Source organism: Nylanderia fulva, unplaced genomic scaffold, assembly GCF_048542155.1.
Source record: "Nylanderia fulva isolate GAGA-0341 unplaced genomic scaffold, ASM4854215v1 Scaffold202, whole genome shotgun sequence".
NCBI lineage: Eukaryota > Metazoa > Arthropoda > Insecta > Hymenoptera > Formicidae > Nylanderia > Nylanderia fulva.
This window is the reverse complement of record NW_028190267.1, coordinates 123,621-195,709: the sequence shown is the minus strand read 5'-3', so window position 1 is coordinate 195,709 and position 72,089 is coordinate 123,621. Positions and strand designations below refer to the sequence as shown.

At 30.3% G+C, this 72,089-nt stretch overlaps 1 protein-coding gene and 1 pseudogene across 2 annotated transcripts; both read right to left on the bottom strand.

Annotated features, from left to right (window-relative positions):
- Window positions 1–38,476: 38,476 nt before the first annotated feature.
- LOC146723365 (uncharacterized) lies at window positions 38,477–40,324 on the bottom strand. Its single transcript, XM_085482438.1, has 4 exons — window positions 39,997–40,324; window positions 39,089–39,316; window positions 38,828–38,911; window positions 38,477–38,712 (listed from the first exon to the last, which is right to left on the bottom strand). The coding sequence occupies exons 1-4, from the start codon at window positions 40,199–40,201 to the stop codon at window positions 38,477–38,479; spliced, it is 753 nt and encodes a 250-aa protein (XP_085338564.1). The 5' UTR covers window positions 40,202–40,324.
- A 1,809-nt stretch (window positions 40,325–42,133) lies between these two features.
- LOC146723364 (acyl-CoA Delta-9 desaturase-like) lies at window positions 42,134–45,139 on the bottom strand (annotated as a pseudogene). The gene is made up of 5 exons (XR_014924624.1): window positions 45,027–45,139; window positions 44,780–44,909; window positions 44,447–44,651; window positions 44,165–44,350; window positions 42,134–42,414 (listed from the first exon to the last, which is right to left on the bottom strand). The product of XR_014924624.1 is annotated as an acyl-CoA Delta-9 desaturase-like (transcript).
- Window positions 45,140–72,089: the final 26,950 nt, after the last annotated feature.

The following is a 72,089-nucleotide window of genomic DNA, read 5'->3' as shown; positions in this document are numbered from 1 at the left end:
CTTTTTTAGACTTTTCTTATTCTGCTTATTTTTCTAATTCCAAATCCTAATCTATTTCTAAATTTCTTATTTTGAATCTCATTTTTCATTTGAAGAAACGAATGTTATTTACTATCACAAGTAAATGAAATTTCAATATAATAATAAAATATAATAATATATAATATTATATATATAATATAATATAATGTATTATAATCTCATTATAATTTTATAATAATTTTAAATAACATTATATATATTATATTTTGTTATAATTACAACATTATATGTAATATCCCAGCAAATACAAAATAACAATTGTATAATATTAAATTATAATTTTCCATTCAAGAATATAAGTATTATATAACACTTATATAGAAGAAGAATATAAGAATACAAGAATATAAGTGTTATATAACATGCTTATATAATATTGTTATATTATTATAAAATTATAACTTAATATTATATAATTATTACTTTGTGTTTGCTGGGATATTACATATATTGTTATGATAAAATATATAATAATGTATATAATGTAATAATATACATATATAATATAATATAATAATATATAACAATATAATATAATAATAATAATATATATAATGTAAAAATATATTATTTTCTTACAGACTCAAGAAAAAAAAATTTCGATGTAATCAAATATTTACATCTCCATGATTATTATTTATTCATACATTACATATTCTTTAAGTTCGTAATTAGTTCTAAAAATTTTAGTTCTAAAAATTTTAAATATAATTCTTGAAATGTATAATTTAATATTTTTACGATTAAAGATTGATTATTAATTATTGATTATTAATTTTATTTATATTTATATTTTTATTAATTTTATTTGTTCATTTTATTTTATTTTAATAAAATTTAAACGTTTAAATTTTATTGTACAATTATATAATTAAATAATAAATAACCATTATATAATGCAATAAATTATTAAGAAATAATTATTATAATTGGATTATATAATAAAATTTGGATGTCTAAATTTGATCAAATATTTCGTTCACTAAAAAACATATCTTTTGCCAAGAAATTATTGGAAATACCTTATGGAATATTCTCGTTATTTTGAGATCGTGTTCAAATCTCAATTCCCTCATATTTTTGAAACATATAAAGAACAGAAAAAAATGTTATTGTAAAACATCAAATGGATATTGTTTTCCTAGCTTTCTTCAACAACTCAAGTAGAGACTTATTACTCTTTATATAATCCAATTCCTGTTATAAAAATATAACATTCATAGAATAAAACTCTCATAGATGTAGAAGTGAGAGCAAAAAATAGAATGTATTCATTATATTAATATCTTATCATGTATCACAGTCTGGAATTACAATAAAAGGACGTGAATAATTTTTAAATGTTGCATCTCTTGCTTCTTCAATAATTTGAAGATTTGATCAAGTAGAAATACATTAGTATCTACAACAATATATATAGTAGACTCTTCTTATGTAACTCTGCTCTATTATGATGTATTAATTCTAAAATATTTCCCGATATACAATTTGTCTCAATATGATTCAGGTTTCTCCCTAATTGTGTTCTAACAACTTCAACCTATATTAAATATATTAAATGAAAAATTATATTGTTTTCACTATTATTGTATAGATAAGATATATACATAAAACACACAATAGATTCCTAATTAATATAAATTTTAAAAAATGAGTAAAAAATATAAAATATTTGAGATTACTAAAACACACAGTTAAAATAAGATAATTCTCTATGATACATAAATACACAAATTAATTAATGTTTTAATTATATTGATAATACCTCTTGTGCAATGGCTTCATCATTCATTGGTTCCCAATCCATGTGTTGCGTGCGTGCGCGTCTCGTGTCGAGCGCGTGTGTCAACGCACCTTCTTTATAATTTAATTAATTTATAAATTAGTACAGTTATAATTTTTAATAAATTTATAAATTAATTTATACATTAATAAATTTATAAATTAATAATTTAATATGAGATATATAAATATGTATATCACGAAAATATAAAATCTATGGCACACAGCATATTTTTCTTGCTAGCTATAATGCGTTATAAAAAATGTAAATATATATGTATGTCTAGGAATTGCAAAATATATATGTATGTCTAACAATTAGAATTAATTAATTCTAGCATGAAAAATGCATAGGATGCCTAAAAAATAACTTTACAAAATTATACACAATACATTATAAGGTTTTTTTAATGAAAAAATACATTTTGATTTATGAAATTAAGTGAACAGCAAAGATACAATAATATAAAGTTTTTGTTCTAAATTTATATAAATTATAAAGTACTCTAAAAATATGTATATAAAAAAATAGTACAACTTAGTGTTAAAGTTTGTTCGGATTGGCTTATAATACTAAAAGTAATTTCATATAAAATATTCATATAGATACATATGTTATATATATCCATATTATCTTACATTAACAATAGTAGGCAATATTGGGCATCTTAAATATATCCTTATATACATGATCATGTTCCTAGATATATCATTTATTTAAAAGACATGGATGTTAAAAATGCTCTTCACTTTGACTCACAATCAAATAAATCATAGATGATTTATTTGTATTATATTTATTTATATTATATTTATATTATATTATATTTATATATTTATAACTTTATGCATTAAAAAAATTTTTACATTAAACTTATATGCATATAATACCTGAATATAATATAAATAAATATTTCCATCATTTCTTTCTTAGTACAGACATGTATAAGACTGATTCCATTCTTTTATATATTAATGTTCTATAAATATTCTTCCCAAAAAATTATTTTTCATAAAAAATACGAAAAATGCGAGAATGTTATTTACATGATAACAAATTATCATATTTATATCAATGCTATAAAATACTTCTTCAAAATTATCCTAACAATCGTTTCAATCAGGAAGAGTGATAGTTCGCAAAGAGTCTTCGGGAAAAGTTGCTATTTCCGCGACAGTGCTGAAATTAAAGGGAACTGCTATTCCACCATCAAGAACTAAACCTCCATCAAAACACTCTGATCTTATGGTGATCCTTTTACAAAAACCACGAGGATATATGCGCTTTGGAACGGACACTGCATCAGTCATTATCATATCTCTTATCGAATAACATAGTATGGAATCCTCTGTAAATATTTTTATACAATGAATCCTTTAGAATTTTGTTATATAATCTCGTAAGTCGAACATTTTTATAAAATAATAATAATAATAATAATAATAATAATAATTACCGCACAATTATCTTTTGTAACATCCTTTCTTCCTTCTTTCACTTTATTTTAAACTCTTTGTCTTCTTTATTTCCTCCTTTCTTTCTTTAAAACATTAACTAAAAATAAAATATATAACACAAAGTATCAATTTTTTATAATATATAAAGTATTAATTAAATATCAAAAACACAAGTTCTATTAGAAACGTTATCTGAACTTATCTGATGAAGTAATCTTGAACACGTCCAAGGAGAAAAGAGAAACCTTTACCTTGATTTTTAACATAATCTTTCACTTAACCCGGCTGTTACTAATAACCTTCGATTTACATAACTGTCAAAACGCGCGATCTTCGCTGCGACGACAGTTGCTCACGAAGTAAGCCCAACGAAAGAACCAATCAGCATCGCGGAAAAGCGACAACAATACTTTCGAGATATGCGAGAATCGATGTCATGCACTTTTTCAGATAGGACTAGATCGTCGCGCGCGCTTCGCGCGCGCCAATGCGATTATCTTATTTCGATATTTTACAGCATATAATTTGTATATTATTGCAAAACTAAAACTTATCTATTTTAATATATAATTCCTACCTCTTCCAATACTTCTCTTCTTTTTCTTTCTCATTTACTTTCTTCTCCTCTTTTACTCTTTCTCCATTTTTTTATACATTCTATTGTATATTTTCTTTTTCGATTTTCTTGCTTTCTCCTCATACTTGATCTCCATTTTCAATGCTCTCATTTTTATTTCTTTCATTTTCGTCTCTTCCATTATTATGTAATTTGGCGTTCTTCTGTCCAATCTTCTGTCTAATCTCCATTTCACATATTTCCTCTTTATTTTGTCTAGTTTTTCTTCCATCTTCCATATCCAGATCTCTGCTCCACATAATATGCTATGCTTGCTATTAAGGTTTCAAACATCTTCATTCATCTTCTCCTGTTTAAAATCCTGTTTAAATAACCTTTCTCCTACGCTCTATGTCATCTTTATTGCTATCGTTGCCTTTCTCATCTTCTCTATTATGTGTTTCTATGATCCTCCATTTTTTTACATATTTTATTTTTTTTTTACAGCATATAATTTGTATATTATTGCAAAACTGAAATTTTATATTTTGATCTATGTATTATTATATATATACATGAGCAAATAAATATTTTTATTAATATTATGTTTTACATCTGTTGATACTCACTGTATCTGCTTTACTTTAAAACGTTAATTAAATTTTATTCCTCTATTTGTTAAATTATCATCTTAAATATAATTTTTATATATTACAATTGTAAATCTAAAAACTTATGTATATTTTAATGTATATTATTTATATCATGAATATAAACAAATATTCTTATCAATATTATAATTTATACCTTACTATTATATATATGTTAAATTCTTTATTTAAAATTTAATATTTTTTATAAAAAATTAATTTTTTTAACATTCTGATTTTAATTGTATATAACATGCACATATAAAGTTTGTATCATTATATTCTTTTTTTTCTATTAATTTTACAAATACTACAATATCATGTGTTATAAATATTTAATTAAATAATATTTAATATAATTTTAAATTAATTTATGTTTAATTTTAAAATACTTTTGTTATTTTCTTTTAGATATTTTTATATTAAATATTGAATTCTAACTTATTGTTTCAATAATTTTTCTTGTCATATATGTACAAAATAAATTATTTTCTATTATTTTATTTGACAATTACTTTTGTAAAAGTAATTCGACAATTACTATTGTAAAAATGCATCCTCAGAGTTATGCTTGAAGAAATATGGAATAATCCATTTTCAAAAAGCATTTTTCATCACAGAATGCACTTTCGAAGAAATAAAAATATATAAAACATATTATATTATAATATATTAAAATTTATATCTGTTTGTAATGATAAATATATCATTACAATGTTTGTAATTGTAAATATATAACATATAATATAAAATTAAAAAATTGTAAATATGTATATATAATATAAAATTTACTATTATAATTTATTTAAAGTAATTATAATTTACACTGTAAAATACCAGCATTCTTATTGAAATATTTCTGTATATACATAATTTTTAACCAATCTACTTTGTTTTTCTTGTCCTAAATAAATTTCTAATGATTCCCAAGATCTAACTCGTGAAAATGCAACATAAAGTTGTCCATGACTAAAAACATCTTTTCTTAAATCGATTGCAATTTTATCAAATGTTTGTCCTTGTGATTTATTTATGGTCATAGCAAAAGCTAATTTAATTGGAAATTGTCTTCTTTTAAATACAAATGGGTAAACATCTTCACAGTATAAAGTTATACGATTTAAAAAGATAATTTCTCCTCTTTTATCACCAGTCAGAATTTCACATTTTAACAAATTATTTCCTAATTCTAAAATTAATAATCTTGTTCCATTACACAAACCTTCGCTGATATTCAGATTTCTAATCAACATGATAATTGTATATTTTCTTAATCGGAGTTCATAAGGTGGAAGATTTGTTGGATTTAAAGTATTTAAATATTCTGTTAAAATAGCTTCATTAATATCATTATTATCATTAGTAGTTTCAGTAGTATCTATACTTGTGTATACTCTTTCTGTTGATTCATCAAGTAAATTTACAACTTGTTTGTTTAATTCATCCACATCAACATTTCTTGCAGAAAGTATAACACGTTTTGCTGCAAGTCTATACTGATTGTGTTTGATTATTTCTTCGTATGTATCTTTCGTTATATTTGCATTTAAATTTGCTACACATCTTAATGGAATTTCAATATTATTAGACTGATCATTTAGAGAACCATTACCCAAATCTAATAAAAATTGAGCAAATTCCTGTTCATGTGGTAAAATACGCATATTTTCTGTTAATGAAAAAATTTTGAAATATTGCCATAATGAACTGAATTTAATTGATAAATTTACAGTTTCAGAACGTGTGGCATTTTGTTTTACTGGCAATAATTGTCTGAAATCTCCACCAAAAATAACAATTTTTCCTCCAAATGGTATATCATTATGCATTAAATCTTGTAAGAGACAATTCATTACTTCAAGAGCATATCGCGGTGCCATTGGTGCTTCATCCCAAATAAAAACATCTGTTTTTTTTAAATAATCAGCTTCTTTGGATTGAACTTTTATATTCGATGTTGAATCATTAAAAAGAGGTACGGGCAAACCTAAAGTTTTATGTGCTGTTCTTCCATTTGGTAGTAATGTTGCAGCGATACCAGTGAAAGCCATTGTATTAACAACTTTGCCTTGAGATTTGAGTAAATAGTATAATGTTGTGTAAACAAAAGTTTTACCTGAACCTCCTGGACCGTCAATGTATAAGCATTTTTTTTGTTGACTGTTAGTTTTTGTTAAAAGAGTTAAAACATAATCAACAACATTTTTTTGACCATAATTTAACTGGCTATACTGTTGCTGACCACATAAAGCTTCTCTTTGCAATTGTTCTGCATCTTCTTCTTCATATTTTATCTTTATTTGTTCCATTTCTGGAAATTGCTTAAGTTTCCAACTTTCTTTGCGAAGTAATTGATTGATTTGAGCATAAGCTTTTTTTATTCCAATGACTCGTCCAAATCGTCGTATGTAATCTTCGGACATTGCAACTTGAAATTCATTCCATAATTCTTTTGGATGCAATGGTTGGCAATGCATTAGTATTCGAACAAAAAGATACCTAAGTTGTCTTGGCATCATCCATATAGAAGCTTTGCTAATTGCACGTTTCCATTCATCATCATCTTCAATTAAACCCAAAGCCAAACATGCAGAAGTAAATGTTTGATGTAATACACCATTAACTGTTTTTAAAGCATTATAACTTGTTGCTCCTTTAATATTCAATAAAAGAATACGTAAATGGAATAATTCAATTTCAGTTGGACTAACTGAGTACATTCGTCCAATACAATTAAATTTACTCTGACGTTTTTCCCAACGACTAATTTGTTTTCCATCAAGAATTACTTTCTTGAACACGTAATATAAAGGTATATCTGTATATACATATTGGTGTGCATCAACATCTCGTTTATTTAATTCAAAATAATCCATTAACATTGTTATACGTTCTAAAGCAGATTGTAAATCTTGTTCATTTAAATGATCAGAGATAATTACATTTTGTTCACTTGGCAAATGTACAGGTAAACGAATGATGGCATGACTTTTTTCTTGCAATATTTTATTTACAATACGCCAATAAGCTTCAACTGGTCCTACATAACGTGCTTCAATAAAATCTTTGATTTCGTCATGAACAATTTCCATATTATTCACATCTTCTTCTATAACTACAGATGCTGCATCGTGACCTTTGTAAATATATTTATATAAATACTTTACTGACTTGATACTTGAAACAACTTCAACATTAATATGACAATTAAAAATTGTTGATAATATTGGACAGTAAGGAACAACAAATCGATTATCTACTACAAATCCTCCAGGTTTCTCATACAAAATGCTAGTGTCTCTTCGACGGTATTGTGGATAACCATTTTCATCCATAGTTGTTTCCTCGTGAAAAGATTTTGGAAAATGCTTTGAACATTTTCCATTTACCATACACCAATTACCACATGGTCCATGAATCATATTTTTCATGACAATTTCATGCAAATTTTGATCAATAGCAGGATCCGGAATTTCAGCAGAAATATACTTATCAACGGTTTCCGAATTAATAATTTTGCATTGTTGTTTTAAAGTTACTAATATATGCACATGCGGCAAACCACGTTTCTGAAATTCGATTACATAAACGAATGCTTTTACTTCACCAAAAAATTTTTGTCGAACAATCAAATCTATCAAATAATTTTTTTTTTATATCAAATACTCTAGCACAAATATCAGGTCTATCAGCAGGTTGTTGATTTGAAAGTAAATTTTCTTTAATTTCGAGCCAATTTGGATTACAAGTCATTGTAATAAAAACATCTGGTTTACCATATTTACGAACAATAGCCATCGCATCTTGATAATTTTGCATCATATTTCGAGGTGAACCAATAAATGTTGATGGAAGTATCATTATTCGTCCAACACGAGCATTAGCATCAGTCGCTTTTTTTTCTAAATAATCGATTAGTCCCTGATGCTTTTCCACTCTCAACTGTTTTTGATTTTCTTTACACCAGTTAATTCTGTCTTTTTCTATTTTTACATAATTGTCAACAAGCCATTGTTGAAATAATCGTTTACCCATTAAAAAAATATTAGTATTGTCACGAATAGCTATTCGATATTGAATGTACATAGATCTAGTTACACGTTTTCCATTAATTTGTTTAATATTATCGTGCCAACCTGGCGTACCATGTGGATAATACATTGGATAAATCCAAGGTTCAACGTTTGGATCCATTGTACTAACGTATTTTAAAGTTTTATCACGTTTGTTTCTAATTGTAACATAACAATCAGGAATATCTCCATCTGCAGTAGTTGAAAAAATTGCAGCAACTTCGTTAGTTCTTTGAATATTATATCTTCCGCGATCAATACCTGTTTTCTTATTTAAGAATGCCATTTTTAAATTAGGCACATTTAAACCTGAATTTTCTTGATTACAAACTTCTTCATGCATCATTTGATATGACTGAGCAAACATATTATTGCTGCGAATAATACCATCTAATGTATGTAATAACTCTTCATCAAGATTTGTATTTACATTTAAACGACATTCTGTAGCTTCGTTAGCGTCAAGAATGAAAAGCTGTCAATAACTTGATTGTTCTTGTGCAGCAGGATATAATGCAGTATTAATTTGATAATAAATTTGACCTTGAATTTTGAAGCAATAAGGACTTCGTCTTTGTGCATTAAAATTAACCAAGTTAGCATTAAAAGAGACAAAAGAAAATGCACTATTATAACTTCGCAGATTTTTAAAGAACTCTTTAGATTTTTTATGATTTCCAAAAAATAACTGTTGTAGTTCATCAGGAAATGGTGATAGAGATTCCAATATAACTTTTCCATGACTACAACAATCATTGAATGAATTACATTTATTATAAACTTTTTCAGCGTGAAAATGTTTTGCTTTACAATATTTGCACTCTACTTCCATTTTTCCTATGTAATGTTGATTTATATTATGATAATTTATGTTTTGAAATCCTTTATAATTGGCTCGACAATTTTGCATTTTTCTTTTATCTGTGATATTTTGTAATTGTATATTATCAATTTCGGAAAAATTATCATTTATATTTACTGAAATTAATTGACTTGAATCTGTAGTATTTTCAACACTTGTAAGTGTACTTTGTTCATGGTTGACAGTTTTTTTAATTATATTAACATTATCGTTATCAAGTTTTGAATTTGAAGTTATCAAAGAACTATTGCTCGATAACTTTGATATGCAGTTGTTAATTGTAGTAACAGAATTGCTCAAAGTCGACGTTGTAATAACACATTTTATTACTGATGAAGCAAGATAAATATTGTTTGTGACCAAAGGATTTTGCGATTTAGACACTGCAACTGATGAACTATTATTTAATAAATTTCTTGATTCACAAACTTTAGATGACTCAGCTATATTGTTTGTTGCATTTTCTTTTTTTCTCTCGCGGTATTTTTGTTGATTTAAAGCCTTTCGTTCTCTCTTTAATCGCTGAAATTCTTCTTCTTCCTCTCGAGTACGAATAGCTTTACGTTTACCCATTTTTAAATTATTTTAATTAAATCTTTTTTGTTAAATGTTTACACAGATCAATAAAATTTAAATATTATAAAATGTAACGAATATAAATGTATATACAAACAAAATATTTGTTTATATAAATTGCGACCGCCTCTCCGTCCTCTCTCGTCAAACTAAGAGAGAGAGGGCGAGAGAGACTGCTGCGCAACCTCGTCGTGCCGCTCTCCGTTCTCTCGATACTTGCTCGGTATCACTGATTGCTCGGTATCGTATCTTTTTGGGCGCCAGGTGCGGTCAGGCCGCACCACTCAACAATAGCTCAACTAATAATCAGCGGACACGACGGCTCGGCCTCGGTAGCTCGGTATCAACAAGGGGTAGAGTGTCGTGGTTCTTTCCGTAAGGAGATTTGGAATCGCAGTCCCGGAGAGAGAGAGGAAATCTCGATATTGATTGTACTCAGAAATAGGATAAAATAAGAATATATTTTCAGTTAATAGTATATAAATGGTGTGAATCAAAGTAGTTATAATTTTATTATCGAGCCGTTGGGAGATCGCTGGGTGTTATCGAAATCTTTAGTTATCGTTACTCTCCTCCCTTTGTAACCGGCTCGGAATCGAATGGATCATATACCAATCCAGCGTAACTTATTCTCAAATTTCGTTAATTAATGACTCGATACAATGCTACAAATATAATATACTACGATATGACTGTCGACTCGTTTCGGTGCCCCTCGGAGAGGCGAAGAAGGCAAAGATTTACGCAATAACTTAATGACGCGGAAATCGATGTGAGTCCCGTGAGTCTCTCCACTAATTCTCGGTACTAAACGATTTACAGCATAATTGCTCGGTATCGTTAATTTTCTCTAATGACTCACGGATCTCTGCCGAATCCGCGCTTACCGGACGATCGAGGAGGTGGCCTTACAATATTTCGCCGTCGCAGTGGGCTGTAGTGGGTCGTTGTCCCTGGGTGTGCTCGCAGGACACCGGCTTGCCGAACAGTGATTTCCTTTCGGGCCGGCGGGACCTCGGCAGGTACGCTGGTGGGGAGGGGGAAGACAATGCGCGCCACCCCGGCCCGGTTGCCAGGTTTCGCGGCAGCGTTGCGCCCCGCGCCGGACCCGGAATCGATCCTCGTATCGATTCCGGTGTCTCGCGGCTGGTCGCGGACTTCCGCCGCCAAATTCAAATTCCAGCCCTCGGGAGCGATGATGTAGCAGGTCCATTTTCGGCGGTCCCGTCCACACCTCGTATGGCCGTATGCTGATGTTCCAAACGACCTTTCTTGGCTGAGGGAAGTCGTTCCGGGGTGATCAATCCCGTTAGATCTCCGTGTTTCTCTCGAGGCGTGGTGGCGGGCCCCTCAGGGCATCATCCTTGTCGAGGGATGTAGGCGCCTTTTACTCCCTGATCTGGACTGCTCCTGTTCGTCCCATTGAAGCTGTAACGAGTTTCTCTGCAGTATCGCTTCCTTCTTTTCTCGGTACCGTGTATAGGTTATCGTTCGTAATACTCACCGGGCCGGTCGCTCAGTCTCTGCTCCTCCCCTTTCGAGGTCGTTCCTCCGTCGCCTGTCCGGGTCCTCTTCTCCCTAAAACAATGGCCGTTCTCCTGGCCTACCACCTCGATCCCGATACAGAGTGCGGGCGAGCTAGCGAAAAGGTCGCTGCTCACCCGCACGAGACACAAAATAATATAGCGCTCTCAGACGCTTCCCGGCCGGGCGCGTCCGCCCTTGTGACGGGCTCAAAAGACCACGTCACAAAATTTTAAATTAATTTTTAGTTAATAAATTTGTAGTTAATAAATTAAATAACAGATTATTATATAATTTTATTAAATTTTATTTAAATGAAAATAGCACACTGATGATTTAAAATTAAATAAAATATTACATAAAATAACAGTTTTTATATTACACAGTTGTTAAATTATAAATTTCAATATTGCACTTACATTAAATATCAATTTAATAATAAATAACTATAACACGATAATATTAATTTAACATTTAAATAAAAATTTAATTTAATTTTATATAGCAAATATAGTTGTTATGTAACAAGTATATGTATAGTGTTCTTGATAATAAAATATTTAAATGTAAATCAAACATTCATTAATTTCTTACAAATTTCAAATATCAACAATTAAAATATCAAATAATACTTGTAGTGTTACAACTATAATGTTAAATATTTATGTCAAATTTTTATCTAAATTTTCACAATTATGTCCAATTGTCAAATTACAAAAGCTGGATTGGAGCTTTGTTTTAGCCAAAAAATATAAGTGGCTACCAAACCTAAAACAAAATATTTTTATTAGCTTATTCATTATTTATATATATTAGCTTATTTATTATTTATATATATTAGCTTATTTATTATTTATATATATTTGTCTTATTATGTGAAATATTTATTATTAATAAAAATAAAAAATAAAATAATACCTGAATATGCTATATTTTGCTCATATATATTCAGTTGGATCATATATATTCAACGATAAAAATCAAATATCAATCCACTGTAAAAAAATTAAAATTATATTAACACATAAAACTATTTAAAATTATTATTTTATCTTTAAAACAAATAAATTTTATATTATCTATATGTATATGACAATGTATTTAATAGGTATATATTATATATTATCAATTAATGTTATTTTGTATTTTTAGCAAATATTTTGGCAGTGATATCATTTCTTTTCAAGAATATAGTAACAAATATATTATATAAAAAATATATGAAATGTTAATACACATTTGATCTTAAGTATAGTTATAAAGAAAATCTCAAAGTCAACTTAAAAATTTTTAATAAAACCCACATTTTTATTTGATATTTTTCTATACCTTATCTCGAGAGCTTTTCAAAATATTACAAGAAAATATTTTTTTAAATTAAATACTTTTTTTAGTTAAAATATTTTAAACAGAAAGTTTCAGAAGTGTTTCAGAAAAAAACATTTTCGGGTAGAACACTCTCATATCATTCAAATCATCCTATATGCCACAAAAAAAGTGTAATATATAATTTAGTAGACCGGTCAATATTATTATCACATCCCCGTTTTTATAGTAAAAATTTAACATTAATCATAGAGATTTTATTGAGCAATAGTTATCCTCTTGATCTCATTTTCTCAGAAATCAATAATAGACTGAAGTTCCTTATTGTTAATAGATTAAACAAAGAAATGACTCAAGATATAAATAACGAAATCATAAATAATGACAATAATAAAAAATTCATAGCGATACCTTATATTGAAAGAATCTCGGAACTAGTAGCATCAGAATTAAAGAAATCAAATATAACAGTAGGATACAGATGTCTAAAGAAATTAAATAGAGTCATAAAAACGCAAAAAGACAGAGATAAGCTCCAAAATAATTCGGGGGTCATATATAAGATTTCGTGTAATAATTGTGATGCTACATATGTAGGACAGACGAAAAGACAATTAGGTACAAGAGTAAATGAACATAAAAATAATATTAGATTAGATTCAGCAAGGCACTCGGTGGTTTCTGATCATATTGTAAAATTTACACACAATTTCAATTGGAACGACACAAAAATCCTAAATTATGAAAAGAATTATTATAAAAGGTTGATATCAGAAATGATATATATTAAAGAAGAAAACAACAGTATCAACCTAAAAAAGGACACCGAGCGTCTTGACGGTTCTTATTATGATATTCTAAAAAAACTGTCTACGTCATCTTAAAAATTGGGTATATATACAGCGCGCCGACATTGTAAGATACAGATATCGAATTGTTTTTTAAAAAAGTACACATTGTGATTATGTTAAGTAAAAAGAAATAATTTTTTAAAAAAAGTGTTATGTTCGTTGACAAAAAAGTAAGTTAATACTATTTATTAAAAATCTAAATGTAATATTTGAGCGGATATATTAATTTGTTCACAGTGTCGTTACATAATATAACAGCATCTGACGCTCTAACTCATGCCAACAAACATGAATTTTGTACTGCGTTCGTCATATAATCTTATAATTGTTGTATTTATTTATGATGTCGAAATGACTAAATTAATTTTTTAACATATTATTAGGATATTGAGAAAGACTGTCGTACAGTCGAAACGTTTATCTTAACTTTTGTATAGTATGACGTAAATTAATAAATAAATTTTTCAATTAATAGCATATAAGCTCGTTAAGTTGGCCTTTTATTATATCACATATTTTAAACAGTATTTTGACATCAATCACAAAATATCTCGTAAAATGTTAAATTTTGTGTAATCATAACATTTTATATATACATAATATTATATACATCATATACTTAATATTTTATGTACATAAGACAAATCAATTAATGTAAATAAAATATAGTTTTTTCTTTAAGACAACTATATATATAATTTTACCAATTCTATCCTTTTTATACTATATCTTGTATAAATTTTATACAAACTAATTAATATAAATTTTACATAAATTTTTTAAAAACTACATACAATATTAAAATTATATAAAATTTATATACATTGTTCAATGCTGGTTTTATATATATATAAACTATACACGTACGCACACGCACGCACGCACGCACGATTAGGAATGGAATACCTCATATATTTACATATAATATATATATATATATATGTATAAATATATACAGGGTGTCCGGTAACTAACAGACCAACGATTACAAGTGGATTCTTTGATCAATTTGGGAACGATTTTTCCTCAGCGAAAATGTCGAAAAAGATCATGATTTTTTACAACTTTCCAATATTTGTCATTATGTATCTTTATAACTAAGCCTCAAATTAAAATTTTATTATAGTAAACTTGGAAGAGCAGTCGCTCGGCAAGCGAAAGGTCTCGGGTTCGATTCCCGATTCAGCGACTTTCGGATCTATATTTTTCTCTTGCATTTACTTATTTCCGCAGGGGGGTGAAAGGGTTATTGAAATTAATCTCAAATATGAGATTATTTCATATTTTAAAATCTTGGCCGTGACCAAGTAAAATTTGGTGCCTTGTGCACAGATACTTAATCCTAACGAAAAATTTAGTTTCGTTAGGATAACGCACTGTCATCCGCGAGTTGGCTCTTATTGCCTGTCTTATATCTTTAAATTTATATTTATATTACAGAGCCTTGTTAAACTTTTAACTATACCACGCTGGCTTATAGGCGTTTTTTTATCAACATTTTATATATAACAGAGAAAAGTATAGAATCGAAAGGATCTGAATAGCTTAGTTGGAAGAAGAGCAGTCGCCCGGCAAGCAAAAGGTCTCGGGTTCGATTCCCGATTCAGCGACTTTCGGTCTAAAAAGTTTTCTCTTGCATTTATTTATTTCTGTCAGGGAGGTTAACAGGGTTATTGAAATTAAATCTCAAAGATGAGATATTTCATATTTTAAAATCTTGGCTGTGTCTCCAAGTAAAATTTGGTGCTTTGTGCACAGATATCTAATTCTAACCAAAAAATTTAGTTTGCGTTGGGATAGCGCGCTGGTCTTCCGCGATTGGATCTTGGTTGCCGTTCTTACACTTTAAATTGAACTTATTAATTAGGCTCCCAAAACTTTTATTCGAAATTTACGCTTGCATTAAAAGTCGCAAAACTATTTTTAAAAAAAAACTGTCATAATTATAAAACCTAGGTTGTATCCGAAGCAACAGAACAATAAGAGGTAGACCTTACTTTGCAAGAAAAGGTCGCAAACCCATGTTAAAGCAGTTAATAATAAATTTTTGCAATCAAAACGATGGATGGTAAGCATTGCTTTGCATGAAAAGTCGCAAGATATGTGCGCGCAAAGAGTTTATATTTAAAATCTTTACCTACTAAAAAAATATGATGAGTCAACACATATACTAAAGATTAGGTAACAGGGAAAATAATAGCAAAGACCCCTACGCAACGAAAAATGTATCATGAATCAAAACTAGATAAATAGGTTTCCGTGGAGAACTTCGTTTCGCATGGAAAAGTGTTTGCGTGGAACCTGCTCTGCGTGGACAGTGCAAAGCCACGTAGAACCTCGCTTCGCATGGAAAAGTGTATGCGTGGAAACAGTGGGTTCCGCCCCCTGCGGGGGGCTCCACTACCATAAAACTAGACACAATAGGTTTGCGTGGAACCTCGCTCTGCGTGGGAAAGTTGCAAACCCAAGTGGAATCTCGCTTCGCGTGGAAAAGTGTTGCGTGGAAATAGTGCGTTCGCCCCCCCCCCCCTGGAGGGGCTCCACATCGAAAAACTAGACAAATAGGTTTGGTGGAAAAACCCCACTTTACGGGAAAGTTGTAAAACCCATGTGAAATCGTATATGTATTGCAAAGTAAAAGTTAGATGGAAGAACAGATAAGTTTAGATTTCATCGTTTTGTTTGAAAACTATCATTCGACGGTTAAAAATTAATAGACGTAAAAAGTTTTTCTCTGAAGATCTAAAAAATTTTTTCAAAACTATATAGAGTAATTACCGTGAGTACCGTGCTCTCATTATCGTATCGTTTTGTGTTGGAGAGAGCGGTCTCTCTCTCTGAGTATCGTACCGCGGGGCCAGCCGACTTTGAGTTTCGCAAGCCGAGCCCTCCGAAAGTGCCGCCGACAGTCAATCGTATCGAGAACGAGAATCGCAAATTCTCATTTACCGCTGTATTCAGAGTCACGTTTTTTGTACATGTTCTATCATTAGATTTTCGGAATTCGCGTGCAGGCGTTCTCCACGAGTGTGTTAAAGATTTCACTTTTCGACTCGGCGAGAAAATCGTGCAAAAGAGTCACGAAATTAACGTTATCTAGGTGTCACTTTTTTTTTTGTATATCGCGCCGTGTCTTGACGTATATTATTGTGACCTCTGTATATATCGCGTGTCCGCGATAATAAGTTTGAACAACCTAACGTTTACCAATTTTCTTTTGTTTTTGTGAATTCCGTTTCGTATCATCTTGTCGCGAAATTATTTAAAGTATGTAAAATTATTATAATTGATGAAAAGTCAATAGATTAATTCCGTCATAGTTTGAACAGCATACCGTTTACCGATTTTTTTCCGTTGTTAATTCCGTTCGTAAAATATTGTCATTGTCACGAAATTGTTTAAAACATTTAATAATGTTATAATTAATGAAAATTTAACAAATCTCTTCCGTCTTACCGATATTCGCCTCTCTATACATTTATATTATCTTATATTCTACCATACCGTTAGCCAATGTTAATATTTGTTATCTAATTATATTGTCCAATCTATATTTAGTACATGTAAAATTGTTAGTCCTGTTATAGTCCGAATGACTATAACTATATTATAATAAATATAGTTTTAATAATAAATTAGTAAGTCGGCTATTATACAATCATTTGAGAAACGTTCTCACGCTCTCGCGAAGCGCTTATCGCGAAAAGACGCAAACGCGATGAAATATAAGCGTTACACCGAAAACCGCGGATCGCAAGCGAAGAATCAACCTGCTTCGCTTGCACCTAGATAAAAGCGTGTGAATAAAAATTAGCCAATGAAAAAGCTTCTCTACATCTTCCCCCGAAAGATAAGATGTAGAAAAGGGCAGGAGACCACCGTAAACGGAGAGCGAGGCGATGAAGTCAGTCGCTAACAAAAATCCAAAAAGTCAAGTCGCTAATTAGAACCTAACTAGGAGTCGAAGACAAGCCGCAGAATATAAACTATCACCTGTAATCTGACTATCGAGAGCGAGCATACTTAACTAACCACCCAGGTGGGATTATACAGAATTAAACCAACTCAAGAAATAAGGGAAATAAAAGATTTATTCAGATAAACAAGCGAAGTTAGTCAAAGTGGAGACGCCCGCCGATCCTAGGATCCTCATCCTTCAGTCGACTGAGACCCCAAAATTTTCCGTGCCTTCCCGGAGGCATAACAGTCCTAAGTGTCAAATATATATCTGTCAATTTATATCACCACGTGTATGTCTCTTTTACTACCTCTCTCTCAACCATAGACCAAAAATCCTATAGACCCACGACTCTGTATCAAATTTTAAGAAGTTACTACCTTAGGTACCGTTTGGATTAGTATCGTGGCGTATTCACATGCGCCTGGCGCCCAACTTTACCGTGAGTTACCGAAAGTACCTAGGTACGAGTAATTAACTCTTTTGTTACCGATTTTTACCGTTTTAAGGTTTGAACTTGTAGAATAATTAAATTGAACGCTCCCCTGTCCGAACTTGGCGTTTCGGAGCAGGAAAAGACGTTGCAAATTTTTGGCGCCCAACGTGGGGCCACGCCAAGAAAATATTATAGGAAGAGAGAGAGAGTATTATATCTGAAATTTTCTCCTTTTCCTTTTTGAATTTGTTTACCAAAGATTTTTTTTTGTGTGTGAGTTAATATTTTGTGTTTTTTTTCTTTTGTTATTTGAACAGTTTTTTCTCTTTTCGCCTTTTTGTTCTCGTTTTCGTTCTTTTCGTCTATCGTTCATTAGTTAGTGGGAAAATTTTTAGTGTCGTAACAGTGGTACCGTAGTAGACCAATAATTTAAAGATTGTGGGAAAATTTTTCGCCGTAAGTAATTGAGCCAGCTATCCACGTCTTTGAAATTTGTGAGCCATAGGGAAAATAGGCCGATTACGATACCGCAACGCCGTAATTGAGTGCGCCAATTTAAATTTACCGTTTGTTTAAAAATAATTATTGAGAGGAAAGTGCCGACAATTTTCCGCCGTTTTTTTTTCCCTCTCTTTTTCGACCTTTCGTATAGGCCTGATATCGAATATTTTACGAATTTTTTTTTGTTACCGTATATCTGGGTACCGAATACCGTTCCAGTACTTTTGTCTGTTAAATATTTGAACTTGCTTCGTTTCTCTTTTGTTTTTTTCTCGCCCGTGCCTCGTTTATTTTTGTGACCGTCCGAAAATTTTCGGTTATTCGCTGCCGTGCTTGTGATTATCGTTAGCAAAAACAAGCCGAGGGAAAGATAGGAATAGAATATATTATTGTGAGAGATACCTTTGTTTTTTTGCCTTCTCGCTTTCCGTATTGGGTTTTGTTTCGACTTCTAAAGAGGTCGGATAAGTTGATATTTTCAATTTCAGTTATATACATATTTTTTTTGTTTTGTTTGTTGTACGCGGATACAGTTACTCAGCCTTAGGGCGAGTACCCTGGCCTCTTGATACCGTTTCGACCTATACAAAGATACCGAACTTGATCGTTTGTTTCGTATTGAATATTATTATCTTTTTTTTTTCTTGTTCTTTCTTTTTACCTTTGCGGAATAACAGTCGTGTTTTTATTTTCTTGTTTTCTTTTTTGGATATCTTGAATTAACCGTTGAGAGTTAACCTTACTTATTGTTAGTATATAATTTTTTTTTCTTCTTTTCCTTTCATCTTTATATTGAATATTGTTAGAGTCATTATTATAATTTTTTTTCTCTTTTATTATCGTCTTTCCATATTGTTTGTTAGAGTTATTATTATTTTTTCTTCTTCTTTTCTTTTTTTGATCTACCCTTCGGGACTGAAAGTTATTATTTTGCCTTATTTTGATACCGAGATTTATTATTATCATTTTTTTTAATTTTTTAATTTTTAAAGTCTAGCTTACCAAAACTTCTTAGCAAATCTACATTTTTTTTGTTTTGTCTGTTTTTATTTCTTTTTCTTTTCCGTATTGAACTTATTATTATTTTAATTTCTTGTAGCTTCTGAGATTATTATTATTATTATTTCTTTTGATTCCTTTTGTTTTTTTTCTTTCGGATCATTTCTAATCGTTAGTGCGGTTCAACACTCAGTATAATTTTTTTTTATTATTATTTTTATTATTTTATTATTACTTTAGATTTCCTTTTACAAATTTTTTTCTTTTCTTTTGTCCACATAATTTTTTTCTCTTTTTCCTTTTGGGATATTAGTATTGAGGTTTTTTTTTAATAATCGCGTGTAAAAAATTTTTTTCTCTTCTTTTTTTTTTCTTTTCTTAGATTAACTAGTCACTTTAACAGTTTTTTGCTTCGGTTTACTTTCAACTACATTTGAACTTTCCGATTTTATTACCGTTTAGTTTAAAGTTACCGATGAGGCCAGGCAGCGATCCACACCAGTGGATACAAATCTTAACGGAGAGTCAAGCGCGACATCATTTGGCGGATAGGAACCTAAGTACACAGGGAATTGTACCGGTATTAAGGGCGCGACTATTACAATACGAAGAGGGAATAGCGAGAGGGAAAATGGCGACAGAGGAGGGGACCCCCAGCGGGGTATCGGAACCTCTGCTGAGTAGGAACCCCTTAGAAAAGGCCGACAATATATTGTAATGCTCTATCAGTTGAGCTGAATATTGTACCTATTTTATGATGGGTTAGATGGTTTGAAAAAAATCAAAGGTATCTTCCTGAAAACGTGCTTTTATGGTACCAATATGTGATAATTTTATTGTTACTTCTGATTAGTTTTATATTCAAGAAACTAATACTATTATTTTGTTCCATTTCTATGGTGAAACATAAAACAACAAAAAAAACAGTTTGAACCTTATAGACGATATTGATTTATTGGATAAAGCATATTTCCCGATTTTAGACCAAATAAACAATATATAAATAAAATTCACCTTCCTCCAAATAATATATAACGCTCATGAGAAAGATTCTGCGTATATTCAGCCTACAGTTAAAGAATAACACACTATAATAGAGATTAAGTTGACATTAAAATTGTAAGTTATATCAAAATTTAACAAGTTTTTAATGTATATTTAAGAAAATTAGTATAAAGGTTTAACTGTAAGCTATTATTAACATAGATTGAGCATTAATTATTTCCGAGCATTGCAAATATTTAGAAGAACAAGGACAATCTGTTTCACAGCACATTCGCTAATATGACAATTATTGCGTTAAGATGTAAATTTTGTATATTATTACATGTATTTGTTATGATTTACGATTGAGAAGTTACAAGTAAGTGACGAAACGTCTTATATGATTTATTGTAATTTTTATTATATAATACACTAATTTTTCATTGTCATCCTTAATTGCTCATTTAAAGCGTTTACATTGTGAATTAATTTTCATTTACTACGAGATTAACACATGTTTAATTTACATAATATTAATTCATCAAATTTCTATTATGTGCATAATTTTAATTCCCGAATTTTTATTATGTACATTTTAATTGCTGCATTTTTATTATGTATACAATTTTTATTCGTAAATTTCTATTATGTTCATAATTTTAATTTATCGAATTTCTATTATATGTACATAATTTTAATTAGACGAATTTATGTTATGTACAAAATTTTATTGTTGAATTTTTATTGTGTACATAATTTTAATTCTTACATTTACATTATGTATTTTTGATTCGTCAAATTTCTCTTATGTACATAATTTGTATTCTTGAAATATGTTTATAATTTTACAAAATAAATATATATGTATATGTAAATATATATGTACATATATAATTACTTTGTAAAATTATAAACATATTTCAAGAATACAAATTATGTACATAATAGAAATTCGACAAATCAAAAATACATAATGTAAATGTAAGAATTAAAATTATGTACACTGTGACGTGACGCTTTTGGAGCGCCGTCACAAGGGCGGAAAGCCCGATCGGGTAGGACGCGGGGATCTGGAGCGCCCCTCATTTCGGGGAGAGCGCAATCCGTTTCTTTTGTTTTTATTTTTGCGAAAATCGCAATTGCGCGCAGCATCGGCCTGTCGATGCGTGGGCCGTGCGATTCATAGGGAGAGCGACGGCGACGGTCCGAGAGAGCGGCCGGAGACCATTATGTGAAGCAAGAGGAAGCGAGACGGGATGTGCCGGAATGCCGCAGCAGAGAGAGAGAGATGGAGCGAGAGTGAGAGAGAGCACGGGACCTCGCGCAGCTAAGTATCGAGTGGCCGAAAATTACGTGAATATCTCTGGCGCAGAATTTAATGCAGGTGACTTCTTCTAGAGTACCGAGAGAACTCCGAGCCGTATCAACCCCGGAGCCGATTCTGGAGAGAGACGACGGAGGGCCCGGCCAGCCTACCGCCTATTCCCCCAGGAGAAATGCCAAAGAATCAAACTCGGAGAAACATCCTCTCGTACAGCTTTAAAGATACCGGCGAGAAATTACTTTTCGTACTTCAAATGTTGTAGTAATTATTCTGTAAGAGCTTCGACATTATTTCTAAATGGACATCGAAAAACATCATAGTTTTTTGAGAGCAGGCCGCCATGTTATTTTTCTGAGTCATTAACAAATTGGTACTCTGGAATTACGAGCAATTATTTTTCATTGTACGGGCTAATATGAATTTCAAATCAAATCTCTATAAACGACTATTATATTTTGTGCACTAAGAATAACATATCGCACTTATTTTCTAGAATCAAATTGTAATCAGTTTTACTTATATGTATGTATGTTCAATGTGAACTTGCACCTTGAATAAAATATCAGTTACTTTACATGGTAATATATTATTACTAAATTTAGATAATATACACTTTACGTATGTTCACTTTGAACTGGCACCTTGAATAACATATCAGTTACTTTTTGTGATAATTTATTATTAGATCGTTTAAATTTTGAAAGGTTTAAATTTTTGAGTACCTTCTTTTGAACATGACCTTTTCATTTTTATGATTTTTTTAGTTCAGATTATCCAGATAATTTTTTATCCTGAAATATTATATCTTCTATTGGATCATTAATTTCAATTATTAGATTAATTTTTTAAATTTATTTAATTTGAGAATCTATCATCTAAACGATTAATTTTAAATATATTTTTTTTAAATTCATTATTAGAATGATTAAGACCCTACCCACCAATTAATCACAGTTATAATGAAATCCCTACAATTTAAAATTTTAATTAACTATTAAGTTTAAATCTATAAATTATTTTAATATGGCAGATTTTTAGTGCATTGGATTTAAATCCCAAATAAAGAGATTTATTTTCTTTTATTAAAAATTAATACTTGAACTTTATCACTTCAAAATTCAAATTCTCCAATCTATGATATAATTTTTTTTCATAATTTTAACTTTCATCACTTTAATAATTTTTTTCATTATATTTTCAATAATTAATAATAAATTTATTAATCGTTTCCAGGAAAGACATAATTAATGACAAACTTACTTTTATGTACAAAAAAACCATGACATTTTGTAAACAAAATCCCAGCATCATTTTCACAAGAGCAGACAAGGGAAACACGACCGTAGCAATGACCAAAGAATTTTATATAGACAAAGTTGAAGAATTATTAAATGACAAAGATAATTATATGACAATCAAAAACAATCCAATAATAAAAATAGAAAAAGACCTTAACAAAAATTTAAAACAATGGTTAAAAAATGAATGGATCACAAAAAAAGACTATTATTGTTTAAGTTCCAGTGATTCAGTGCTTCCTAAAGCATATGGCTTGCCCAAAATTCACAAGGAAAATGTTCCATTCAGAGTAATAGTATCGTCGGTCAATACAGCACTACATCATTTAGCTGCATATTTACACAACATTTTAGTGACAAGTTTACCCAAAGGGAAAAGTCATGTTAACAATAGTTTTGAATTGTGCAACGCATTGTCTGATCTTAAATTAAATAATAATGAAACAATCGTATCTTTGGATGTGATATCGTTGTTCACAAATGTTCCTGTGGACCTTGCAATAGACAGCATAAATAATAGATGGCATTACATTGAAAACCACACATCAATAGACAAAAATGAGTTTGTTAATGTAATTAAATTCATTTTGACTTCAACGTACTTCACATTCAACGAAACGATCTATAAACAAATACATGGAACTCCTATGGGATCGCCTTTATCTCCAATTATTGCGGATATTGTCATGCAAGATATAGAAACTAGGATTCTTGAAACTATAAAGGTTAATATAAGGTTTTACTATCGCTACGTCGATGATATCTTGCTTTGCTTGCCGGAAGATCAAGTCACATATCTAGTAGAAAAATTTAATGATTGTCACGATAGATTAAAATTCACAATAGAAAGAGAGGATAACCGTAGCATAAGTTTTTTAGATATCTCACTCAAAATTATAAATAACATAATATACATAGATTGGTTTCAGAAAAAAACATTTTCGGGTAGAACACTCTCATATCATTCAAATCATCCTATATGCCACAAAAAAAGTGTAATATATAATTTAAAAGTTCCTTATTGTTAATAGATTAAACAAAGAAATGACTCAAGATATAAATAACGAAATCATAAATAATGACAATAATAAAAAATTCATAGCGATACCTTATATTGAAAGAATCTCGGAACTAGTAGCATCAGAATTAAAGAAATCAAATATAACAGTAGGATACAGATGTCTAAAGAAATTAAACAGAGTCATAAAAACGCAAAAAGACAGAGATAAGCTCCAAAATAATTCGGGGGTCATATATAAGATTTCGTGTAATAATTGTGATGCTACATATGTAGGACAGACGAAAAGACAATTAGGTACAAGAGTAAATGAACATAAAAATAATATTAGATTAGATTCAGCAAGGCACTCGGTGGTTTCTGATCATATTGTAAAATTTACACACAATTTCAATTGGAACGACACAAAAATCCTAGATTATGAAAAGAATTATTATAAAAGGTTGATATCAGAAATGATATATATTAAAGAAGAAAACAACAGTATCAACCTAAAAAAGGACACCGAGCGTCTTGACGGTTCTTATTTTGATATTCTAAAAAAATTGTTTACGTCATCTTAAAAATTGGGTATATATACAGCGCGCCGACATTGTAAGATACAGATATCGATTTGTTTTTTAAAAAAGTACACATTGTGATTATGTTAAGTAAAAAGAAATAATTTTTTTAAAAAAAGTGTTATGTTCGTGACAAAAAAGTAAGTTAATACTATTTATTAAAAATCTAAATGTAATATTTGAGCGGATATATTAATTTGTTCACAGTGTCGTTACATAATATAACAGCATCTGACGCTCTAACTCATGCCAACAAACATGAATTTTGTACTGCGTTTGTCATATAATCTCATAATTGTTGTATTTATAATAAGGTCGAAATGACTAAATTAATTTTTTAACATATTATTAGGATATTGAAAAAGACTGTCGTACAGTCGAAACGTTTATCTTAACTTTTGTATAGTATGACGTAAATTAATAAATAAATTTTTCAATTAATAGCATATAAGCTCGTTAAGTTGGCCTTTTATTATATCACATATTTTAATTGTATACAAGCCGAAGTTTAATTTATAAAATATATATATTTAAATATTGAATTTGATTCCTTTATAATTCCTTCAAATCAATTAAAATTAAATGAATTATGCGCCGCGTGTAACAAACAGCTGATCGCTTCGAGCGCCCACGTAATCGCCCGCGTCGGATAATGTGTTGCGCCGCTCTTGATTACCGCCCGTACTCGTGCTGTAATTCGCTATTTCTTTTTATATTTCGAAAACTAAGCTTCGGATAAAATTTTGGCAAAAAAAAAATCGTCTTAGAATCGAGTCAGGAATACGACATTTTAAGGACAAACGGTTGTTTTGAATCATCCTGTATATATATATATATATATAATATATACACATACCTATTGATTTATTTAGCAATCTGTCTATCTATTGAGCTATCTATCATCTATCGATCAACCTATCTATCTATCTATCGATCTATCTGTCTCTTCTCTCTTTTCTACATTGCATTCTTTTATATATGCACACGTATATAATAATTTTTTTAAAATATTGTACATTACAAAAGTAAAAATAATTAAATTTATAATCTAAAAATATATAAAAATCTTTTATGAATATAATGATTACAAAGTTTTAGTAGATAATTTTTTGTAATAAATAAATGATTTATATGATTTATTCTTATTTAACTACTGCTCTGTTTTGATAATAATAGCATTATTATGTATTCAATCTCTAAAATACTTTTATATAAATCATTTATTACAAATAATTATTTACTTTATAATCAATTATAATTATTATAGATAGGCCTGTTTATACACATACACACACATATATATATTATGAATTGTTAAATAAACCGCAAAACATTATTGATACTATAATTATTTGGTGAATAACATTATTGACAATAATAATAGAAATAATAGAAAATGGTGTTGTGATTGTGATTGAAACAAACATTCTTTCTAAACAGAGTTCGATTATAGTATAAGTTTCTTGATTTAAAATGTGCTATATTTAAATCATTTAATTATTTTTTTCGTTCAAGTACATTTAACAGCAAAAACTGCATATACGTAGGTATGTATTTGACTCTACTGCCATTACTTGAAACAAATACATTATTTGATATCAACAAATTGGAACTCTGGAATTATTGCAATAAATATTATATTGCGATATAAAATTACGAGTAATTTTTTTTCATTGTACAGACTAGGTTTAAATTTTTGAGGACCTTCTTTTGAACATGGCTTGACCTTTTCATTTTTATGATTTTTTGGAGATAGGGTGAGAGAGGACGAATGAGGGTAAAAGAAGACGAGATAGACGAAAGAGGGTGAAAGAGAACGAAAGAGGGTGAAAAAGGACGTACGAGGGTGAAAGAGGTGAGAGAGAGTGAGAGAGGACGAAAGAGGGTGAGATAGGGCGAAAGAGGGGTGGGAGTGGGGGTGGGGATGGGGGCGGGAGCGAGATGTGGGAGGGAAAGGGGTGGATGGAAGTTGAGGGAGGTGTGAGTAAAAGGTGAGAAGAGATTTATATATATATTATATATCCTAAAAAAATCATAAAAATGAAAAGGTCAGGCCATGTTCAAAAGAAGGTACTCAAAAATTTAAACGATCTAATAATAAATTATCACGAAAAGTAACTAATATGTTATTCAAGGTGCCAGTTCAAAGTGAACATACGTAAAGTGTATATTATCTAAATTTAGTAATAATATATTACCATGAAAAGTAACGGTGATATTTTATTCAAGGTGCAAGTTCACATTGAATATACATACATATAAGTAAAACTGATTACAATTTGATTCTAGAAAATAAGTGCGATATGTTATTCTTAGTGCACAAAATATAATAGTCGTTTATAGAGATTTGATTTGAAATTCATACTAGCCCGTACAATGAAAAATAATTGCTCGTAATTCCAGAGTACCAATTTGTTAATGACTCAGAAAAATAACATGGCCGCCAGCTCTCAAAAAACTATGATGTTTCTCGATGTCCATTTAAAAATAATGTCAAAGCTCTTACAGAATAATTACTACAACATTTGAAATACGAAAAGTATTACATTAGAAGAAAATTAGATTAGAATAAGGATTCAACGTATTTTTAAAAGCTCTATACACACAACGAAGTAAATATACAAAACTATATACAAATACCTTTTTCTTCTGTGTTTCTGAAGAAAATTGTAAGTCAAATGAAACCTTGCACTTTGAGAACCATGTCACTTACTTTTCAGAGTAGGACTTCCGTTTCCGGTTGCGTGTGAGAAGGTTGAGGTGCTGTCAGTGTGTGTATTTGAGTGAAATATTAGAGGTGTGTGGAAGAGAAAGGGGGAGAGAGAGTGAGAGAGTGAGAAGCTGAAGGTGGCGAATGCAAGGGGAGTGCAGGCAAGTGGGGTGAGAAGTGAATAGAGCGGTGAAAAGGAAGAGAAGTGATGCAGGTAGAGTGAGTTGGCAGTTTGGAAGATAGATCAGGGGCACGAGGGGAGAGGAAGATACTAGGAAAGAGGAGTGCAGGTGTAAAAGGAGAAGAGAGATAGGGAATAGGTGTAGGTGCGGAAAGTCTCTAGTGACAGAGGAACCAGTCGAGGATATAGGGAAAGTCACTAGCAGAGGAGAAAGTAACTGAAATAGGGTATAGGGAAAGTCACTAGACATAGAGTAAAGGAGATATAGATGGAAAGAAAAGAAATAGAGGAGATAGAAAGATTAAAGAAGACGGAGAAATGGGAGAGAAGAGGGAGCACAGGGACGGCAGAGGAGGTTTTGAAAAGGAAAAGGGAGGAATTAGAGGAAGTAGGGTTGAGAAAGGAGAGAGAAGAAAAAGGGGATTTGGAGTGGGCGTTCAGGAGAAGTAAAAAGGTAATAAGGTCGCCGGAGGTTGAAAGGAGGGAGGAGGCAGGAGGGATAGGGGAGATATTGAAAGAGATGGGGAGGGAATGGAAGGAGGAGATAATTCAGGAGATGAGAAAGATAAGAAGAGAAATTAGAGAAGAGATCAAGGAGGGAGTAAGAGGGCAGGAGGAGTTAAGGGAGAAGGTAAGGGGGCTGAAAAAGGAAATGGAGGAGAGGGAGAAAAAGTGGGAGAGAGAAAGGGAGGAATTTATGGAAAGGATTAAGGAGATGGGGAAGAAAATGAAAGAATTAGAGATAGGAAAAAAGGGGGAGAGAGAGAAAGGGGAGAAGGGAAAGGAGAGTGAGGGGATGGAAGATAGGATTAAGAGGATGGAATGGAAATGGGAGAGAAAGGAAAGAGAAGAAAAGAGAAAGAATGTGGTAATAAAAGGAATTAAGAGAGAAGAAGGGGGGGTGAAAGAGGAGGTGGAGAAATTATTGAAAGAGATAGGGGTAGGGGGGCAGGTAGAGGAAAGTGAGGAGAATAGGGGAGGGGAGAAGGGACGGGACAAGTATAGCATTAGTAAGGGTGGGAGAGATGGAGGTTAAAAGGGAGATAATGGAAAAGAAAAGGAGGTTGAGAGGAAGGGAGGAGAGGATTGAAGAGGATCTAACGTGGAAAGAAAGAAGGATGATGTGGAGATTAGGAGAGTTGGCGAGATGGGAAGAAAAAGAGGGAAGGAGGGCATGGGTAAGGTATGGGAGAACTTGGATGAGAGGTAAATGGTGGAGATGGGACGAGGTGAAAGAGGAACTAAAGGAGGAAGGAGCAGGGGATAAGAGGAGGGAAGAGAGGAGAGAGGAGGGAATAGAAGGAAAGGGGATGGAAACAATACAGGGGACGGGAAAGGAGGGAAGGGAAAGAGTGGGGAAGGAAGGGTGAAAAAGAGAAAGAGAGAGAGGAGGGAAGTGGGAGGTAAAGGGCAAGGGAGAGGAGGGGAAGAAGGAAAGGAGGAAGGAGAAGGGGAGGAAGGATGGAAGGTGGCATTCTGGAATGTGGCGGGATTAAGAAATAAGGACGCGGACTTCTGGGAAGCGGTGGGAGAATGGGATGTAATGTTTTTTCTGGAGACATGGGTAGATGAAAAAGGGTGGGAAAGGATAAAAGGGAGGATGCCGGGAGGATATAAATGGGAGGTGCAATATGCGAGGAGGAAGAGTAAAAAAGGAAGGGCTATGGGGGGAATTATAGTGGGGGTGAGAAAAGGGGTAGGAATAGAAGGAAAGTGTAAGGCGGATAAAGAGGGAATGGTGGAGGTGGGGATAGGAAAAGGAGGGGAGAGATGGAGGTTGGTGGGAGTGTACATAAATGGGGAGATGGAGAAGAAGCTAGGGGAAATGAATGAATGGATGGAGGAGGAGGGAGACAGAGTAAGAACGATAATAGGGGGGGACTTTAATGCAAGAACGGGAAATTTAGGAGGAAGAGTGGAGATAGGAGAGGAGGAAAGGAGAGGAAGGGAAGGGGAGAAAATCAAGAGATACAAAAGTAAATGGGGAAGGGAGAAGGTTGGTGAAGAAGTTGGAGGAAAAGGGGTGGGCGATAATGAATGGAGGAATAGCAGGGGATGAGGAAGGGGGGTGGACATATATGGGGCCGAATGGGAAATCGGTAATAGATTACATAATAGGTAATGAGGAGGTAAGAGAGGAAATCAGGAAGTTAGAGATAGGTGAAAGGATGGACTCGGATCACATGCCGTTAATAGTGTGGTTAGAAGGGAAAGGAGGAGGAGGGAGAAAGAAAAGGAAAAAAGAGGAGGAGATAGGAACTGGACGGAGGAGGGGAAGGAGGAATTTAGGGAGAAGATAGGGGAAATTTGGGGGAAGCAGAGGGATGAACAAGAAGAGGAGGGTGTAGAGGGAGAGTGGGAGGAGAAGAAAAAGAAGATACAGGAAGTGTTAGATAAGGGGAATGAGAGAGAAGGAAAGGAGAAGAAAGAAAAAAAGAGAGGGTGGTTTGATAGGGAGTGTAGAAGAGAGAAGGGGGAGGTGGTAAAGGAGTTAAAAAGGTGGAGGAGGATAGGGGGGAAAGGAGAAGAATACAGGAAAAAGAAAAAAGAAGTATGAGAGATTATGTAGAAAGAAGAAGGAGGAGGAGAATGAGGAGTGGACGAAGAAAGCAATGGAAGCGAGGACGGAAGGGCAGGTTTGGGAGGTGGTTAGGAGGGAAAGGGGAAAAGGAAAAGGAGGAATGGGAGAGGGGATTGAGATGGAGGAATGGAACAGATATTTTAGAGATCTATTAGGAGGGGTAGAATCGAGAGTGATAATGGGAGGAAGAAGGACGGAGAAGGAGAGAGGGGAAGATCAGATAGAAAAGGGAGAAATTAGGAGGGCGATAGGTAGGATAAAGGAAAGAAAGGCGGTGGGGGTGGACGGGATTCCGGGAGAAGTGTGGAAATTTGGAGGAGAGGGAATAGAGAAGTGGGTATGGGAGTTGTGCAATAAGATATGGAAGGGGGAGGGGTGGATAAGGGAGTGGAGTGAGGGGCTGGTGGTGCCAATCTTGAAGAGGGGTGAGGGAAAGGAGGTTTCGGAGTACAGGGGGGTAACTCTGACACCGTCTTTATACAAAGTATATGCGACGGTGTTGGCAGAGAGATTGAGGGGAGAGATAGAGGAAAAAGGGATGTTGCCACCGAATCAAACGGGGTTCAGGAAAGGGATGGGAACAGTGGACAATATTTATGTATTAAATTATTTAATAAACAGACAAATAAGTAGGAAAGGAAAGCAAATGGTTACTACTGTTTGTGGACCTGAGAGCAGCGTTTGATTCGGTGGACAAAGTGAAGTTGATGGCGGCGTTAAGAGGGAGGGGGGTGAAGGAAGAGACGGTGAGGAGGTGCGAGGAAGTGCTAGGAGAGATAGGGTTCAGGGTTAGAATAGGGGAGGAGGTGGGGGAGAAGTTTTGGACGGGGAGGGGGGTGAGACAGGGATGCCCACTGAGCCCGCTTCTGTTTAACATGTTGATGGCGGACTTGGAGGAGGAAATGGAGAAAGGGAGATGGGGGGGTGTGAGATTAGGAGAGGGCAAGGTCTATACATTAGCGTACGCGGATGACGTGGTGCTGTTGGCAGAAGATGAGGGGGGGATGAGGTGTATGATGGAGAGGTTAGGGAGATATCTGGAGGGGAAGGGACTGGAACTGAATAAGAAGAAGTCGAAGGTGATGAGATGCAGAAGGGGGGGAGGGAGGTTAAAAAAGGCTAGTTGGTTTTGGAAGGGAAAAAAATTAGAGGAGGTAAAGGAGTACAAATATTTAGGATATGTGATTCAAAGGAATGGGGGGCAAGAGGGACAGGTAAGGGACAGAATAAAGAGAGGGGCAGCAATTATGGGACAGGTATGGGGAATAGGTAAGAGGAGATTTGGGAATAACTGGGGGAAGAGGTTGTGGCTCTTCGATGCGTTAATATGGACGGTTTTAGGATACGGGGTGGAGATATGGGGATGGGAAGAGAGAGAGGGATTGGAAAGGATACAAGAAAGGTATCTGAGATGGATGTTAGGAGTGGACTGGGGAACGCCTGGATATATGGTAAGGGAGGAATTGCAAAGGGAAAAGATAAGGACAAGGATGGGTAGAAGAGCATGGGGATATGAGAGAAGGTTAGAGGAGGGTAAGGGAGGATGGTTGGCGAGAATATGTTTGGGGGAGATTAAAGAAAGGGCAAAAAAAGGAGGGGAATTGTCAGGGTGGGAGAGAGAAAGAAGGGAATTTTTTGAGGGTAAGGGGATGGGATTAAGGGAGATAGAGGAAAGAAGGGAAAAGGGGGAGTTCAGATGGGAAGAAGTTGAGGAATGGGAAGGAAAGGAACAGAGGGAGGAGAGGGTGGGAAAAATGATAAAATCGGAATATAATAAGTGGTACAAACAGATTAAAGGGGAGGGGATTCCGGGCTATTTGAAGAAAGGGTGGGCGGAAGGTAGATGGAGGAGGATGGCAAGATACAGACTGGGAAATGAAATGAAGGGAAATAGGTATTGGGAAAAGGAGGAGGATAGGAAGTGCAGGATATGTGGGAGAGGGTTAGAGACGTGGGAGCATGTGTGGGAGGAATGTATGGATTGGGGAAGAGAAGAGAGCTGGCAGGAAATGGTAAAGGAGATATTAGGAGAGGAGGGGGAAGGGGAAATATGGTTAAAAAGGTTAGAGGAAGCAAGAGGGAAAGGGGGGGAGAAGGAGAAGGAGGAAAAAGGAGGACAGGGAGATGAGAGAGGGTAGGAGATAAGGGGAGAGAGAGACGGGGAGAGTGTGTGAGTGAGTGTGTGAGAGAGAGAGAGGGAGGGAGAGGACAGGAGTGGAAGAATAACGGTAACCGGAAGCGGAGGTCCAACATAGGCTAAGTAGAATGTAAGATTGCGTAGGTTAAGATAATTTAGAATAAGAAAGGTTAGGGAAAGGCGGACGTGTGTGTGTGTGTAGGTAGGGCAGAATGCGAGAAAAGATGAGAAAGGCGGCGAAAAGGAGAGGCGTGGCGAAAAATGTAATTAGATTAAGTTTTAGGTATAAGTTTAGGCTAAGGAAAAAGGAAGGAAGGAATAAAGGTTTGGGAACGCTCCTTTAAAAAAAAAGCGCCTTGTAATCCCCAATTGGGGCAGCAATAAATATATCTATCTATCTATCTATATGGAAACAGTAATTGTATAAAAATCAAAATTAATATTTATAATATAGAAAAAGTAACGCGTTTTTAGAAACAAAAAATACGATAATTTTTAGCATATTCTATTTATAATCTATAGCCCAAATAGCAACATATATTATTTTGATGTCAAATGATCTTATTCTAACGTCAAATAAGGTCATTTTGACATCAAATTACGCGATTCCCTACCTGGGAATACTACTAATATTTTATTATATATAAAATCTATGTAATATTATATATATTATATATCAATATAATATTTAAGCAATCTGTTCCAAAACTTGCCTAATCTATTTTGACATTAAATTTTATGAGTGGAAAAGAATTAGTAACATCTCTTTATTAATAAACTTTGGTAAATTTTCTGTAAAATTGCATTTAAACGAAAATATAATCATAGACATGATTATATAAGATTTTTTATGAAGCGCAATCTGAACAAAATGCATGTTTAATTAATTTTTATATAGAAAAATGTATGAGACAAGTTTTTGAACGGAATACTTTCATTATAAGAACCCATAAAAGCTTACACTATATAAAAATGCTTAAAATTAAAAGCTACAAATTAAACTGAAAGATATAGTTTTGTTTTCTTTATAATATTCTTTATATTCATAAAAAATCATTAACACTATTTAAATTGTCTTTTTGGAAATGGTGAACAAACGTCATTTTGATTTAAAACATTCTTAAGAGTTGCAAATATAATTGAATTTAATTACAAATTAAAATGTATATATATAATTTTTAATTACATGAAACTAATTTAACAATTACAGTTTAAAAATTTTTTTAATAATTTCAAATTCTGCTTATAAGTGTAATAGTGGGAAAGAAACGTATTGACCTCTAAATGGTAGAACTATTAATTTCCTATTAATGTCATCAATGGACCACATTTCAAGTAAGTTATTATTTTTTTTTATATACTGTATGTCAAACAAAGATGAATTACATGGCTTAGAGTAAAAATCATTTTGTAAACTGTAGCTATAACCTAACAGAACTGTTGAATTTTTATGGCTAACAAAATTTTTCATTTCAATTATTGTTTTATTTTTCAATTCTACAAATCGGTCAGCAGTTCTATTAATATTTAAACAATATTCGGCAGTTTTAAGTACTGAGGAGGATTACAAGTATTTATTAAAGGGCCATCAGAATGTTCCATTAACAATTCTGTAGACAAATTATCATCAGTATTCTTAGTAGATCTTAAAATATTATTCTCTTCAACAATTCGACGAACAACTTGTTGTAAGGGTTGGGAAGATTTACGAACCATTTTTTTTAATTTTTGCATAAAATTTTCAAATGGAAATGCACTAAAATTGTCTAGCGAACCAAATAATTTTACACAATCAGTTAAGTGCAAAAAATTATGTATATTATGAGAAATGAAATCTGGACCATAAATTTGAATAGAATTAGTAATAAAATGCTTCATGAGCTCGTGAGCGTAAGAAATAAAATGTTCATACTTTGAATAATAATTACTAATTAAGATAGTGCTTGCTAAGCTAAGGGTAATAAAACTATTGTAAACTTTAGGAGACAGTACTTGTTTTAAGACTATTGGACCTGTATATAGTAAAAAGAGTCTAAATTCAGTAGCCTTATATCGCTTGCATTCTACTATAGATCGAGTCTTTCGTGAAAATTCACAAGGAATATATTTTCTTAGTTTAAGAAGCAAATTAGTAATATCATTAACATCCTTTGCACGTAATTTGTGAGGAGGTCTACCGAATATCCACCCATAGCGTCTATTGCATAGCAATCTCTTAGTTCCGCCTAACAAAAGATTGTGCATATAGTCCAAGGGCACATTATCAATAAAATTAAAGTTTGGAATGTTAATGAAAAGAGTTTCACCAACGTGATGTTCTGGATAAAGTTTATTTCTAAAAGAATCATTAGTTCTTTTTACAAGATTTTCCGTTTCAACAAAACAAATAACATTATTAATCATTTCTCCTTCTTGATTGCACTTTGTGCAGGAAAAGTAGCCTGAATGACTTTTAAGTGATAGTACAAATGATTTTGCAGGTGTATCACAGAATAACATTTCAATTTTAAATTTGCATATAACGGTCTTGATTAATATGCCATTTGTTGTTAACTTTGCACATTCATTAACAAAATCAAGTAAAAAATCATTGGAATTTGGTTTATCATGTCCATGATAAAGAGCTACTAAGAAAACTTTATTTTTAAGGGCTTCGATTGATTTGACGGAACACAAAATGGGCCAAAATGAACTTGCAGAACTTTTACTCAAAGGTAGCCCATCAATATTAACTGCAAGAGAAAACTCTGTGCTGGACGTTACATTTATATTAAGAGCAATGCATAAAGAATTTAATGTTTCAGCTATCCCAAAATAGTGAAATAAACCCAATCCCATTTTTGTACCATATGCTTTGTTAGGCGTTTTTAAAAGAGTTGCGAGGGTCTGCTGGTATATTATTGGTGCAATAAGAATTAGGATCTTCGCGCAAAATAGTAAGGAACTCTCTCAGTGCAGATAAACTAATGTTGTTTTTTACAGTCCATTTAGCAAGTTTGCAAGATAACTGCTCACTATTTTCAACATGATCTGAACATAAACTTGTTTTTCTAATTATGCTATCAGAACTATGGGTGGGTTGTTCGTCGAACGTCAAATTATCAATGTCTACATAACTCGAACCAATGTTCTCGGTATCAGAATTATAAGTAACTTTATTATTTGAGTAGCTGTACCGATTGGTTTCATCATTTTTATTTTCAACCGTTAAATTTGGAACATGAAATTGATAAGTACTGTTAATAATTGCTACTGATTGCTTTACTTTTTCTTTAATATATCTACACCGGATAGGGAATGTTGGTGACATTGGTATATACATCTCGAAGTAATAATGACGGGACTGATAGGATAGGTTAGCTGTCACCTGTTGCGTGTTATTGTCAACAACAATATTAAGTGAAGTGTATTATTATGGATATATCTCAAGAAGATATAAATAAAGGAGTAAGTTTCTTCTTTTATATTTATTGTTTTTTTCTTTATTTAGGATATTGTTATTATTATTTATTTATTGTTTCTTTATTTATATGTAGGAAGAAGATACTCGCTTGGAGATATCTGAAGAAGAAAACATTATTAATAATAAAAAACGAGTAAGTCTTGTTATTAATAATTAATAAAAATATATAATATAATTAATAATATAATTAATCTGTTGTAGTCATAACATGGCTATATGTATTTATATTTGTCTGCGTAGCCACTTATTTGCTATTAAATTTGCTACGTAGCCACATTGCTATAAATATCCACATATATAATTGTATAAATGTATATAGTTATTTTTTCTCTTATTTGTATATTATATAATAATTATATAATAATTAAAAATATGTATACAAATATATTTATAGTTATACAAAGATATTAGCGCACCAATAATTATGGCAATGCAAACAAATATATTAACTTACATAGCCAATTATCTACTACAAAAGATTATTCACATATGTAATAATAATTAAGGCTATACAAATATATAAACTTACTTGTGATTACATAATGTATAAACTTATATAGCCATAAGAAAGTTAATATATTTGTCAAAGCCATAATTATAACTGCGTACAAGTTTACGTATTTGATATAAGATATTGTTGTCATCTGTCTTTGTCATCTGTCTCTCTCTATCTATCAATCTATCTATCTAGCTATTTTTTTTATTTATCTCTCTATTTATATTATATTATATTAATTAAAAAAATTGTAGCAGAAAAATATTTGGAAAGAATATAGAACATTGCAGTCACATGGTGAGTGTATGTGTGTCTTTATTATTATTATTATTATATTATATACATTGTAATATATATATTACATAATAAAAACTTTTACATGTGTAGGATGAAGAAGCAGAGAGACAAAAGAATGAAGAAACAGCATAAGAACAGCAATAAATTAGAAAATAAATAAAAAAAAATAATAATAAAAAAATTAGAAAATAAAAAATAAAAAACAATTAAAAAAAAAAATAAAAAATAAAAAACAATTAGAAAATAAATAATAAAAATAAATTAGAAAAAAAAAATTAGAAAATAAAAAATAAATTAGAAAATAAAAAAATTAGAAAATAATAATAAAATTTTTTACAAAAAAAAAACTCCCGACTGCTGCCAACAAAATTTTAATGTTTAAATTAGAAAATAATGTATAAATTAGAAAATAAATAAAAAAAAAATAATAAAAAAATTAGAAAATAAAAAATAAAAAATAAAAAACAATTAGAAATAAATAAAAAATAAAAAACAAAACAAAAATTAAAAATAATAAAAGAACAAAAAAATTATAAGTATAAAAAATAAGCTTGTAAAAGTTGGAAATAATCACACATAAATAAAGTCTGTTGTTTATTATATAATTTTTCTTATTTAAATTTATTGTTATCATACATATTTAGCGCTATATAATTTACAAAAATTTCAGATTTTTGAATTCAAAAAATTTTTTTAATTATAATTATTATTATTAATTCTACAATTTACAAGAGCAGTCGGGAGACGCCGCGCTAAATTTGAGACATTTACGCACGCGCACGTTTTATGTAATAAATAGACACAAACACAAATATCGATACTCAACGGACGTACTCACACACTCATACACATGTACGCGCACGAAGTCACGCGAGCACGTACGCACATATGTACGCACTCATGCGCGCAAACACGCGCATACGAACATATGAATACCCGCATTCATACACATACTGACATGCACTCACATACGCACACACGCATATGTATACTGACGCTGCGGAATACACACTTAGCGCGGCGTCTCCCGACTGCTCTTGTAAATTGTAGAATTAATAATAATAATTATAATTAAAAAAATTTTTTGAATTCAAAAATCTGAAATTTTTGTAAATTATATAGCGCTAAATATGTATGATAACAATAAATTTAAATAAGAAAAATTATATAATAAACAACAGACTTTATTTATGTGTGATTATTTCCAACTTTTACAAGCTTATTTTTTATACTTATAATTTTTTTGTTCTTTTATTATTTTTAATTTTTGTTTTGTTTTTTATTTTTTATTTATTTCTAATTGTTTTTTATTTTTTATTTTTTATTTTCTAATTTTTTTATTATTTTAAATTCTCAATCAATTCCCGAACCAATTCATCACTTCACTTTTAAAATATCTTATTGTATATCTATTATATACATTATCATTATATTTTCAAATATCTTGTAATCTATTATATACATTATCATTATATTTTAAAATATCTTGTAATATATTATATACATTATCATTAGAATTCTGACAAAAAATTATAAAGTAAAGCAATTTGAAATTTCAACATAAAAATATTCTGAAGTTATTAAGGATTAACGTTTACTTTTGAAATATATCTTATATAATACATATTAATAATATAAATTTTATTAATATTTAAATATTTAAGATATAAAAATTTTAATGATGATTTACTCTAATTGGTCTGGCGAGCACTGGTCTAAAAATTTGTTTTAAATAAAGGCTATTATATATAGAGAGAAATCAACATTAAATTTAATACATATTAAGTCGTTATTATAAAATAAAATTCATATAAAAATTGAGATAAAGTCTATTCATACCAATGCTACTTTATTATCCATTGATGCGTTAATCCATTCTTCTACCTCAATTAATGATTCTTCGGTCATTGGAAACAAATGTACGATTTTCGAAACTTCTGATCTATCAATATTTACGAGAGCTTCGGTGTTTACTTTTGTAGTATTAATAATAATGTTGATGCTATCCAATATGTTATTAACTTTTAGATGTAATAAGCTTATTTCTTCCAGTACTTCCTCATAAAATTCTGAAATTTAAGAATCAACAATAATTTACTAACATTTCACACAAATATATGTGTAAATAGAAATATTCATAAAATATAAAAGAATAACATTATAATACAAACATAATTTACTGACTTGAATTTAATGACTGATATTTTGAAAAAGCATTCTCGCTCACAACCGAATTTGCAGTTGATGCAGAATTTGTCTGTGTAATATCTGTAAAAAATAAAATAATATGGTATATTATAATTTATTTATTAAATATAGTTTTTAATAATAATTAACAATTTGTTGCCACCACATATAGTCATCAACAATATTTTAAGAAACCATATATGTATATTATATGCAACAGTTCAATTGTGAGTTTTACTCATAGATAATAATATTTACCATTCACTGTTTTTTCTGAATTTAGAAAAGATGTCACGGGGTAAATATTTCCATCATTCGAGTCATCATCTAAGGATGTTTCATCAGTATCTGAGAATCGTTTATTTCGATTTTTATTATCTTTTTGCTTTTTTCGTATGCGTTTTCTTCTAATATCTTCATTATGCGAAGATAGCTCATTAGTAGTTTTCGCTTTATTAGCTTTTTTCTTGGCGAGTTTTAAATTATCTAACGACAAAAAACATTTTTAAGAAGTTATTATGTATGTAATGAAGTATGCATAAAAAATAACATATATTAAAATGTAATAATAAGTTAGTAGATATTAAACTGACTACACTGGCTGTCTATTAGATTTGTTAAACTATATTTATTGACGTTTCGACCATACGGGCTGTGGTCCTTTTCAAAGTTTTCTTAAGTTAAGTCTCACCGGAGCGTACTTTTAAATGTCAATAACGATATGCAGTAACTCATTAATGCTTCTATTGTAATTTTGAAAAGGACCACAGCCCGTATGGTCGAAACGTCAATAAATATAGTTTAACAAATCTAATAGACAGCCAGTGTAGTCAGTTTAATATCTACTATCTTAGTATTTCATTCCTGGCGAACGAAATTTAATATTTTATTGGTAATAATAAGTGTTTAGCTATATTAAAAATATATAATTAATTAATTTAGGACTTGCAGTCTGCACATCAGAAAATATATATTAAAAAAATTAATAAAAAAAAAAATATATAGTCAGGACTTGCAGTCTGCACATCAGAAAATATATAGTCAGAAAAAAGCTGCAAAATATTAAGATAAAGTTAATAAAAAAAAAATAAGACAAAAAGAGTGTTTAAAACTAGATAAGGACTTGTTGCGTATTTTCATATTCTTATATAATTAATCAAGCTTACCATATTGCCCCAAGATTACAGCAGGATATGTTTTCCATAATGAACGATCCGGAGTCTGTTGATTTTTTATCTTTTCTTCAATGACATAGCTACTATTACAAGACTCTGCTGGCCAATAACAGGTCGAAGTTTTTTCGCAATACCAGTTTTTTGGTACAGCTTTAACAGTATTTTCCAAATCAAATTTAACTACAAGCCAGGGCATCTTAAACTATTTAGTAAAATTTTTTACATAATGTACAAAACAATGTTACAATGTCTTTCGTTTTTTATCACATCAACCCTCATCCTCTCTCCTCTTAAAATTAATTAAAAAATAATTAACAAATTATTTAGATTATTGTGAAGAAAATATATATTTTATTTAAATTAAAGAAAAATATATATTTTATTTAAATTAAAGAAAAATATATATTTTATTTAAATTAACAAGAAAAATTTATAAATTAAATTATAAAAACAATTATTATAAAAAAGAAATTAAAGATTATAATTAACTTTAATAAAAGTTTCTAAACATTCAATTAAAAAAAATTTACTATATTCAATAAATTTTTATTTTCTAAAATATCCAATAAATTAATTAGCAATCTATTAAATATAGCCAATTAATATATATACGTAATCAATTAATAATCATTATATACATATAATATATTGTATATAAATCAATAATTCAATAATTTTAATAAAAATTTAAATAAAATTAATTTTTTTTATACATTAAACTTTTCATTATACTTTCATAAAACATTTGATTATATAAGGAAATATTTTATGCCAAGATTATTTCGACTAGCTCCAATTTCTAACTATACTTCCAAGAATCGAGTTAAGAATCGAGAATAAACTTTATTGTTTATATCAGTACATATTGATTAAATGTAATAAACTAGTTTATATAACCGTGATATTATTTCTGCTCTTATTAGCTTTTTATATGTGTAATATCTTATAATTTACTAAAAATATTCTCAGAATATACTATAAGATATTTTCAGTATGTACTGAGAAGCAAACTAGTGAGACATAGGAACTTTCTCAGTATATACTTGATATCGTAGTACATATTTCGAATATTCTTAGAATATACTCAATATACTTTAACGATATTCTCAGAACATTTTCCTAATCTACATGTGCTGTGTGGGGAGGAAGGAGTGAACGGTAAGAAAAGAAAAGAAAGAAGTGGTAGCTTAGAAAGTATAGAGAATTTATTGAAAAGAAAAAGGGAGCTGGAGGAAAAGAGCACAGAAAGGAGGGCGTGAAGGTTTTTAAAAAAATAATAAAATAGTGAGATCACCAGAGAAAGGAAAGGATGAGGAAAGGGAGATATAAAGAGACTAATTCAAGATATGTGGCAGGAAGTGAAAGAGATGATGGGGAAATTGAATGAGGAAATAAAAAAGTAGGAAGAGAGGATAAGAGGAGAGATGAAGGAGCTAAGAAGAGACTACAGAGAGCAAATGGAAAAATGGAGAGAAGAGAAGGAGTTAAAAGAGAATGTAGAAGGAATGAAGAGGAGAGTGGAAAGGCTGGAGAAAAAGATGGCGAATTGGAGGGAGGGTAAGAAAGAGGAGGAGGGACCCATAGAAAAAGAAATGGAAAAAAGAGTAGGGGATATGGAAAGGAGGTTAGAGATAATGGAAAAAGAGAAAAGGAGGAAGAACAGTCATAAAAGGATTGGAAGTTAAGAGAAAAGAAGAGAGGGGGCAGAGAAATTGCTGGAGGAGATAGAGGCGAAGGTAAGAATAATGAAAATAAGGAAAATAGGAAAGGACAGAAAGAAAGAAAAGGAGATAGTGATGATAGAATTGGAGAAAGAGGAACAAAAATGGAAGGTGATGGAGAAGAAAAAGAAGCTAAGAGGTAGAAAAAAAGAGGATCAATGCGGATCTAACGTGGAAATCATAAAACACATTATGAGTTGACAGTTTATTTGCAATTCGAAACGCCATACTAAGATATAAATAGATAAAAAAAACTGTAATTTCGTATTCATTTCTCGTTTTTCATATAAAATTGGAGTTTCTTGGGATCGTTGATATGTATTGCAATCTTGAAGAAGGATTTTTAATTCTGTCAAATTAATGCAACAAAAGACTAGAAATATAAAAATCGTAATTTTGTTACTAATATAGACAGTCGAGGGATCCTTTAATTCTGCACGATTAGTTAGTAACTCTTATTTTCATTGCTTTGAAGAGAACGTTTTTTTATCATGTCGGCGGATGCAGTTTTTAAATCGTAAGCTAAACCTAAATAAACAAAGAAGTCGATAAATGCTGTGGTAAAATTCAACCCATAATTTCCAATTCCGCTGTTTTGTAATCCCAAGGGAAAATGTGATGATAATTGTGCCAGCCTTCGCCAAGAGCCATGATAGAAACTGCAATATTGTCGGTAGAGCTGATTGATCTATATAATATAATAATAACACTGTTACAACAAAAAAAACAAAAGTGGTATGTCCGAGAGACCCCCCTACTTTTTGGTTTGTTGGTGCTCTGAATCAAAATCCGAGGTCCGTTTAACTCCATCAGATCCCAATTTTTTATAACCTTAAAATATATGAAATTTCAGGGTAAATTCGACTTTATATGGAAAAATCATTCAACTCTCGGCTGAAATTTAAACGAAATTTTATTTTTAATTGGAAACGTTATGCCGATGATATATATTGGTGTATTGAACTATCATACCTATTTATACTATGAGATACTTTGCATACCTTCTTGAAATACGAGATCACAGCAAGAAGAAAGCTATATTACTGTAAATAGTGCACTCTTTACTTGGATGCGATGAATAAAAAATGGACCATCGATTGTCTTTGTGCCGTAAAAAACACAATGATCTTGTGTTTATGTTTACTTATTTTTTTGATCTATAAGAAGTTGAATACTTCTTGCATCCATTACATGATGAAGTCATGTTCGGATAGAAACTACCCAGGTAGCAAAATGACATCATTTTGGACGTTTTTTTGGTGACATTAGTTTGCTACTTGGGTACTGAATCTGCTGACATGATGAACAGTACGGGCGATGACAACTGCTCTAAAAGGGGATAAAAATATGGCCAGAAAGGAACACAATGAAACCTGGATCCATGAAGATAATCAAGGAATCGTTGATTGACAAATCAAAAGTTTTACTTCCGCCTCTCCATATAAAACTTGGTTTAATGAAGCAATACGTAAATGTTTTAAACAAAGAAGGTGATTGTTTTCGCTACATAGGACAAACGTTTCCTAACATCTCTGACGCTAAATTGAAAGAAGGAATATTCAACGGCCCTCAGATTCATACATTGTTAAAAATGGGATCTTTGCTACAGAAATGAATGATGTCGAAAAAGAAGCATGGCTTAATTTCAAAAACGTTGTCGGAAATTTTTTAAGAAATCACAGAAATTCAGATTATAAAGAATTGGTGGAAAAAATGATTGAAAACTTTAAGGAATTAGGATGTCTGATGAATTTGAAGATACATTTCTTGGATTCGCATTTCGATTGGTTCTTAGAAAATCTCGGTGATTATAGCGAAGAGCAAGGAGAACGATTCCATCAAGATATCAGAGAAATGGAATGTCGATATCAAGGAAGGTGGAATGTAAATATGATGGCTGACTATTACTGGACAGTGAAAAGAGATATACTACAAAGAGCAAGAAAGCGAAAAAAACGAATACCTTTACACAGAACGTTTGAGAGCAAGAGAACGCGCTACTCACGGTAAATATAGCTTCCTTCTTGCTGTGATCTCGTATTTCAAGAAGGTATGCAAAATATCTTTAGTATAAATAGGCATGATAGTTCAGTACACCGACATATATTATCGGCATAACGTTTCCATTAAATTTAGCCAAGAGTTAAATAATTTCTTTCATATAAAGTCCGAATTTACCCCGAAATTTTATATTTTTAGATTATAAAAAACTGGGACTTGATGGAGTTAAACGGATTTGGATTCAAGGACCAAAAAACCAAAACGTAGGGAGTCTAGTTTTTCGGACATACCACTTTATTTTTTTGTGTGCCTGTGTAATTTTTAAGCACCGATATGATGTGAATTATTATAAATACGATTCACTAATTTTAAATAAATAAATATATATACATATATATTTGTACATAATAAGTCACATATACTGCACAAATGCATACTTATTATATGGTTTTTCACCCCATAGTGAGCCACAAGAATTCAACCGCCCAAGTAAAATTTAAATTTAAACCATATCTGCACACGGACATGTGCCATGCATATCAGAAACTCTCATTCCATGCCAACCAAGGTACCAATATTGGTATGATAAAGCAACAGAAGTACTACCAAATATGAATACACATCTAAAAAAAAGTATGAATAAAAAGATAATATCATATATAAAGTCAAACGAACAATGCTTCATTTGGTCCCGTAAAAATAAGTTATGCCTGTCGTACTTCTTTGAAAGACCACGAGGGGGTCTTGTTCTATATCACTCATGTCAATCGTAGCACCCTTGATAATGACGTCCGAATGTTTATGAACCATAAGCCATCCGATATGCGGAGAAAAAAAATCCTCTACGCGCTTATACGGATCCGCATCAGTGTCAGTGAATTTATGATGCGTTCTATGATCTCTAACCCACACGAAAATGTTATCCTAAAAATTATAGCTTAATAAAATTTGAATACCACAAAAACAGAAATAAAATGTAGAACTCTAAATAATAGCTAACAAAAGTTTACAATACACTTGAACGAGAAGAAAAACATTAACAATAAACTTACTTAGAGAGCAGCAGCATTGAGAATTACAAGAATGAGTCTCAGTGGCCATTTCGCTTATAAGACCGATGACACCATAATCTATGAGCGCCAGCAGTAATGCCAAAACCCGAAAGAACAGCAATAATATAAACTATAATTACAAATAATTATTTGATAACATATATGTATTTATTTTTATTATTGTATTGAATATGTGCAATGTAGTTTAAAATCTTATGGAATAATAACAAATAAATAAAAAACATACACCAGATAATCGGTCCACAGTTTGGCGTAAGAAGGCAAACAGATATAATCCGTAAAGGATGGAAAAGATGAATATAAGGTGAAAATAATTACATTTTTCCAAACAATTTTCATTTCATAATTGACCTTATGTGGATTCTTTTGTCAATATTTCGTCATTTACAGTCTCTTTAAATTCATTACAAAATTTTTCATTATATTGAATGTCAAACTGTAAAAAAATTGTGTTTAATAGTAAAAAGTGCAGCTTCTATATAAATTTCGTATAATAGTCTGCAACACATAATAATTCTTAACATTGTATAATGTTTTATCATATAATTTTACTCATTAGCATTATAATTCACGATTAAAGTTAATACAATAATAAAGGAGGGAGCGGTCTGAATTTGTGATAAAAAGACAAAAAATTTTTATATACGAGTTTTTTTTGCTTCTCGCGTCACGTCATAACAATATTTGCTTGTATAAAAGTTTCATAATTTATACGTACAAAATAAGATCGCTTTCTCCAAAAAAATTGCATAAAGGAATATTAGTGAACTTGCAGAAATAAGTTTAAAAGTCTAATAAAAAAGATCTCGATTGTGGAATATTTCATTTACATGTGTATGTGCCGAAATGACATTTAGGAATAAACAGAGCAGAAAATTAATTGCGCGATGTCGCGATAGAGAAAACTGCAATCGTGCAGTTAGACAAGGACAGATAGTCATATTATCTTCGTCTCTCTCATCATAAAATAATATACCGCAAAACGGTCTGCCTCTTTGTCAACATAGTTTCCTTCAAAAAAGGCTGAATGAAAAGATTAGTATATTTCTTTATATCGTGCAATATGTATGTATGTATGTTATATGTATCGTATGTATGCGTAGAAAAAATTTTTTAAAAAAAATATATATATTATATTTTATATATATTATCAATATATATTCTTTCAGCATTTTTTAAGAAAAAATTTTTCATCATGCCTAAAAAATAGATATTTATCTACAATAAAAGACGAATAATAATTGTTAAAAAAAATTTTTTAAAATTTAAAATCAATACAAAATTTTTAAAATAATATTTTTAATATTATAAGTTCTTTAATTGATTTTAAAACAAATTAAACAAAAAGTTTTTTTTTTGCAATTTTTTTTGTGTTTTGTTTTATTTAAAAATTAATTCCCCGGGTTCAAAATATTCCGGGAAAAATTTTAAAAAATGTGCTAAATATATAAAAAATATATAATTTTTTATAATGTACTGTAATTACTTTAAAAAAAGTTTTAAACAATAAAAATTTAAAACTTTATGTAACTTCTCAATTTAAAAATTTCTATTAATATTTAAAGGGAAAATGTTACAGTTATTTACGTTTTTAATTATGTTTTTGGGTTTTTTTTAATAGTTGAAAATCCCATGAGGGAAATAAAACAACTGTGTTAATTTTTATCTTTTTGGTATTCGAAATTTTGATTATTTTTTAAAAAAAAAAAAACGTAAGGTTAAAAAGATTTTTTGATAAGGGTGTCATGCAGCACCAATGTAGTGGCGCCAAAAAAGAAAATTTTTAATTAAAAATAATGTAAACCCCAGTCCGGCCCCCCTTTTATCCGCTCATTCGTTTTTTGATATTTATTAAAAACCAATAATTTTTGAAAAACGCAAAATGATCAGGTTTTTTATTTGTTTCACGCTCTATCTGCCCAGAAAGGGGTTTGAAAGGGGGCCCCGTATATTTTTTTTTTTTCAAAAAAAAAAATTTCTGAAAAAAAAACCCCTTTTTCCCTTTTTTATTTTAAAAATTGTTATAGTAGAAAAAAGTAATAAAAAAAGTAGTTCAAAGTAAAAAAGTAGAAAATAGTTAAAATTGGGGGGTGTAAAAAAAAAATTTCGCCAAAGGGTTATTCGTGAGGGGTTTTAAAAAAATTTCCCCAAAACGATTTGATTGGGGTTTTTGGTTTTAAAAAAAAGTTTTTTCAAGACGATTTTTTTGTCTCTATTTCTTTAGAAAAATTTTCCCCAAAAAATTTGTGGGGGGTTCGGGGAAAATTTTTTTTATCAGCTTTTTTTATTCGAAAATTTTTTAATAAAAAGGTTTATGACCTTGCTTGTAAAAAATAAAAATTTATTTAAAAATTTTTTTATAAATAAATATTTTTAAAAAAATAAGTTTAAAAAAAAAGAACTGTTTTTTTTAAAAATCTTCTGAAAAAATATAAAATGTACTTTTAAATTTTTTTAAAAAAATTTTAACATTTTTTTTTTGCAGGCGACGGTTAAAAGCTAGAGAAAAAGGGGAAAATGTTGGTATGACATCGGGGTAAACAATGAATTTTATAATAAAAAATCCGAAATTATATCCGATACAATTTAAAAATTTTAAAACCAACTTTTGACCCGCGTAATGCCTGGAAAAAATTCAAAAAGGTCGTGTAAAAAAATGCAAATTTGGAAGATAACAAATTTTTTAGAAATCCCCTCTGGAAAAAAAAATTCCGGGAAAAAGTGCCTAAAAGATCCATTTACTTTTTCATTGTGGAATAAACCAGAGTTTTTTCAAATATTAAAGAAATGAGTCCAATTTAAAGATTAAAAACCATCAAAAACAAACCCCAAAGGCCAAAAAAAATGATTCGGGAAATGCACATAAAAAATATCAATGAATCCTCGTTTTCAAAATGGAAAACGGGTTCCTAAATGTTTAAATTTATATCAAAAGTGAATGCCTAGAGTTTAATTTTTTAAACAATTTTTTTAATGGAGGTCAAATTTTTTAAGATTTTTTTTTACGAGAAGACCCTAATATAAATTTTTTGGAAAGCTTGCCTAAGGCCTGCTTTTTATTTTCCCCATTTTGGAAAAACCCAGGTTTAAAAAAATTTAAAAAGAAAAAAGGGTGCCTTTAAAAAGATTGGAAATAAAAAAAACAAAAACCGAAAAGTTTAAGAGCTTTTTACTTTAAGGGGCCCCAAAGTGCAATATGAACCCAATTCTGGTCAGAACCCAAAGTCCAAAAAATTAAATTGATATGGCTGGGAGTAGGAACTTTTCGAAGAATTGGTTCCCAATTTAAAGCGTGTGCAGCATATTTAAGGGTTTTGAAAAAGTTACTTTAAAAAACAAATTGTTGTAGAAATTTTTAGGGGAAAAACCAAAAAATATGAAAAGGCGGGCCAAAATGAAAACAACGGGGTCTCGAAAAAACAAAGTTAAAAAGGGTTTTCCCTAAACTTTAATACTGAGGGTTTGGAGAAAAAAATTTTTTGGGCACGTTCGTTCTTTTCCCGGGGTTTTGGTTTTAAATTGGTTTCCAAAAAAAATTCTTTTTTTGGTTTTTCGCAAAAAATTTGCCATTGCGATGTACAAACGAAAGGAATCAACCAAAAAACCCTAAAAAAATTTCGATGAAACCAAGCTCCAAAAGTAGGAGGCACCCCCCTTGAGAAACTTTAAAAGTAGCCTGGAAAGCGTAATTTTTTTTAAAAACTTTTTTTCCCTGGCGAAGCAGCTCTATCGGGGGATCATTTTAACAACCAATCGGGAAAAAAATGGGGGGGTAAAAAAAAATGCCCCCAATATTTTCTTCGCAATGATCAAAAAGCTGCGGAATAGCAGGGAAACTCGCCAAAAATGCATAAAAAACCGGTTTGTTTCTAAAAATTTTAAAAAACAAATTTTTTAAAATAAAAAAAGAAGTGAAGAAGCAATTATTTACGAAAAAACAAAAAAAAAACCCCCCATCATGGTGAGAATTACAAAAGATTTTAAACATTTTAGAATTTTTGGGAAAAAAACGATGAAAGAACGCGGTCGATATGTGCCTTTTAAAAAAAAAAGAAAAATTAGATCGTTCTAAATTACACGATTTTTCCAAAAGTAGGAAGGCTATCAATATTTTTAAACGTTTTTCGACGGTTTGTGTCAAATACCCCAAAAAACCTGAAGGTTTTTAATTCGAAACTGCAAAGAAATTGTGGTAAAACGCAAAAATTTTGAAAACCAAAAATTCTTTCAACGAGGGGGGGGATTTTTGCAATTAATTGAAAAAGGTCTTGGAAAAGCTAAAAACAGGAAAAAAAAATGTTCCCCTATGTGAGTTCTGGAAAAGCGACGACAAATTAAATTTTCAAAAAATGAGAACCGGAAAAAGAATGGCGGAAAAATGAAAAGGAAGTCGGGAAAGATGTTTTGGTCCCAATCACAAAAACCCCGATTTTTTTACCCGAATTTTGAATAATTCGAAAAAAATTTGAAAAAAAATTTTTTTGAAAAAGAAAAAAATTGCAAAAATAAAGAATAAAAATAAAAAAAAAATTAGTTTGTGGGTTCCCGAGACGGAACTGTGCGGCCCCTTTTTGAAATTTTTGTGCATGGACAGAAAAGTTTTTGGCCCCCAAAGAAAAAAAAATTTTTTTCCTCCCTTTCGAAGCGGGTATAAATTGGTTGAAAATGGAAAAAAATTTCGAAAAAAGAATTGGGGGCCCCGAAAAATTAAAAAAAGGGGAAAAAAATTTAGGGATTTTTTATTTTATTTTAAAAATCCCTTTTGGGTGCTTTTCAAGGGGTTATAGATAAAGGGGGGGTGAAGAAAATGCCCCTTTTTAAAACATTTAACAACCAAAAATTTTGCCCCCTTTGAAAGGTTTTTGAAAAAAAAAAGAAAGAGAATCAAAAACACCGATTTTTTCTATAAATTAAGGTCATTTTAAATAAAACCCCGGAGTTTGTATTTTTTTTTGGGGTGGACCCAAAAAATTGAAAAAAAATCTTTAATGGGAACTTTTTGGAGTTTTAAAAATGCTCCCTTTTTAACCGTTTCATTACGATTTCATGTTTTTCCGGAATTTGGACGTCGGCTAACGCAACCAATTTGAAACCCCAAGCTTAAGAGAACTCAAAAAAGTAGCTAAAAAAAAAAAACAAAGAGTTTTCCCCCATTTTAATGTAGAAGATAAAATTTTCCAAAAAAAAGAAAATGTTCGAATCAAATTTTTCCCAATTTTGGGAAAAACAAATCTTGAATCGAAAAGTGTTGCATCTTTTTGTTTTCCAAAAAAAACAGAAAAAAAACGCGATGGAAAAACAAAAAAATTTTTTTTGAAATTGGGGTTTTCTTCTTTTTTTTCTAAAGGAAAATGTTTTCCTTTAATAGTAAATAAAGACGAATCAATGAATTTTTCGCGTAAAGAGAAATTCTTTTTGGTACAAAGTTTTCCCAAAATTTTTGGAATTCCTCGTAAAATTAAGAATTTAAAGACAAAAGCAAATTTTTAGGAAAAATTTCAAACCTGGCGTGTTTTCTTTGACCCCCAAAATTCAAAATTTAAAGTCTATTGGCTTACTCGAAAAATTGAAGGGTAAAAAAAAAAAATTTTTCATTTTATCCCTTTCCACAAAAAAAAAAATAAATAAATTTTGAAAAAGTTTAAACACAACCTGATGGATAGTTTGGGGAAAAAGGTAATTTTTGGGGGGTTAATTTAAGGGGAAAAAACAATTTGTTTTTGGAAAATAAAAAAATTTAAACTTTGGGAAAAAGATGGAAGGGTTTTGTTTTAAAATTTTTTATTACACCCCAATTTGGGGAAAGAAAATGACCCCGCAAAACATAAAAAATTTAACCCGCTAGTTACGGGAATAAAAATCTGCCTTTTTAACGGTGTTACATTTAAATTACCCGGGAATTTCCCCATTTTAGATTTTTCAAAATTTTTAATATTTCCCTGTTTTGAAATAATTTGTAATTACATCCCCCGATTCATTTGATATTGTTTGGGTGTGGAAGATAAACTTTTGCTAAGGGACTATTTCCCATCGGGGGCTTTTCTCAAAAGTAGGGCATTTCAGAAAAAGGTCTTTTTCCATAGATAAGTTTTACATCAAAAAAAAGGGGAAATTTCCCGTTTAAAAATGATGATCAGGGGGTAAGCCATATATATTGGTTTTAAAAAAAAGTGGGGCTTTTCTTTCCCGTTAAAATTACTCCCATGTTTTAGGGAATTCCCTTTTATTAACCCCCCCGGCCCCCCTATTTGCCCACAAAAAACGTTTCAATTTTAAATAGTAAATTTTTAAAAACCCCTTCGCCCCATTGTTCCCCAGGGGTGTTATTTTTATAGACCCCTTAAAAAATTTTTCCTTTTTTTATACTAAAAAATTTAAATTTTTTCAAATTAAGAAGGTTTTTATTCTGTTTCCAAAAATATCTAAAAAATAAAAGGGGTTTTTTTATAAGGAAAACCCCCAAAAAAAAAAAGATAATCCCAAAATCATTTTGAAACCGCTGGGCGGGCAGAAGCAAACAATTTTTTAAAAATTCAAGGGGGGAAAAATTGGGGGGGAAAAATAAAAACCAACGGGGAAAAAAAAAAAACCTTAAACAAACCCCCCTTCTTTCTATAAAAATAGAAAGGGTTTTCAAAAGATACAAAAACATAACCCCCTTAAAAGAACTTCTTTTTCGCCCCCAAAACCCATGTTTTTAACCCAAAGAAATCAAGGGCACGGAATGTCTCCCGCCAAGGTTAAAGGGGGAAACGGGAAAACCGGGTATCCCCTTTCCGCCGTCGGACCTTTGATTTTTTTATAAATTTTGAATCCTCAAAAATGGCTTTTAAACCCAAACGGTTTTTACTGACTTAAACATGATTTAGTTTGGAAAAAATATATTTAAAAAGGGGCCCTTTATTTCTGCTCCCACGTGTTTTTAAAACAAGGAAAATTTAAAAGCAAGTCGAAATAAAAAATTTCTTTAAAAAAAACGTTTCCCCGTCATCATTATTCATCAATCATCACGACCCGCATCTTTGTAATCCCTGGGTCCACTTTCACAGTATCAAAAACCCCCCTTCCCCTACAATATTCCCACGTACCCCCCCCCCCCCCCCCAACACAATCAAAAATGCATTAGTGGTAATTTTTTCCATCTCGCAGTTTTACACAGATGGCGAAGTGGGACCCCCCCTCCGCCAAAAACGGCCGGGGGGGTGGGGGGTTTTGTTGCAACCTCTCTTCTTCTTCTCTCTCTTCCCTTTTCCCCTCTTTCTCTCTTTTTTCTCACGCACACCCCCGCAAAAACCCCAACAACCTTTTAAACTCACTCACCCCTCACGGTTTTCTTGTGTACTTATTTTGTACATTCAAGATCGGCCCCGGGCCCCCCCCCCGGGGTTTTTGTTGGCCCAAATCTCTCTCTCTCTCTCTCTCTTCTCTCTTTTCCCCCCACACACGGGAACCCCACACAACACCTCTCATTCCACTCAATCACTCACTTTCGTCTTGTTTAAATTTTTTGTACCTTCATGATTAAAATCTATATTTATTAAAGTGAAAAAATTAATTTAAAAATTTACTTGAAAAATTCAATCCCCAAAAAATGGGTTTTTTTTATAAATAGACAAAAAAAAATAAATAAATAATAAGGGAAAAAAAAACAAGGGGTTTTTATTGTCTTAATTTTTTATCAATTAAAATACTTTCAATAAACCAATAATTAAAAAAATACTTTCAAATGTGCGGCGTTTCCCCAAAATACACATTTGAATATTAAAGAGATTTAAAAGGGGAGGAAAGGGGAAATAAAATTAAATATTTCCCTAATTTTTTAAAAATTTTTATATGGATTTTTTGTTTACATATCTAATTAAAAATGAAATTATTTTTAAACATATTAAAAAATTTAATTTTTTAAACATATCAAAAAAAAGACCCCCCCCAACCCTGTAATTTTATCAAAAGAAAAATTTGGGAAAACAGAAATTTAAAAAATTTTTTTAAAAAATAGACTTAAAAATTTAAAAAATTAAACATATTCCAAAATTTTTAAAAAAAAAAATTTATTTATATATGCAAAAAAGGTTTTAAAATAAAATTTTAAAATTTTTTTTATATTGGGCCCTTATCCCCAAACAACATTTACGTCCCCATTAGTCAACCCGCAAGGGTACCTCTAAGCCACCCTTATTGCTCCGGGGGTATAGGGGTTTTGCCAATACGATAATTACATGTTTCCATACTTCCGCCCACTGGTACCCCCTTTGTTTTTCCCCCGTAATCTGTTTTTACAGTTTACGTTTGCGGTTTCTTTTTCCCCCCCCCAAAACTTTATTTCGTGTGAAATGTATTTTAAATTTAAAAAATCTCTGCGAAAGGGTTGAGAAGATTAAGGGAAATTAAACTTTGAAGACAGGGTTACCCATACGCCCCGATAAAATTTTCCCAAACATTACAAAAAACTTTCACCCGCAATATTGCAAATTGAAAAATTTACTGCAAAAAATTTTTCCCCCACACCCCCGGCCCCGTTTAATTGCCAATGTTTAAAAAATTTTCCGCTTTTTGGGAAAATTTTCAAAAAACTATTACAACAAATTTCCAAAGTTATTAATTTTGCAAAAAAATTCATTGTTATTTTCAAACCAAAATTTTAAGGGTTTTCATATAAAAGGTATATATCATGTAAATAATCATTAAAGAAAAACGTTGTAGTTAATTTATTATATTCAATTATAAAAAAATTGAAATTTTGGGTTACATGCAATATTTCCGAATATTAATTTTCATGTTTTTACAAGTGGCGGAAATTTGTGCACCATATTTTTTTGCAATGTCTTTAAAAATGGTTTCTTGCACCCCTTTCAACATTGCAACTTTCTACCAAATAATTGCAATTAAACTGGCCCCCCCCCCGTTGGGGACGGGAAAAAACAAATTGATACCAAAATAAAAACATTAAACATTTTTTTATCCTGCTGGCATCGGTTTTTGAAGTTGATTGGGGATTGGAAAAAATAATAATGAAAAATAAAAAAAAAAAAAGACACATGTATTTTTAAAACTTGCTGGGATAAAGTTTGAAAAATTTATTGAAATTGAAAACAATCTAAAAAAATTTAAAAAAAAGGGAAAAATTCAAACATCATTTAAAAACATATTTTAAATTTTGTAAAAAAACATTTTTGCCCAAAAAAAAAAGGGGGGGACATTTGAGCTCTAGTAAACCTTTAAAAAAAAATGTAAAACATCAAATTAAACTAATAACTTGTTTGTTAAAATTATATTATATTATAAAAAAAATTTTTTGCAAAATTTTAAATTTTAAAAAATTGTAAGGGTAAAATGGGGTTAAAGGGGAATAAATTTAAAAAAATAGTTTTAAAATAATTTACATAAAAATGAAATTTTTTCAAAATAAAATATTTTTTAATTTATTTGAAGTTTTGTAAGAAAATTAAAGTAATACATAAAAAAAATACCTTTAAAAAACTTTTTATAGAAATAGGGGAGGGAAACGTTTTTTATCAAAAAAATTAAGGTAAATTTTTTTTGAAAAAATAAGTGCCTTTAAATCCCCTTTAAAAAAATCGCCCGTTTGGAAAAAGTCTGTTGGGCCCTTTTTCTTTTTTGAAAACCTTCCCCTTTTTTCTAATTTAATGGGAAAAAGTTAAAAAAATGCCCCGAAAATTAGTACCACACAAAAACAACATTTTACCCCAAAAACACACACAATTTGGGTTTTAAAATTTTTTAATAAAGGGGGGTTTTGGGAGGAATGATCAGGATTCTAGGGATTGATTTTTACCCCTCATTTTTAAGGCCAAAAAGAAATTTAGATAAAATGGTTTTAATTAATTGTTCATTTTCCCGGGCATAAAAAAATACAAAAAAAAAGGGAAAGATTAATCTCTAAAAAAATCACCTTTAAAAAAAAGGTTTAAAAAAAGGGGGGACAGTTAAGGGCACGCATTAAAAAAAAAATTATCCTTTTCAAACCCCTGTTTAAAACCTATCCCTTTTCAAACCCATGTAGAACCCATGAAAAATTAAACATTGCAAAATCTGGGAGAATCTTAGGCAAAAATTAAACCCTTGCAAAACCCCTGTAGAATCGTACCCCTTGCCAAAACCCTTTTAGAAACCTATAAAAAAAAAACCATTGCAAACTAAATTTTAAAACCTATGAAAATTAACCATTTCAAACCCCTGTAAAAATTGTATTCAAAAAATTATCCCTTGCAAACTTAGGGGAAAACCACATTGCCAAAACCCCTTTAAAAAAAACCTTTAAAAGAAAAATTATCGTTTTTACACCCCTGTACAAACGTAAAAAAAATAATTTAAAAAAAAAAAAAAATTGCGCCAAGTGAAAGTTTGAAACTTTTACCGTGGAAAAAACCCAAGTTTCGGGCATTATAGGTTTGTATAATTTAATCAGTAAAAATTTTTAAATTTGCCAAAAAGTAGAATCGTACCAAAAAAACTTTCTTTTTTAAAAAAAAGATAAAAAAATTTCCAAGTCCCCTGCGCCCCCGTGAAAAAAAAATAAAAAAAATTTTTGTTAAAAAACTGGGAGGGGTGTAAAAATATTCTAACAATATTTAAAATTTAAAATTTTTACTTTAAAACCCTTCCCGTTAAAAATGTTTGGTTTAAATTAATTAATGTTTTCTTTTAAAGGGGCATTTTAAATTTTGGGGGCTTGCAGCGCGCCCAGTTTTTTTTAACTAAAAATTTTTTTTTTTTTTTTCACATGGCGAAAGGAAAATTGGCCTCTTTTTTATCTTTTTTTTAAAAAATAAGTTTTTTTTGGGACGATTCTACTTTTCAAATTTTTTAAAAATTTTCCCGATTATTATACGACTCTAAAATTGTCCGCAACTTAATTTTCCATGGTACAAATTTCTACTTTTACTTGGCGCAAATTTTTTTTTTTATTCATTTCTTTTGTTTGATTGGGAACATGGTTTATATCATAATTTTTTATACAATTCTATTGTAAAATGGGTTTTCTCAAAAAAGGGTTTTACTAAGTTTGCAATGGGGTAATTTTTAATACAATTTACATGGGTTTGCAAAAGGGTTTAATTTTTTTATAGGATTCCCCCCTGAGTTTTTCCCTGGGGTTTAAATTTTTTATAGGATTCTAATAGGTTTTTTCAATGGTGGGGACTATTACCCTGGGGGTTTTCAATGGTTTAATTTTTTCCTAGGATTTACATGGGTTTACAATGAAATTTTCATAGGGTTTTACATGGGTTTGGGAATAGGATAGGATTTTTAAAAAGGGGGGGCAAGGATAATTTTTTTTTTTTAAAGGCGTGCCCCTTTAAATGGTTCCCCCTTTATTTTACCCTTTTTTTTAAAAGGGAGTTTTTTTTTATGATTCACGCCGGACAAACCCATCGCCCCGGTTTATATTTTCCCGTTTTTTGTTCTTGTATCCTCTCCCGGGAAATTCGGGGTATTTTCCAAAACACGGCAGTGGGGGGAAAAAAAGCCCCGACGGTTTTTTTTCCTCGATGTGTCCGTGATTTTACTTCTGTTAAAAAAGTCGGCCCGAATAAAAATTAAGACCTTCCCCAACAACCCGGGGAAACGAACAAAGAAAAAAAGTAAAACGATCTACTCGGCACCCCCAACAATTAAAAACTCGGGTTTGAGAATTAAATTTGATTGCATATGTTTTCGTGGATTTCCCCCTCCTCACCCTTTGGGGGGAAGGGAAAAAATACAATTAAAAAGAATTAAAAAGGGCCCCCCTTTAAAAATACCCGCACCGATACGAACAAAATTTTTCTCGTACAATAAAGGGTTAATAATATAACCCCCGTTTAAATTTGGGGATTTTTGAAAAGGATATATAAAATTTTAAAAACACAGACCACAAAAACCCCACCCCCAACACCCACACCACATCTTGGGGTATTTGGTAAAAAAATAATATTTTTTAAATCTTTTGTTTTAAATTTAATTATTATAGCAATTAATTCATAAAATAAAGTCCCTTAAAATTTTTTATTAAAATTTGTTACTTTTTAATTTTAAAAAAACAAATAGTAAATTTTTTTTTCATTTTTTTTAAACAAAATTTTTAAACACCCTTTTATTTTTAATTTCTTAGTTTTTACTTTATTTAAATTTTAAAAATTTAAAAAAATTTTTATTTTGCAAAACCCTTATAAAAAAGCCCCAAAAAAAAGGCAAACAAACCCCCCCCCAAGTACAAAAATTCTTCCCTTCCAAAAATGAAAGTTGAAAGAGGAAAAAAAAACGGAATAAAAAAAAACTAAAAAAAACCCAAAAAACAAAAACTGAAAATGAATCGTCCCCTTCCCCGAAAAAGAAGATCATCATAAATGATGATTTCACTATTTCCGACGTTCCAAAATTTTTCCCAACCAAAATTTAAAACCAATAGTACAAAAAAATTGATGTTGGTAATAAAATATTTAAAATTTTTTAAATTTAAAAAAATTTATTAAAATTATATTTTGGGAAAAAAATATTTATAATAAAAAAAAAATTAATATTAAAAAATAACCGGGGAAAAATAAAAAAACTATAAAAAACAATAAAAAAAAATTTAAATTTTAATTGCACTTTTTTCTTTATATTTGCCCCTTTTAAAAAGGGATTACCCTTTAAAAATTTTTTAAAAGCTATTTTTTGGAGAAAAAAAATATTAAAATTTTTGTAAAAAGATATATTTAATTTTATTTTTTCTAGGAAAGAAAAAAACAAATAGAAAATAACCCAGAAATTCCAAAGGGTTTCTGTTGATACTATTTCTAATTCTGGGGACAAATAATTCCCATTTCAATTTTGTTGAGTCTATCATAAAAAACCCCCCTTTGGGTTTAAAAACCCGGTAAGAAAAATAGTTGTTTTTAATTATTTAAATTTTTACATAAGATTACCCTATATCTGTAAAAAAAATAAATCCCCAAATTTTAAAATTTAAAAAAATTGGATATAATTAAAAAAAAAAATTTTTTAAAAAAAAATTTCTAAAAAATAATTTATAATAATTATTTAAAAACCCTTTTTGAATTTTGGGAAAAAAAGGGTTTGTTTGAGAATTACAAAATTTCAGTTTAAAAGGAAAGAAATTTTCGAAGGTTTAAGGCCCTTTCCCACAAAAAAAAGCAGCTATACAAAATTTTTTTAAGTAAAGAAAATTCCCGAAAAATTTTGCAATCATTTTTCCTTTAAATGATTAAATTTTTGGGCTGAATTGGGAAACCCGGTTAATTACATCTAAAAATAATTAAAAAAAATTTTGGGAAAAGAAATTAAAAAAATTTTTTCTACTATTTTAAAATAATATAAATAGGTTTACAAAAAATTTTATTAATTTTATATTTCCTAAGTAATTTAATCAATTTAGTTTTAAAAGAAATTTGTTAACTTTATTTTGTGGGTGGGTTTAAATTTTTAAACTTATATTAAAAATTTTTTAAAATTTTATAAGACCCCATATCTTTCAAAAATTTATATATCTATAAATATTTTTTTTATAAAATTTAACTTTCAAAAAAAAAAGATCGGTTAAAAAAAATTTTTTACCCCTTTCCCTTTCCCCCTATTTTTTTTATTTTTTATTTTTTATTTGTTTTTTATTTATTTTTTAAAAAATAAAAAAATTCCGACCCTTTTTGTTTTATTTCAAAATTTTTTGTCGCAAATTTAAAGGAAAGTACCGTTAAAGAAAAACGTTAAAAAATTATGTATCGCAATTTTTCCCCACGAAAAACCGGTTTTGGGCCTTTCCATGGAAAGGGGCAAAGAAAAAGAAAAATTTTCAAAAATTTTTCGTTTTTAATCTGTAAATTTTCTTTTAAGGTTTATTTATAATTTTTATTTTTTAAAATTTTGTTTTAAAAGGGTTTTTGTTTTTTCCCCAAATTTTTTTTAAAAAAAAATTAAAAAAGTCCCCGTTTTAAATAAAAATATAATTTAAAAAAAATTTCTTGGAAAATTTTTAAAAAAAGAAAACAAAAATTTAAAACCCCTTTTGATTTTACTAAAAATTTAAAATATAAAAAAAATTTTTGCCAATTTAAAAAAGAAAAGGTTTTTAGGGAAAATTAAAAAGAATTGATTTTTTTTAAAACATACAAATTTATTGAAAATTTTTGACCTAACTGGAAAAAACAAAATTTAATTTGAAAAACCCACGTTTTGGCCCCTTAGGGACGGGTCCCCTTTTTAAGGGGTAAATGGGACAATAAAAATAAAAAATGATTAAAAATGAAAAAATAATTTATAAAAATTTTTTAACAAAGAAATTTAAAAAAATTAAAAAAAAAAAGTTTTAAAGTTTCCTTTTAAGATTTTTGATTCGACCAATAAAAAATTTCTAATGTTAAACCGGAGACAAATAAAACCCAAATTTTTTTCAAACCCTTAAAAAATAATTCAAAGTTTTGAAAAATACAACCCAAAATAAAAAAATTTAAAAAAAAACAATCTTTTACTGTTTTTTTAAAATTACAAAAATCGGGTTTTTGATTTTCTGGGGGCCCCTTTTTCAAATTTAAAGTTATTCTTATTTTTATTTAATAAAAAAAATCTCCGCTAATTCCCCCCCTTCTTTTTTATGTTTTTCGCAAAGAAAAAACCAGTTCCACCAAATTAAAATCATTGGTTTAATTTTTTTTTTTGATGTTTTCTAATTTGTTTTAAATTTGCTACGATGTTTTTTAATTTTTCCACGGGGACAATTTATTTCCCCCTTTTACTTATGCAATTTTTTTTTTCTTATTTTTGTAAGATTCTACATTTTTTCAAGGAAATTTTTTTTCATATAATTCTTTACAAAGTTTACAATTTTTTTTGTTGAATTCTACATTTTGCAATGAAAAGGGCAAAGTTTTACATAGTTTTGAAATGAAAAAAAAAAATTATGGGGCCTAATTTTTAAATTATCAAAATAAAAAACTAAAGACCAACCTTTTTTCCAATTTTCAAAAACTTTTTTTCGTAATATGGTACAAGGAATTTTTGTTTTACCGGCAAAATTTTTTGGTTTGGAGTAAACACGCCCCAAATGGTCTTTAGAATAAGCAGAAAAGGGTTTAAAAAATAAAATCAATCATTTAAACAGTCGCCCGAAGCAAAGTTGGGTTTGTTTAAATTAGCGACGGATCTAGATTTTTTCCTCGCAATTTTATTTATTCCGGGGGGGGGTTTTGGGGGTTTTTTTAACCAGTATAATTTTTAAAAAAACTTAGAAAAACGAAATACTGCCCCGGCCCCTTTTTTCTAAAAAACTTGGGTTTTTGAAAAAATTTCCAAATCCCCGTTGGGGGTCTTACCCTTTCTTTGCATTTTAGATTCCCAAAAACAAAAACTAAAAGTTGCAAGGTAAATTTTTTTTACCGCGCCTTAAAAAGGGGCCCCCTTTCTTACCTTTTTTTTAAAAAACAAACAACAAAATTTTTCCAAATTTTTTAAACGAAAACCTTAAATATACAAAACTTTTTTTTTTTTTTTTTTTGGATTGTTAAAATATTACTTTTTTGTTCTCAAATAAAAAATTTTTTAAATTTTTCCAAAAATTCCCCCCAATCAAGCGAACCATTTTTTTTTCCCCCACCTTTAAATTTCCAAAACAATTTCGCCCCAAAAACTTTTACATATTTTTTTTTAAATTTTATATTACGGGGGACAAAGAACTTGTACTTTTATAAAAAAAAAAATCTTTTTTTTTAACTCTGATCGAATTTTAAAAAAAAAATCTTTCAAAAGAAGATATTTTAGTACATAAACTAAAAAGGATGAAAAAATAAAAATTTAAGCCCCCCTACCGCCCAGAATTTTCACAAATAAAAAAATTAACAAAAACAAACCCTCCTCTTCAAAATTTCCCTTTAAAATTAAACTTTGATTTAATTCGACACTTTTTTTTGTTAAATCGGCAATCAAATTTTTTTCATAGCCCCTTAAAACCTCCCCTTATCCAAAGGGGGCCCCTTAAAAAAGCTGCCATAATTTTTTTAAAAATTTTTCCCCCCTTTTTCCCCTTTTACAATTTCAACACCTTTTCCCCCCTAATACAGGGGCCCCTTTTCCTTTTTTGAACCCCTAAGCACAATCCAAGTGCTTCGCCCCTTCTTCAATCTTCTATTACCAGCCCAAATATTTAGCCACACATTTGCCTTGCTACCCTTGCACAAAATTTAAAATGTGCCGGTTTTTACTTGCGTTGAGGGAATGCGACGTCTTCTCCCAAATTTTTTCTGCGTAACCGATGAATCATTTTTTTCCTTTGATGCCAATTTAGGGGGGGGGACAGGGGTACCCTTAAGAACGAATGCCTTTTTTTGTTCTTCCCCGTCTTTTTGTTTGGTTTTGTTCCTTTGTCCCCGGATTTTTACATTTTGGATTTGGTCTCGTATTCACAGCGATGAAAAATAAACAACCAACAAAATTTACGATAGTTTTCTTATCTTAAAACTCGGAATTTTTTTTGCCGTATGACACATTTTTTTGGAATTTTGGGGGTTTTTGTTCCATCAACCCAAAAACCCCTTGATAATTTATGAGTACTGTTTTTTTTAAAGTGAAAATTTTTTTTGAATCGTTTTTGTTTGTAAACCGGGGTAGTTTAAATATCCCAGATTCTTGTTTTAAAAATTCTGCACAAAGACTTCCCCTTTCCCTTTAAAACATTGTGTCTTCGCGGCCCCTTATTACATCGTCGAAATTTAATATGAACATAGTTGCCACCTTTTCCAATATGTAAGGCGGGGGTCATTTTTTTTTGAAGTAACCGCATCCGTGAGAACTTGATAATTTTGTTTGCCACAACCTGGCCTTTTGCTTTAAGCCATAAAACCCCCTCAAGAAAAAATTGATGTGCTTCCTCTCAGAAAAGCGGGAGGTTTTTAATAAAATCTTTCGCCAAATTTTTTCCATTAGAAATGCTTTTTTTCGATCGAGAAAAATAACTTCATTTGTTTCTCCCCGCAATAGAAGTAAGATTGTAGTGCGGGGTTTACTCAAAAAATTTTTTTAATCTACAAAATTCCATATTTTTGGGAGAAGCCTTGTGCGCCCAAAATCGTGCCTTGAATACTTTGTTTCTCCAGGGTTTTTTTTTATTTTATCCCATTACAACCAAGCACTGACCTTTTGGGCAACCATGAGCCCACGTTTTGTTTTTTAAGTGATTAATTTTTCGTTCTTCATTGCCAACCATCATTTTTGATTCGGAATAATTCTTTTTTGTATGTTTTGGCTCGATTAATTTTTCCTTAATGATTTGATTTTTTCAGTGTAACGAAGGGGGTGGACCCAAAATTCGTTTGGGTGACAATGTTATTGCATTTTTTTAACTGGGGTATTTCATTTTTCCGTTGAGCTATTGGTTTTGCTGATTATTCCTTAAGCTTATCCAAATGCAGGATCTTTTTTTCTACCAAAATTTTTTATCATCAGACGTAAATTCATCTTCGGTGGTGCGTAATTGTGCTTCGTTTTCCCCTTAAACTCCTTTTGATAATTTCCCCCAAATTTTGGTCCTTGTAAAAATTTAACATCTGATTTTTTATTACCTTTCCTTTATGGAACATAGACCTAACCTTTGAGATGCATCGTAGCCAAAAAATTTTTCCCAGTTGTTTCGAATCAAGTTTTTTCCCCTTCTCGTAGGAAATTTTCGTAACCTTCGACCAAATCGTTAAAAAAAACAAGTTAGGTTGGTCCATACCTTTTCAACGGTGTTCTAAAAAATTTTAGCTGGCAAACTTTTTTTATATATTCCCATTACGACCCCTTCGCCCCAAAATTGTTCTAAAATTACTTCCAATTATGCTTTGCCATCTCAATGAGCGTCCGTTTTACGCCGGAAAACCTTTTTTTGTGGGATATGGCGCCTCCTTTTTAAACAAAAACCTTTCGACCCCCAAAAATGTGGATTCGACACTCTGTATTTCCCCTTATCTGTCGACATTTTTGGTTTTCGTTGAAACCCTTTGCACATCTCCACGATTCTCTAAATTACCAAAAACTTCCGATTTCTTTTTAATTGGTAATGGCGTAAACTTGAATAGTCTTAAAAGGTGAAGCCTTTTTCCAGAGGTGTCGCGTTTGACGGACCGAGACATCCAATGGACCGTCCAGTTTTTCTTTCCTCTTTTTCAACCCGGGGAAATTTACCTGTCTCTTACCTTTAAGACAACTTCACAGTTAAGATGTTGTTGCAACCTTGCTGATTCGTCAAAATGAAGCCATCGACGGTCGTTGATGGAAAAAATTTTACTCTTGGATGGTTCTAGGGCCCAGATACTATGCCATTATGAATGCAATTTTCTTTTGGTTCCGGATTTGGTTTCTTATCGAAATATCGATTGGGTTTTCAGTTTTTCAGATTTCCATAGATTTTGCCCAATAAAATTTTCTTCCATATGTGCCCGAAGATATGCATTTTCATTGTCGAAATAAGTTATCCTTTTAGTCAAAAGTCGTACAGAAAAAATTCCCTTTATTGGGACGTACAAAACTTTTTTAATCGAAACTGTGTTATACCCTAATTTATTTATTTTCGCTTGATTTTCCTTTTTTTTGCATTATTTTTTGACTTTGTACGTGATATTTTAAAAATGTTTTCCATGTGGTAAAAAATCACGTTTATCACCATTGTTGTTGCTCCCCTATCGACTAACCAACCCCTCGTTATGGGGTATCATTTGCGAAAGGTTTGAACAGCCCCGTGGGTTTTACCAATTTACCTGCTCTGAGTTTTCCCCTTTTTGTCTTGTTTTTTTTTTGTTTATGCGAAAATATTTGGGGAATTTTTTTTCCAATCCCTTTACGTTACAAAAAACATTCGATTTATCTAGTGTTGCTTCTTCTTTGGCTTTAATGCCCGCTTTTGGCTGACGAGCTAGCTCTTAATACGGCTTCATATTATCGCTTTTTCGAAAAGATTTTTGATTTCCGCAATCACAGCCGAGCAAACAATTTGATGTTAATTCTCTTTGCGTTTTCCCAACGTTGAACCAATAGTCATGCTTTCCAAAATGAATGAAATTTGAAAATAAGATAATTCCCGGGTTTTTAAATCATCCCATAGGCTAAAAAACGTTGAAAAATTCTGTCTTTTTGGGTTTTACGTTGCTTCGACGCCCCCTGTCTTCTAATGGTTGTCATAAGCTGTCGCAAGTGTTTTTTGTTTTTGGGGCGTTTTTTCAGAAATTTTCCCAAATTATCCCATGCACTTTTCCTTTTCGCTCCAATTTTTTGGAGTTGGTCTTTTTAAATTTTTTAATAAAATTGAGTGTGTCCTTTTCACCTTTTGTGCCAGTGTCTGTAATCGGATTTGGGGTTTTCGTAATTGCTGTCCAAACGCCTTTTCAATTAATAACATTTTATCTTATACCCCAATTGAAATAATTTTTCTTGTTCAATTTCGTTTGGTATACTTCGATTCCAAACTCATTACTTTTGCGTGGGGGGGAAAAATTTTTTTTTTTTTTTTTTTGAGGTTGTTACTATCATTTAAAAACTCCTTTGTCTTCGAAAAATATTGTCGATGGGGGGCCCAAACCTTTTGGAATTGGGGGATTGACGGTGTATCAAAGATTCTTGAGAGTTTTTTAGTGAAAAAACAATCTTTATTTGTTTGGAATCTGATCGAAAAATTTAAAAAAAGGAAAAAAAAAACACGGGCGATGATGATAAAAGAGCAGGAGTATAAGTAAAAACGAAAAATGAAAAAAAAAGAATATTACTGGTCACCAAACCTTTCCCTAAAAACTTTACAAAAAATAAAAAAACAATAAAAGAAAAATGCTAATAAAAATATAAGTTGAATTTGGCAAATACAAAGTTTAAAAAATATTTAATTTAAAATTTCTAAAATATAAAAAAATATTGAGGGAAAGGGAGTTAAAAATTTTTATATCTTTTTTAAAAACCAAAAATGCGCCATTGTAAAGTATTTTTGAAGAAAAATTTTTTAATTAAAATTTTTTTTTTCTATTGTTCGACGATATTGCTTCGGAATGTAAAAAACAGATTTTTCGCGATTGGTTCCACCCAAACCTATTTTTCCGTAACAAAAATGGTTTCGTTTTTAACCTATTACCCTAAAATTGTGCTGATTTTCCCAATTTTTTAAAATTTTCATCCGAACGTTCCTTGTCAACCAAATATAAACTTGTATAAATTTTTGCAAATTATTATTTGATTTGTATATAGAATCACTTTTGTATTTTGAAGGATCAAGTCAAAACGATTTAGTCTGATATTAAAAGGATTAAAAAGTCGAAAAATTTGGCCCGGGTCGAGACATTAAAATGACATCAATTTTTAATACAAGATCTAAATCGTTTTGACTAGATTAGATCTGCAAAATTAGAATCTGCAAAAGTAATACAAAATATATGGCTGAGTAGCTTTTTTAAATATTTAAAATACATAAAACTTTATTATATAATACAGGAATTTGAAATCGGCCCATAGAGCCCAAGCGCGAAAAATTAATTTTTCGGAACTGTATCTCTTGGTTTGAGATTACTAAGTTCCCATATATAATTAATCTCAACTTTACATATGGAGAAAAATAGGCGAAAAAACAATATAGGTCGAAAAGTCCCATGAAGCAGGAATCGAACCCCGCGTCTTTCACTTTCGAGCACTGCTCTTACCAACTTAAGCTATTCAGACCCTTTCGATCCTATATTTTTCATTTGCCTTTTAGTAAGATGTTAGTAAATAACGCCATGATTAGGTCCAGGCGTAAATAAAATCAGAATAAGAAATATATGTCGGCTCTCAATATTATTATAATAATAAATACATAGAATTTAAAATCAGCACAATAAAGCCAAGCGTTATTTACTAACATCTACTAAAAAAGGCAAATGAACAAATAGGATCGAAAGGGTCTGAATAGCTTAGTTGGTAAGAACAGTCGCCCGGAAAGTGAAAGACGCGGGTTCGATTCCGCTTTCAGCGACTTCTCGGACCTATATTTTTCTCGTTTATCTTTCTCCATATGTAAGTTCAAGATAATTTATATATGGAACTTAGTAATCTCAAACCAAGCGATATAGTTCCGAAGAATTAATTTTCGCGCTTGGGCTCTATTGTGCGCATTTAAAATTCATGTATTATATTATTAATAATATGAGAGCCGATATATATTTCTTATCTGATTTTATTTATATACTTTAATTTTTATTTATTTGGCGCAGCTTTTTGATGTCATAATTATTTTATAGAATTTTTTCTATAACTGAATTTTGTAGAACAATTTTTTGTGGGACAATTTCTTAGTAATTAAAAATAACATTGTTTTTTTTATCATAATATTTTTACTTGGCGCTTTTTTACCTTTTTTTAAAAAGGTAAGTTATTTTATAAAAGTATAGTCTTACATTATTTAATAATTTTCCTTGCAATACAATAGAAGCTTCTTTGCAGCATTAAAAATATTGGTGTCGCATTATATCTATTTTGACCTATTTAAATTTAAAATTCTAATAATATCCGTTGAACTTTGATTTATTAAATCTACATTTATTTAAATACATTTTCTTGCAATACAATCGAAGCTGCTGTCGTAGCATTAAAATATTTGTGTCGCATTATATCTATTTTGACCTATTAAATTCAAAATTCATATAATATCCGTTAAACTTTGATACCGCATGCAATGTGTTAATTCAATTGAATGAATAATCTATTTTTATTTTGCATATTCTATTTTGATAAATAAAAAGTCAAGGTTTTTAAGCTTATTAATATTTATAGGTTTATTAGCATTTACACTTACACTACACATTTATTAGTATTTATACCTTAAACATACCACTATTTGAAAATTTATTAGTTAATTGCATTATATTAATAAAAAATGTCAGGGTTGGAGAAAGTTACTTTGTAAAAATAACTAGTTACAGTTACAGTTATCTTATTGAAACAGTAACTAGTTACAGCTACAAGTTACCATTTTAAAAAATAACTCGTTACAGTTACAGTTACTCAAAAAGTAACGAGTTCGTTACTTTTCAATTACTTTTTAAAAATAATTATACATTATTTTAATATAAGAAGCTTACATATTATGCACAACTACAGTCAAGTATTTAAAAAAATTCTTGAATGTAATATTGATCGATTTGCTTGCGACTTTGCGATTACGCATCAATGTATGAATGACCTTTATATACAACAGTAAAAATAGTTATATATGGTAACTTACTAAATAGTAATCGCAAAGTCGCAAGCAAATCGATTAATTATTACATTTAAGAATTTTTTTAAATACTTGACTGTGATTGGTCGATTGTAATTATGTTTGTATTATTTTATGTACACAAAATGAAAATTTTAGGTAAAAAGTTAAATTATATGAAGATCTATATATATATATATATATATATGCTCCTGTTATCAAAATTTTAATTTAACAATATAACGGCTACCATACTTAAACGATACTTTTAACGAATGTTTCCAAAAAAAGTAATTAATAAAGTAACTGTTAAAATAGTTACTAGTTACTAAAAAATGTAACTAAGTTACAGTTACAGTTACAGATGGAGAAAAGTAACGAAGTTAAGTTACAGTTACCGAAAAAAAGTAACTGTAACTGTAACTTCGTTACAAGTAACTCGTTACTTCCCAACCCTGAAAAATGTTATACATAGTGTCCAATAATTTGCGACCCACCTTTCATGGGCAGATAAAACATGTTAAACTGAATAGAAAAGTGCTTGTATTATTTTGCGATATTCGCAATAATTATCGAGTTATTTATTAAAATATCTAAGCGAATAAGTAGAAAGAAGCATTATCTGATCGAGAGGCGGCGTCACGCAGCGAACGGCGAGCAATGTAGCGCGCCGAAAAGTAAGATAATACGTTTGAGACTCAGCGACATATAACAAATAAGCCGTCCGGCATGCCCCACCAAGTCCGGCCTACCGCTTTCTATCTGTTTATTCGCTTACAAGGGGAGGTCGCGGTTGACTTTTCACCAATTTTGATCTCCTTTGGGTGTGGTGAATCTACATCGAAAAAAATTGAGTGTTCGAACTTTTCGTCCAATGCGCCTTCTAAATAAAAATTTTTTTTTCCTTGCACTTGGAGAAATTGCCAGGTTTTGTTATCAGGCTTCAAGAAAAATACGCTTTCGCTGATCGGTGCCGCTAGTCCAGTGGCAGAACACAAAAATAGTAATCCCGGGTTCAGGACTTTGGGCTGTCATAATTTTTTTTTATTTTTTATATTTTTTTTATTATTGTATATATATTTATATAACATGTATTATTATTATGATAAATAAATATTCGGCATACTAATAATGTTAGAATATACATTCTATTCTAACATTATTAGTATGCCAAATATTTATTTATCATAATAAATAATACATGTTATAAAATAATAAAAAAATATGTAAGAAAATAAAAAAAAATTATGGCAGCCCAAAGTCCTAAACGCGGAATCCCGGGATTACTATTCTTGCGCTTTACCACTAGACTAGCGGCACAGATCGAAAGTGTATCTTTTTTTAAGCCTGATAACGAACCTGGCAATTTGTCCAAATCCGAGGAAAAAAAAAATTTTTTTAGAAGGCGCATTGAACGAAAAGCTCGAACACGGATCGACTTTTTTTCGATGTACATTCACCACACCAAAGGAGATCAAAATTCGTGAAGAGTCAACCGCGGCCTCCCCTTGTTAAATATTTTAATTAATAACTCAATAATTATTGCAAATTTAACAAAATGGTATAAAACTTTTCTATTTAGTTTAACGTGCTCTACCTGCCCACAAAAGTGGTCCGCGAATTATTGAACACCCTGTATAAATATGTTATAATATATTTTATTTTAAATTTAAAATATTTTATTTTTGAACAGTTTCAAAGTTGTTACAAAAAGAAATTCAAAGCGTTTTCTTTAAGATATAAAATGAGATATAAAAATATATTCTAATAATCTATTTTCCGTTTTCCACACAAAATGAGATTCATTATCTACATTACACGATGCCCTGAATGCGAAATAAGATTTAAAAATTATTTATTTATATTTCTTTTCCCTGTGCTATACAAAAAATCCATACAAAAAATTCTAAAAGAAAATTCTAGAGAACTATTGACAATGAGAGTAATATAGAAATAGTATTTAAACATTACTGAAAAATATTGGAATACTGTATACTTATTGTAACATCACTAGAAAACTATTGAAAATCTATTCGTGAACTATAGTGTTTTGTATTACACGTGTATACAAAATGACACTTTCCATGCACGATTTTTGTGCCAAAAGTAACAAATTTCCAACATCGACCTACAATATATTACATAGATATGTTCAAAGCATTCAAAGCCGTATACAATAGCTTTCCAAGCCGTGGACAATTTGATGCCCACGAGTTTTAGCACCATCTCGCAGCACACACGAAAAACAACTAACAAACTACCGCCACTCCGCGCTTTCCCAACACGCACTTATCCCTGCTATTCATATATCAGTCTACTGCGTAAATCAGGTACAGAAATCAGGTACTCAAAGTGCCACTTTGAATGCACATGTAATACAAAATAATATGTGTTGCACGTACGGAAGTTGGCTAATGTCCACTCGCCTTCGGCTTGTGCGTCTACCCGCACTCGTGACCAATAGCCAAGTTTCCGCACTTGTAACACAATATACTATTTGCCTGTAATATTTTTGTCAAAAACTATTGACCTTATATTAAAACTATTTGTGAATTATTGGAACAAAATTTAATTTTATATTTCAAGAGAAAAAAAAATAATTTTCAAGGAATGTGTTATATGTACAATATATGTATAAAGAACAACATGTCTTTAGTCAAATGGATTTTACTTGTTAGTTTTATAACGTACTGTTTGCGATACAAATATTCTAAATGCATGTTATAATATATTTTAATTTCATGTATAATTTGTGCATGTAATACTTTTATTTGTCACATTGTATAAAACTTTATGCAATTAAGTATAATTTGTGCATGTAATGCGTTTATTTGGCACATTATATAAACTTTATGCGCTTTCTTCACGCTATGCATGTTTTTGTTATTCTTGCCATTCTATTATTATGTAATGTCTTTTCTTTCCATTCATCTCGTTTTGTATTAATAAATATATAAAATTTAAAAAGAAAAAATGATAGTAAGAAGCTCCGATAATAAATATGAAGTGCAGTAAACAGGGTCAATTAAGAGCCAGGCGTGGTTATTGATACGCATGACACATAATGATAAATTGAATCGTTTATACGTTTCGATCCTAAGTTCGGACTATCTTCAGCATTTAGATAAAATAATATCAGCAAGCAAATTATCGCAGGTACAACACTATCCGACATATCGGTATCTTCGGTGTTCAACGAACGATATTATTGAGAATAAGCACTTTCATACTGAGGCAACGGTAATCGAGACAAGTCTAAAAATTCTAAAGATTGTGTTCTAAAAATTTTTTAACATAGTTTTCCTTGCATAAATTAAATACGAAAAATCATCGGACTTACATCGAATCATTACGTCTTATAAAATAATTTCATCATAATATTATATCAATCAAAATTAATATTGGACGCTAGTGGTAAAAATAAACTTGGCAAAATTGATTTAGACGTAACTAGCAATTTTATTCAATACTTTTACGACGTTTCGACCATTTGGTTGTGGTCCTTATCAAGTGAAGCAATATTATATATTATTTTTTTAACAATATATAAAAAACAAATTATTTCTTGTGACAATACGTAAAAAATAAAGAAAGCATTTTCTAACATTACATACAAAATAAAAAATTTAATTTTTTTAATAATTATTTTCCAATATATGTAATTGGTTTTTTTTCTTAAAAATTAGTTAATAGTATTTGCATGGACAAAAGTTATTTATCATAATCTCTCTGTTTTATCTTGCTTAGTCGGGATACAGCATTGCTACATTTTTGTCTGATTGCTGTTTAAAAAGTTATTGAGTATCTCTATTACACTGAAATATTGAAAACATGTGCTGTAATAATGAAAGATAAATAATTTATGGAGGAATTTAAATTTTATTAATAAAAATAATAATATTGAAATTAACATGTACATCGTATTTTTTAATTATGAGAATATATGTAATGCATAACATTAAATCTATGCATTGTAAATTATTTGTATAAAACAAACAAAAGTTTTTCACGTGAAATTGTGTTAACTTCAATTGCTTCAAGACATTTTGGATTTAATAGTTATTTGTGTAACAAGTGCGGGAAGTTGACAATTGTACACGAGTGCGGAGTGAACGCACGAGCCGAAGGCGACTTTTTCGGACCGATATATTTTTCTCGTCTACACTTTAGGGGGGTAAAAAGTACCGAGAAATTCATATCTCCAATATGAGATTGTTCCTCAATGTTTTAGCAATGTCTAAGCAAAATAAATTTCGTGGCTCGTATAGCGACTCGTATAGTTCTTAGTTATAATTTCATTTGACGAGCCGGCCTTTAACGATATTTTATAATATACATATATATACATATATATATATATATATATATATATATAAACAATAATAAATAAAAAATATCTTACATATATAATCATAAAATGAATTTCGTTAAAACAAAATAAAATGTATGAAACTTTAATTGTATTTAATTTATTAACTGTATTTAAAATTAATCATTTTTTATTAAAGATAAACGAAATAAATTTTTTTAAATAAATATTAAGGGTGAGTGGGGTAATTATCAATACTTAAGACGAAAAATCAAATAAAGCAAAATTTAAAGCAGAAACAAGTATGTTTATTCTAAAATTGAGATTGTGTAAGAAGGGTCAACTGACAAGTTTAAATTATTCAAAAATCACTAATTTATTTTAATTTTAAAAGATCACATAAAAATTATAAACGTAATCCTATTATTATAGTTGACACTACGATCAAATTATAATTAAAAGTACAATCCATTAAACATATTTATCATTCTAATTAACAAATAAAATAAAATTAAATTACAAACGTTTTGACTGTAACATAGTCTTTTTAGTGTAAATTAACATATCGACTAATACGAAAATAAATGATACCGGTGAGAATACATTCATTAAAGACAATAACAATGCGTTGTGTATAACAATATTGATAAAATCAACTTATTTAAAACGTTATGACAAACATCAATTGTTTTCATGTTTAAGTACAATCTAGAAATTTTTTTTGACCGCATTCACTCCTAGGATATATATGGAGGAAAGAATTCTCTTCTGATTCCATCGTTAAAAAGCGTGGAATTATC

Coding starts and splice junctions, on each gene's coding strand:
- LOC146723365 (XM_085482438.1), bottom strand. CDS start 40,201: ATGCCCTGGCTTGTAGTTAAATTTGATTTGGAAAATACTGTTAAAGCT. Junction 38,912..39,088: donor TTCAGAAAAAACAGTGAATG/GTAAATATTATT, acceptor TATTTTTTACAG/ATATTACACAGACAAATTCT. Junction 38,713..38,827: donor ATATCAGTCATTAAATTCAA/GTCAGTAAATTA, acceptor CTTAAATTTCAG/AATTTTATGAGGAAGTACTG.